The 65,535-nt window shown below is 37.0% G+C and overlaps 13 protein-coding genes across 14 annotated transcripts; 1 reads left to right on the top strand and 12 right to left on the bottom strand.

Moving 5' to 3' along the window:
- Positions 1-6,898: 6,898 nt before the first annotated feature.
- LOC102231025 (myosin light chain kinase, smooth muscle-like) lies at positions 6,899-20,307 on the top strand. Of its 2 annotated transcripts, XM_023349664.1 has the most exons (18): positions 6,899-7,029; positions 7,298-7,459; positions 9,732-9,866; positions 10,669-10,821; positions 11,589-11,759; positions 12,177-12,209; positions 13,069-13,196; positions 13,280-13,433; positions 14,439-14,750; positions 14,840-14,942; positions 16,155-16,358; positions 16,444-16,661; positions 16,747-16,870; positions 17,963-18,115; positions 18,199-18,328; positions 18,404-18,485; positions 18,577-18,717; positions 19,473-20,307. In XM_023349664.1, exons 2-18 carry the CDS (start codon positions 7,324-7,326, stop codon positions 19,673-19,675), a joined length of 2,580 nt encoding a protein of 859 aa, XP_023205432.1. In that variant the 5' UTR covers positions 6,899-7,029; positions 7,298-7,323; the 3' UTR covers positions 19,676-20,307. The 2 variants fall into 2 exon arrangements, with proteins under 2 accessions (XP_023205432.1, XP_023205433.1); XM_023349665.1 differs by lacking the exon at positions 6,899-7,029 and having other exon boundaries at positions 7,064-7,459.
- Positions 20,308-21,013: 706 nt separating this feature from the next.
- On the bottom strand, positions 21,014-21,698 carry LOC106700219 (complement C1q-like protein 2). Its single transcript, XM_014475155.2, has 3 exons — positions 21,617-21,698; positions 21,409-21,537; positions 21,014-21,300 (listed from the first exon to the last, which is right to left on the bottom strand). The coding sequence occupies exons 1-3, from the start codon at positions 21,696-21,698 to the stop codon at positions 21,014-21,016; spliced, it is 498 nt and encodes a 165-aa protein (XP_014330641.2).
- Positions 21,699-23,735: 2,037 nt separating this feature from the next.
- Positions 23,736-24,801, bottom strand: LOC111611696 (complement C1q-like protein 2). The gene is made up of 3 exons (XM_023349421.1): positions 24,478-24,801; positions 24,258-24,392; positions 23,736-24,153 (listed from the first exon to the last, which is right to left on the bottom strand). Exons 1-3 carry the CDS (start codon positions 24,731-24,733, stop codon positions 23,867-23,869), a joined length of 678 nt encoding a protein of 225 aa, XP_023205189.1. The 5' UTR covers positions 24,734-24,801; the 3' UTR covers positions 23,736-23,866.
- A 1,462-nt stretch (positions 24,802-26,263) lies between these two features.
- On the bottom strand, positions 26,264-27,341 carry LOC111611591 (complement C1q-like protein 2). The gene is made up of 3 exons (XM_023348624.1): positions 27,010-27,341; positions 26,790-26,924; positions 26,264-26,685 (listed from the first exon to the last, which is right to left on the bottom strand). The coding sequence occupies exons 1-3, from the start codon at positions 27,263-27,265 to the stop codon at positions 26,399-26,401; spliced, it is 678 nt and encodes a 225-aa protein (XP_023204392.1). The 5' UTR covers positions 27,266-27,341; the 3' UTR covers positions 26,264-26,398.
- A 2,473-nt stretch (positions 27,342-29,814) lies between these two features.
- Positions 29,815-30,881, bottom strand: LOC111611590 (complement C1q-like protein 4). The gene is made up of 3 exons (XM_023348623.1): positions 30,557-30,881; positions 30,337-30,471; positions 29,815-30,232 (listed from the first exon to the last, which is right to left on the bottom strand). Exons 1-3 carry the CDS (start codon positions 30,810-30,812, stop codon positions 29,946-29,948), a joined length of 678 nt encoding a protein of 225 aa, XP_023204391.1. The 5' UTR covers positions 30,813-30,881; the 3' UTR covers positions 29,815-29,945.
- Positions 30,882-33,357: 2,476 nt separating this feature from the next.
- On the bottom strand, positions 33,358-34,424 carry LOC111611692 (complement C1q-like protein 4). The gene is made up of 3 exons (XM_023349416.1): positions 34,100-34,424; positions 33,880-34,014; positions 33,358-33,775 (listed from the first exon to the last, which is right to left on the bottom strand). The coding sequence occupies exons 1-3, from the start codon at positions 34,353-34,355 to the stop codon at positions 33,489-33,491; spliced, it is 678 nt and encodes a 225-aa protein (XP_023205184.1). The 5' UTR covers positions 34,356-34,424; the 3' UTR covers positions 33,358-33,488.
- Positions 34,425-36,904: 2,480 nt separating this feature from the next.
- Positions 36,905-37,971, bottom strand: LOC111611691 (complement C1q-like protein 4). The gene is made up of 3 exons (XM_023349412.1): positions 37,647-37,971; positions 37,427-37,561; positions 36,905-37,322 (listed from the first exon to the last, which is right to left on the bottom strand). Exons 1-3 carry the CDS (start codon positions 37,900-37,902, stop codon positions 37,036-37,038), a joined length of 678 nt encoding a protein of 225 aa, XP_023205180.1. The 5' UTR covers positions 37,903-37,971; the 3' UTR covers positions 36,905-37,035.
- A 2,478-nt stretch (positions 37,972-40,449) lies between these two features.
- On the bottom strand, positions 40,450-41,516 carry LOC111611690 (complement C1q-like protein 4). The gene is made up of 3 exons (XM_023349410.1): positions 41,192-41,516; positions 40,972-41,106; positions 40,450-40,867 (listed from the first exon to the last, which is right to left on the bottom strand). Exons 1-3 carry the CDS (start codon positions 41,445-41,447, stop codon positions 40,581-40,583), a joined length of 678 nt encoding a protein of 225 aa, XP_023205178.1. The 5' UTR covers positions 41,448-41,516; the 3' UTR covers positions 40,450-40,580.
- A 2,482-nt stretch (positions 41,517-43,998) lies between these two features.
- Positions 43,999-45,065, bottom strand: LOC111611689 (complement C1q-like protein 4). The gene is made up of 3 exons (XM_023349409.1): positions 44,741-45,065; positions 44,521-44,655; positions 43,999-44,416 (listed from the first exon to the last, which is right to left on the bottom strand). The coding sequence occupies exons 1-3, from the start codon at positions 44,994-44,996 to the stop codon at positions 44,130-44,132; spliced, it is 678 nt and encodes a 225-aa protein (XP_023205177.1). The 5' UTR covers positions 44,997-45,065; the 3' UTR covers positions 43,999-44,129.
- Positions 45,066-47,546: 2,481 nt separating this feature from the next.
- Positions 47,547-48,609, bottom strand: LOC106700417 (complement C1q-like protein 2). The gene is made up of 3 exons (XM_014475847.2): positions 48,289-48,609; positions 48,069-48,203; positions 47,547-47,964 (listed from the first exon to the last, which is right to left on the bottom strand). The coding sequence occupies exons 1-3, from the start codon at positions 48,542-48,544 to the stop codon at positions 47,678-47,680; spliced, it is 678 nt and encodes a 225-aa protein (XP_014331333.2). The 5' UTR covers positions 48,545-48,609; the 3' UTR covers positions 47,547-47,677.
- A 1,465-nt stretch (positions 48,610-50,074) lies between these two features.
- On the bottom strand, positions 50,075-51,114 carry LOC106700374 (complement C1q-like protein 2). The gene is made up of 3 exons (XM_014475762.2): positions 50,821-51,114; positions 50,601-50,735; positions 50,075-50,496 (listed from the first exon to the last, which is right to left on the bottom strand). The coding sequence occupies exons 1-3, from the start codon at positions 51,071-51,073 to the stop codon at positions 50,210-50,212; spliced, it is 675 nt and encodes a 224-aa protein (XP_014331248.2). The 5' UTR covers positions 51,074-51,114; the 3' UTR covers positions 50,075-50,209.
- A 535-nt stretch (positions 51,115-51,649) lies between these two features.
- LOC102225856 (coenzyme Q-binding protein COQ10 homolog, mitochondrial-like) lies at positions 51,650-53,882 on the bottom strand. Its single transcript, XM_005817269.3, has 5 exons — positions 53,720-53,882; positions 53,213-53,365; positions 52,853-53,045; positions 52,590-52,691; positions 51,650-52,070 (listed from the first exon to the last, which is right to left on the bottom strand). Exons 1-5 carry the CDS (start codon positions 53,836-53,838, stop codon positions 51,903-51,905), a joined length of 735 nt encoding a protein of 244 aa, XP_005817326.2. The 5' UTR covers positions 53,839-53,882; the 3' UTR covers positions 51,650-51,902.
- A 2,368-nt stretch (positions 53,883-56,250) lies between these two features.
- On the bottom strand, positions 56,251-59,880 carry hsd17b1 (hydroxysteroid 17-beta dehydrogenase 1). Its single transcript, XM_005796702.3, has 6 exons — positions 59,166-59,880; positions 58,798-58,959; positions 58,535-58,714; positions 58,337-58,430; positions 58,030-58,213; positions 56,251-56,685 (listed from the first exon to the last, which is right to left on the bottom strand). Exons 1-6 carry the CDS (start codon positions 59,266-59,268, stop codon positions 56,530-56,532), a joined length of 879 nt encoding a protein of 292 aa, XP_005796759.2. The 5' UTR covers positions 59,269-59,880; the 3' UTR covers positions 56,251-56,529.
- Between the last annotated feature and the right edge of the window lie 5,655 nt (positions 59,881-65,535).

The raw sequence follows: 65,535 nt of genomic DNA, 5'->3' as shown, positions 1-65,535 counted from the left end.
GATTGTAGTGGTCTTCGCATAAATCGTCAAGGCACGAGGCGTTTGCATCTTTCTGAGGTCTGAAGATGTCGCTCAGTACTGGGACGTTTTTGGAAGATACATCGTTTCCTCTGCTGTTATAAGGCGGCATGCTGATGTGTTTATACTGTTGAGACAGGTCAGCGGTTACTTTGTTGGACAACGGTAGTCCTGGTGGCAGCTTCTGAGGACGGATGGAGTAACTGCCTCCATTTGGTGAATTAAAAGACCATTGCTGGTTCCCAGCTAGTCCACTGGACAGCTGACTCATCTCGTTAACTTCTTTATCTACTGACTGTTGTGCTTTACTGAAGGCCTCATGGGGCAGATGGTTTGGAATAAAAGAAGAGTTGTTGAATGTTTTAGGTTCTGGCTGAAAATACTGTAGTAATTCTTCTTTCAGTGTCTTTGGAGACCATATAGGGTTGCATGTAGGTAGGCTTAAAAAGAGAGGTAATAGGATTTATTGTCAGAGTTTATGGAACATGTGTCAGTTTTATTTGATGTAATAATCCATACAGCAATTCATATGAACTTAATATGCAACAATAAAACCCTGAAATACCTTTCACTGTAGAAGTTATCTTGTGAATCTGCTTCATCCAAAATATTTGAAACAAGACCCTGAAGGTCTGCCTCAGCATCACAGTTGGTATCAGTTTGTTTCCTTCAAAGAAAAACGAAATCTGACATTGAAACTATGTTCTACGACTAAGTATTAGGGTCATTGTATATAAAAGAAAAAAAAACTATCCATGAAGGAGTACATTTCTGCCAAAAAAACTCTTATTTACAAAAAACATACCGTGTCTGACTTTATCTTCTCAGAAAACTTCAGGTCATGGAAAATTGTAATTTTTCTCTAGCAAATAAAATTTTTTTTGTCAACATTAGGGAACATTCAAATTATTTCTTATAAATACATCAAATTAATCTAAAAAAATTCAAAGTTCTTTGGTGGCAAATTAATTACTCCATGGACAATTTTGTTTTCTTTTAATCACTTTAATACTCTGTTCTAGGTATTCTGTGCTCATTAAACATATTTTTATTTAAACAGAAGAACTATTGTAGAACAAAAATTAAAAAGTCTTACCTATTTTGAGAAATAAATTACACATCCATAACACTACACTTTGTCCTATAATAACAGCAATACCTGTTCTTAATGGTAGTCTGGGCATATCTGAGTTCATACTGATCATCTTGAGAATCCTGAGACCAGGAAACATCCGAAAGCTCACAACGTGATGGAACTGGGTTGGGAATGAAGGGGACTGACATGCAACCACTTTTACCACCTATATTAACACCTGTCTAAAAGAGAGAGAAAGATTAGATTCAACAATGTGCTACTTTCTTCCTCCCACATCAACTGGTTTTTACAAATGAGGTTCTGAACTCTTTACACCTGGTAAAAACTATAAATTATTCAGTGAGACTCTCCATATAACAGCCTGGATTATAAAGACCTGCTGTGCAAACAACGTGATTTCTTGTTTCCTTTTCAATTTTTATAAAAAATATTCCTCTATATGTCACTGCTCAAATGTACAAGATGTTTAACTAACTAAAAAAAATTCCTGCATTCCTGCTTCTCTTTTGCGTTAAATTTGTCAGCAACAAATTTGAAGACACCCGAAAGTGTAGCAAGAAATACAACGTTTCAGCTCATTTGCATATCAAATGATGACAGCTTTCCAGGACTGCAAGGATGTTACTTTTCTAATAAGCTCAAGCTGATATGACATCTTTTACCTGCAGGTAAGGGAATTATTACCCATAATAATAATAATTTAAAAAATCAGACTACAGATTCAAAAAGTTTGTCATATGCTATATAGATTTGTTTTACAAAACAATATATACCAAGTAATGTCAAATCTTCAGAAAATTAGAATATAAAATATCAGTATTAAAAAAAAAGGTTTTCAGGCATTTTGAGTTCTGCATACATGTACTGCATTGACAACTGTAATCAAATATACTGTCAAACTTTTCTTACCTTCAACCCAATGGAGAAATTAATAGCTTATTGTCAAGAAAGAATAAGACACCAGGCCCAGGAATACAGATGAGGAAAAGGTTGCACTTAAAGCAACCTGTACTTCCTTTAATGCTTCATAAAGGGCCACAGAGTGATTGCTTTTATCTTATGCCACACCAATGCTGTAAACCATAGTCATCAAAATGAACACAAACAAACGCTATAAATGTATAACTCCAAATGTTATGTTTCACTTTTTGAATTGATTTATTTAAAATAATTTAACTTTTTAATAATTTTGAAGCTTACTCAAGTGTATTTCTGTAAAAAAAAAAAAAAATTGATTGTAGGCGTTTCAAATTTTTAGATAAATAAAATATATTTTGCTGCTATATGTAGATTTTCTGAGGGTTGATGAGACCCCCAGAACATAAATTTGTAATTTTAACATGCCAAGAAAATATATTTTAAAACGGCAATTCAGTTGCTCGTTATGTAATTATGATTGGCAGGAAAAAAATGTCATCCAAGGATTTTCGTAAGTACTTTGTAATAATAACATGCATGTACATTGCTTTCAAATTGTTTTAAACAAGAAATTAAACCCCATTTTCCAAGGTATTAGATGCAGGAACCATATGGGGTGGGGGGTTGGGGAAATCAGAATTCCAACTTACCTGACGCTGACATGGCTGAAACAGTGAATTTCCCAAAGTGGTCTGATGCCCGTCAAACGCCATTCTAAACTCTGGCCGATTCTTCAGTTCATTACTGGGCTAGCAAAAAAAAGAAAGGAAGAAAGAAAGAAAAGTATTTCATTGTTAATGCCATTTAACCCCTGTACAGTACATACAATTATCTAGGTAAGAAATTTTAACAATTTTAGTTTAAATGTAGTCGAAGAATAGCACACCAGATAGCTAATTTGCCAAATTTAACAAGCCGTTAGAAGTGGACCTGACGCTGCTTAAGCTAGCTTTCTTAGCACGTATCCTCACGTTTCTAAACTGACATACGTCAATTTATCTAGTGGGTATAACCGTCGAACACCAAAAGAAAAAACTCTGGATGAAATTTTATGGAGAAAAAAACACTTTTAAGAGTTTTACCATTTCCTCCAGAAGTCGACCGAATAACTCTCGGGACCTCTCGAAGTCCTCCCCCAACCTGGCTTCTTCTTGTCCGGGGTTCGATACTGTGCGTTGACGACTTGAACGCGCATTGGCTGAAAGAATAGACGATCACTATTTAGTCCAATTATCAAAAAGCAGCAGATCTGTCAGCATAGCAACATCTGGTATCAACTCCTCCCCTTTGATTTAGAAGAGAGGCAGGTGTTCCAGTAATGTCTAGCTCCGGGGTGTGCAATCTTACAGCCTAAAGAGCATTCTGGCCAGCCAAATAAAATTTGTTTTTAAGCCGCAAACGTCATAAGACTTGAAAAAAGACCACATATAATTTTGGATAAATGTGTACTCTCGGAAATTTGTCGTCATCTTTTAACAGCCAACATTTAATCTTTATTTCTATGTTCTAAAATAAAGATAAACATAACATTTAGCAAACAAAAGATGGATTTTCTTTCCTATGGGATGGAAAATGATGGGCAAAATGATGGGCAAAAGGATTAAACGTGGCTGAATAGAAATGAATGGTACACTTTTATATTTTAAATTAACTGTTGAAATTTGTGTATCATTTTCCTCTATCTTTACAGTTATACTTTGTGCTGCTCTGTCATGCAAAACCCCATTAAAAATATATAGAATTTTGTGGTTGTAATGAAACAGCATGAAAAAAGGGTAAAGTATCTGTTAAGATTCTGTGGCCCAGCTCCAGTTCTTTAAGTTTTCTTTGGTTTTATTTTTAATGCACATTAGTAGTTTCCAGTAGACAATCAGAATATTGTGTAGGCTTTTTTTTTTTTTTTTTTTTGCATCTTGTGGTTTCCTCTTGGTCTCTGCATGTCTACATCTGTGAAACTGTTGGTTGAAATGCCTTGAGAACTGGAGACCAGACAGTCACAGTCAGTGTGTAAAACCAATGAGGCAAAAACCAAGCAGGAACCTTTATGCAGCAGGTCAACAGTCAAACTGACATTATTGCTGGGGGAGCTCCATAAAGGAGAGTGTGTTGGGAGTCTTGGGCCTTAAACTGTTCAAGCATTCAGTGTAACTCAAGCTGTGTTTGGGGAAGGGAATAAAATATACGTCTGAGAAGCTCATCTTGCAGAAATGAATGCATTTGTAAACAATTCTCTCCTATTAGCAAAAATTCTTTGTAAGAATTTTACAAGATCAAATAAATCACCATAGTAGAAAACATTTATCTGAGTGTTTTGCTGTTAGATTAATTAATTCATTAATTAATTAAATAACTAGTTAGGGATTTTTATTAAGGGGTTTTCAGCCACTGCTTGTCTCGTAATGGAGCAAATGACCGCAATTGAGTTCATAACCACCAACGGGCCTGCTGCCATGTACAAAATTAACCTCTAGGTGGAGCCAACTCTCTCCCTCTTGTTGGTGGTGCAACTGCTTCTACTAGAGGATCCTGCCATTTCTCATTTCAGACTTCAGGGCTTAAAAAGACCCCGTGAATAATTTCTCTAGTGCTCCAGCTCTTTTCCAGTTATCTTAATAAACCTCTTTCCTGCCCTTCTTAAAAGTTGAATACAAACCAGTGTTGCTAGTGCCACAAAATGTCTCACTAGTAAATGCATTCATGTTAATATATTATGGACTTCTATTAAAAAAATCCACATAATAGAAAATGGCAGCCTTTCTTGGTACAGCTGATGAGATGCAATGGTGTTCCGATAATATTTAAATTTGTTTTTACAATTCTGTAATGAAGTTCTAATGTAAGCTATAAGAAGTGGAGCTGTACATGCATCGATTTCCATCCCTAATAGTGATTTGTCATGGTGCAATTAACTATAGAAGTTGTCACTTTTGCTGTTCCTGCCAAATGATGAAAATCAGTCAGATTTTGCAAACTGATACATCAGTAAGGGTTTGTTTGGTATTTTGTATTTGGCCCTGAACCCCATCCATTAGCCAGGTATGTAAATAACGACTCATTTGTTCCCTGAACAATCTGATTGACCTGAAGGACAGGAGAGGCCTTCACCTTTAAATTACCTTTGCAAAGGAATGTAAAACTTTAACTCTGTGTAGGTGGGGGTTGGATTTGTTATGGCTCAGGTTGAGGAATAATTTTAGTGTCAGTTTGCCTTTTGACTTTGCTTTTATTTTACAAGAAACGATGTTTATTATAAAATACGTACAGACCAAACATTTGGAGGAGTAGTAGCTAGAAAAGATTACTTTGAACAAAATAAAGTCTGTGTAAAATCGTAAACAAAATATTTTAGTTAAAATTTACTCTAAAAAGAGACTATTCAACATTAATTTTGTATAAAAAATAATTGTGTCTTTTTTTTCCTGATTTTATTTTTATGTGTTTGCACCTTATTGTGGGTTTTTCTCTTTAATTTTACTAGTTTCTGGTTCGCTTGTATTTGAACACTTTTGCTTGAAACTTTAGACTTCATTCTGGAGATTTCATCTGTCCACCTACCTGCTAAAACTAATTGTGACTATTTCTGAATCTGTCGCCCACTCAGATAATAGATGTTTCCATCATCTACAATCTTAAGCTTTAGTAAACAGATAATAGAAAATTCAAGAATAGAAACTTCCTTGAGGGATGCCTGCAGACAAGCTACATGTGGGTATAGTAATCAAAAATCAAATCCTTTTATGTGCAACATCATCTTTAATTACATTACTCTTTTTTTGCTTAATGTCAAAAACTCTTACAGTTATTCAGTGTTTCATGCAACTTTCTTTTAACCAACTTCATCTGAATGTTCTCTGTTCTTCTCAGGAATCTGTCATGGCTGATTAAAAGCTTTGTGCCTTGCCTTATTAGTAGAGTTGTCCATCATGTAGTGCAGTAGTGGACAACCCTGGTGACTTATTTTTGTGCTACTTCCATAAAATTTGGCAAGAAATGTCAGCATCTTCTAGATAGAGATTGTAACAAGCTAAGTGGTATTCAGAAGATGAGTCTAGTTTTGATGAGGCTATCAAAGGCTAACAACCTTTCTTTTTGACAAGAAGATATTTTTTTATCTCTAATAGAACAATGCTGTTTACCTTGCATCTATAACTTGTGCTACACCAACCTGCATTCACTAAACATCAATCTTTGTGAGTTCAGCTTTTTTTTTTTTTTTTTTGCAAATGTTTGATTTAGGAAGTTAGCTCACACAGAAATTAACACAAGCCCCTCGCAGTGCTATTCTTTGTGATCGGTGATGTGGAATTTGGAAAGCGGGGATGGGAGTGAGGTGGAAACTATTGTTATGCTCCTCTCAGTGGGCTTAGGCTTGTCACTTTTTTTAATACACAACTCATTTCAGTGCTGGTATTTAAGGTTTCTGAGCAGTTTGATTATTACTTTTCTCTTGATTTTAACCTAACCGATTCAGATTGTGTGGTTGATGTGCTGCCTACCTCGACAGCACACAGTCTAAAAACAACAGACCCCTCAAGAGAGAGAGAGAGCAAGAGAGGGAGAAAGAGGGAGAGAACGAGTTACCCTAGCAGCGGTGAGTCGGTTGCCTTAGAAAGGACCATGTTGTGTGTGTAGGGATAATACTGTCAGAGGAGGTATTTAAACGTTCCTGTTCACAATCAAAGCTTTACTGTAGTCACACTTGGGATGAATGTGCTGATGTCAGGCATTACAAAGTTCAGCTCAAGCATTGATAAGTTACAAATCAAATAGAAATCAACGGACAGCAGTGCATTCAACAAACGGTGCACAATATGACCTTTGCCTGGGTGGTAGAGATAAGCCCTTCCTTTCTTTTTCTGCCTTTCCCTGTTTATCCAGAGTGCGTGTCTGTTGTCCATGATGATAAAGACCGGGGGTTTGTAGTAGATGCGGGTTCTGGTTACAGGGAGAGATTCTACGAAGATAAGCAGCTGCTTGTCACACCTGAAAGGGTCTAGGTAAGACAAGATTTGTCACGTAGGTGGAGTCAGTGCAGTTCAAGGGAGGGTGAGAGAAGAGGGTTTTGTAGAATAGTGTGAGGGCACAAAGCAGTCATTGCTGGTTTAACAGGGAGGAGTGTAAACAAAAGTGGCTTGATGATTTTTTCTCTTTTTTTTTATACAGAAGAGAGTTCAAGCTGTGGAGGCTCACACCACAAACTCAGAAAGGAAGTGCGATAACCAGTCAGAGAAATGACTTTGTGACTTCTTTTTTTGTTCTGTTCAGACCCTGCAGGGCTCTCTAAAACAGACATGAACGGAGACAGGAGCAAACAGCGTTATGTGTCAACCTTCAAGCTGCAGCTCCAGCCATCACGTCCCCCATGTGCACCAAAAAATGGGACAAGAACAACAGACATCAGGACTTCTGGAAAATGTTCGAAACCAGGTAAGAGCTGAAGACGGGATTAGAAAACCAGAGAATGTTTTATTTCAGTATTTTCATTTGTTGCATTTTCCTTGGTTCTAATATCAATAGCTCAAATCTGAACAAGGCAATGCATCTCACAAGTTGGCACACTGACTTCAAATACATTGCAGCAGGGCATGTTTTTAAAGTACACATTACACTCATCACAGTTTTTTCCAAATTATCTCAATATATCTTCATTGTACTTCATCAAACATCTTTAGCTTTCCTTTAAGTCCAAAATGTCAAATTTTGTATGCTAACAAACTTTTTTTTTTATTGTGCTTCTTCCTCTTTTCTTGCTACAGATATGCATAATTTCCAACATTTAAATATGCCACATTTTATTATTCGTTTTTATCTCATCATGCATGCGCTTGTTATTCAAAGTGTTGCACGAAGTGTTTGGACATCAATTATCATCTGGGATGCATGACTGAACACTTTCGTTTGTCAGTCGCCTTTCTACTGTGTTTGGCATGTTGCAGTTTCAGCAGCCAAGAAAAGGAAACCATTAGACAGCTATCTGAAGATTTTAGTAAAAATAGAAGATGGTTGTGAGAGGAGCCCCCGATTTAAAGGCTCAGCTTAAGTAAATAAATATGATAATATCATTTGAAGAAAGAGTAATAAAGATTGACCTTTCTCATGACAGTTTCCAAAACTGTCCTAACACAGAAAGTTTTGCACTGAATTAAAAGCTTTAAACACTAACTGATGGTTGCAGGAAAAATTCTCACTTTGATAAACCATAACTTGCATGCTACCGATTTTTTTAAGTTTTGTTGCTTAACATGCACCTTTAGAAGTATCATGCAAGCAATGACACTTTCTGTCAGGCTGCAACTCCAGCATGGCGCTTATTTTCTTTAACAAGTCCATGCCAGAATGAGGAAGGGAAATTCTTGAGAAAGCAGCAGCCAGCCCCCAGATGGCCACCATCCAAATCTAACAAAATAACTCAAGTTCTATCAAAGAGAACAAGGTCTTTACCTTCAGGGCATTATTCCGCAAAATTTGTGCACACTCCCCAAAGAAAAACAAAACAAACAAAAAAACAGCATGCTGTCATACTAAGCTGTTAATATTTAGCTTTTCTGAGCCTTGGTCACCTCCTTTAACATGAGAAGGAATAAAAAAAATAAAGAAGTGCAACCAGTTTTTGTTACTGAGAGAAAAATAACTTGCATACTTCCTTGTGTACTATCTTAATTTCTGTTGTAGAAACATGTTACGTGTTAAGAAACAGACACAAAGCAAATTGTCTACTTGATGCTGTGGTTCAAGATGTTGTTATTAGCAAGAGAGCTATTTTCATCATGTTCCCCAAAAGATATCAGGTGAAAAAATTTCTTTGTCTATGATTTAAGGCACTGTAGGCTATTACTTTATTAGGTTTACCTGTTCAATTGCTTGTCAACAAATAGTTTTATATGGTAACAACTTCATCCATTTAGTAACAATGTGATAAGACTTGCTGAAGTTCAAACCAAACCTCAGGATCGAAAGGAAATTTATGTAGCATAAACCATGCTTTAAGGAGCCAGATAGACTCCTGGCTCAGAGTCTTTCAGAAACTGCTGGTCTGCAGCTTTAGCACCCGACCTTTTGGGGTTGTGCACAGAAAGATGCAGTGAGAGGGAGTTGTGTGAATTAAATTACCTTGTTGACGTCAAAGGTCAGAGGAGAATGGGAATACTGGTTTGAGAAGCTAGAGAGGCAGCTCAGGTAACCACTCATTACTACCTAGGTTTGGAGAATATAATCTTTGAATGTCCAACATGTCAAAACTTGAAGCAGACAGGCAACAGCAGCAGAACACACCAGGTGTCATCCTGTCAGCTCAGGAAACCGAGGCTACCATTAACAGTTGGATAATTACAAATTGGAAAAGGACATTTTGATGGAAGGGTCAAAATTGGTGTAAACATCTTAAATCATGGTGGTGGTGATAGTTTCTTCTCACACTCTTGGCCCCTGTTGAGCACTGGTACAGCTACTTAAAGGAGGACACGTCACCATGTCACAAAGGTCAACTAAATTCAAACTGGTTTCTTGAACGTAAAAAAATGAGTATATAAAAATATAATTGGACTCCACTGGCCTTCATAGTCATCAGATTTCAACCTTTTGTATTGGGTGGGATGGGAAACTTACATAGAGGATGTCTATTCAACAATCTGCAGGAACTGTGTGATTCTCTAATGTTAATATGGACAAAAACCTTTTTACATATTGTCTCCCATTGTAGATTCACCAAAAAATCTGGACCCACCTGTATTTATAAAGCCACTTGAAGACTGCTGTGCGGATGAAGGAACTGACTTAGTTCTAAGAGGAGTTCTCACAGGAAGTCAGCCCATCAAAGTTGTATGGCTGCACAACGGTAAGCAAAGAACAAGGTACATTGTTGTATCCTTGCTCAGTGACAGATTTTATTGTCACACAATACACACTAGTAATCTAAAACAGAAAAAAAGAGTCTGGAATCTACAATCCAAACAAATTAACCTCTTACTTACAGGAGTAGATATAATATGAATGATGTTTTGCATTGGAATTAAAGCTGACTGAAGACCTGAAAGTTATCCAGTACATATTTAACTTTCAGATATGATGATTTTTATAAAATGGTTTAATCTAAGATGGGAGCTTAAGATTGGAATGAGGTCAAAATTGGAAATTTCAAAATTTCCAACCATTATAGAAAGCAGAATTCACATCAGAATCTGGGCAACAAAAGGACAAAGTTCATTTTGTGTCCAAAACAAGCTGTTATTATTGTTGCTCAAGGATCTTGCTCGACTCATACGATGTGATGACCCTACACTTGCCTCTTTGGTTTAGAGACATATTTCTAGAATCTAAAGCGCTACTGAGAATAAAGCCCAAGACTTCCTAAGTGTGAGGTGGTGCAAACAACTTTACTCCCACATTGCCATTTGAACAACTATCTAAACCGCTAGCATAGCTAACTCCTAAGAAAGTTTTAAGTTGGATGTTGTTTGGGAAAAATTTATTTTCAACACAAGAGATTTGGCTCCTTCTCAAAATTTCTTCCTGTTTCTCGAACACACCTTATCTCTGTCAGTAACACTGACTTTCCCTGCAATGCCACTTTAGTTAAATCAAGCTATCCCTGTGCTAGCAAAGAAGTATGCTTCTATTGTTTTTATTTTAATTTGCAGGTGAAAGGGTACATTTTGGAAACTCCTCCTTGAATGGCCATGATGTAAGTTTTGTGGTGAGGGAGTGCTTGCCAGAAGATGCTGGGGCTTACACATGCTTGGCTGAAAATGATGCAGGGAGAACATCCTGCAGTGCAGCTGTGTTTGTTAGAGGTAAGAGAGATCAACATATTTTCACGGTAGTTGAAAAAAAAGTTAGTAATTCGTGAACAAGAAAGTTAATTTTTAACACAGTTAATGACAATAATATTTTCTGAACAAAGAAGGTACTCATTTTGTAAGTTACAATAGACCAAGCTTCCCTCTCCAGGAATCCACAAATCTCCAACAAAAACGCTACTTGGCCAAGTAGCATTGAGACAAATGGCCCGAGAAACTTCTTGAAACCTCTCTACGTAACCATCAATTGACTAAGTTTGTCCCAGAGGTGCCACAATCAATTAAAACAGAGTCACTGGAGCAAATATTAACATTTCAAAGTGTGTTGTATCAAGTTGCCAATTAAAACTTGTTGGGAACTATGAACCAAAAGAGAAACTGGGGTGGAGGTTCATCTTCCAGCAGAGCAATGACACAAAATATTCAGTGGATTGGTATTCATGCAACCAATTTTTTAGACCTATATTCAACTGAAAATCTGAGACAGAACTTGAAAATACCACTGGTGTGCAAAATACAATTGCACACTTTATTTTTGATAAATAAAGCATGTATATTTTTTCTATAACATCACATTTATGAATTGCTTTGTTTTGGTCTACTACACAAAATCCTAGTAGAAGGCAAGGAAGTTTGTGTTTGTAAATGGATGAAAAAATGTGACTAAGTGTGAATACTTTTGCAAGACATTGTGAAAGTTTGCCAGAGTTTTATTGTTGATGTTGCCTATTTTCTTTTCCTCTTAATTCCAACCAATACAGACTTCGAAAGTATGTATGGTGTCACAAAGATTCCCACTTCTGCATCCAAAAGCACTGCAGAAAATGGACAGTCTTCACAAACCTCCAAAGCTGAGTTGCACAAGTGTAATGGATCTATCTGTACATCACCTGCAAAGTTTGTTCAACAGAGCCCAGTCTCTTCACCGAAAGGTAAAGGCGTTCATCACACTTTTCAGTAGCATTTTAATTTGGGGCAATTTCCATTATTTATTTGGAAGGAAGCCATGTATATATTACTTTTTCCTGCATTTAAAACCCAGAAAAATATCTTAACCTCAGGATGTTCCTGTTTAGTCTCTGAAAGGAAACACACTTCCAGTCCTTGCGTGATTGGCTGTCAGGCAACATGTATACCAATTGTAAAAGCCTTCCTCAACAATGCAGCTCTCTGATACACCCACTGAAAGTTTTCATTCCCAGTTAAACACCATGTAGGGAAGTGGACATTGCACTTCAAGTTCACTGAAACTTCCTGAGTCTGTAAGCTGATAGCCATAGTAGTCAAAGTTGGACCACACCTTCATTTTCAGCAGCTTAAACCTGCCTGCTCTTCATCTCTCTGCACAGAAGTCATCCCAAAGAAGAGAACCAACTCGACAGGTGAGAAATACTTTTTTCATTCTTTTGTCCAACCAAGTAGCGTATCAAAACAAAACATTCCCATGTGGTGTTGTTTAATACATAATTTTTCATTTTCTTTTTTTTTTTTAGTCACTGCTTTTTTGTTGAATAATTGTAACTTGTAATTGTGAGTAGTTTGGTGTTTGCGCTATTATGGTTTGAATTGGGGTTGCAAAAAAAACCCAACAAACATGAATTGCTTTTAAGCTATTGTGCTTTATTATGTTGAAAAACTTTGCCTTAGGGTGTTGGCTGCCTGAACAAAAGCATGAGAAACGCACATGATAATGCCAGGCCATCTGTCGTAGAGTAAACATATTGTGTCATATTTCTTTTTTCTTGTTTTTTTTTTTTAATAATAAATTAGATATGAAGGGTGGACAGAAATTAGACACAGTGAGTTAACTATTATCACTAAAGCCTTTTAAAACATATTTATCTTTCTAAGTTCATTTAAATTTACCATCCACAATATTTACATACTGACAGTATTTGAAGAAGAAGATAACCTAAGCTCATACTCTATATGGACTTGTGTTCAAAGAGTGAGCTGTTTTATCTGTATTTAACATGAGCTAGGTTAGTGAGTATATCATTAGTGTTTTGATCTTTGTTTCTACATAATACACTTGATATTCCTGTATGCCACAATAATGGTATCATGAAACCAAACATATTCCTCCATCATACAGGATAGAACAAGGCCTAAAACCCTCTGCAAAACATTTTTTTAGTCTTTATCTCTAACTTACACTCCATGTTTTATTGTTTCCTTCCAGTGTGATAAAATGAAACTCTGACCTCAAAGACAAACACTCTTGTTGTTTTGTCTTCATAGGCCCAGTATTGAGCTTTCAAAATCCACCCCAGCATTTTGAGGTGAAGGTGGGACAAACTGCCAATCTGACGTGTTCTTTTACCGGAAGCCCCCCTGTGGTATCCTGCTGGATCAGGAACAAAGAACAGGTAAAAACAAAGCAAATGCCCAGCTTTTGATTACACAGTATTTGTCTAACACCATGGTTTTTCTTTTGTGTGTGTGTGTGCAGATAGTTGACGGTCCAGAATTGTGGACAGAACATACAGAACAGAGCAGTACGCTGGTCATAGCAGAGGCTACACCGCAGCACACAGGACGCTACACTGTGGTAGTGAAAGACCGCAAAAGCTCAGCCCAACACACACTTACCCTTTCTGTCATAGGTAAGACAATAACATACATTACACTAAGTGGCCACTTTATTAAGTGGACCTTGATAATACCAGGTTGGACCAATTTTTACCTTCAGAACTGCCTCAAATCTTTATGGTATAGGTTCAAGAATTTGACAAACATTCCTCAAATATTTTGATTACACCACACAGCTGTGAAGCATTCGAACAGTTAAAGATTCTGCTCATTTAAAACCCAATAAATCAATAACAATTAAGAAGGCTGATGCACTGCACTCAATAATGTCTACCAAGAAGACAGATAAAGATACAACAGTGTATATTGTCTTTGCCTAGCAATATCACTGTGCGAGGCTGACATCCTGTGAGAACGTCCAGTAGCATGTTGTCAGTTCCTTCATTGACACAGCAGTCTTTATAAAGACAGGTCTATTCTGATTTTTAAGAGAATCTGCAATGGAAAGAGGTGGAAAAAAGATTTTGATAGGATCACACAATTTCAGTGAATTTGTTCACTGTACACATGATTGTGTACAGTGAACATGAGATGTACCACACTCCCAAAGGAGTGTGGTACATCTCCTTTGGGATGTACCACTACATCCCAAAGGAGCTCTGCTAAATGGAGATCTGATGGATGTGGAGGTGATTTGACTACAATGAGCTCATTGTTATGTTAAAGAAACTCTCAATGCTCAGTTGGCTATGTGAGTACTAAGGGACTCATAATGGGACGAGAAAATATCCACCACACCATTATACCACCAGCAGTCTGAACACTTTACTTCAAGGCATGATGGATCTATGCTTTATTTACACTAAACTATGACTCGTATGAACGTCTGAATGAAGACACATAGGACCAGGGCTTGTTTTATTCAATCTGTTATTGTCCAGTTTTGGAGAACCACTGTGAATTCTGAGCAGACAGTTGGTGTGGTATTCAGCTGCAGTAGCTTATTGGCTTCAAGGTTAAAAAATTTGGTGGTTCTCTCAGTTTGAACCAGCTTGCCCTTCTCAATCATCTTTATACAGACAGGCCAGAGCCTCCTGCTTCGGGCCCGGTGGCTTCTCTCATCTCTCCATCCAACCTTGTGCTGTACTGGTCGGGACCCTGTTACGACGGCGGCAGTGCTGTCCTGGGCTATGAGCTGGAACTAAGAAACCAGGGACTTTCTGAGGCTGGGGAGTGGAAAAAACTCACTGCCAAGTGTACCAGCACCTCATACCAAGTGTCATCCGGGCTGCAACCAGGACAGGAGTACTGTTTCAGAGTGAGGGCTTATAACGCAGTTGGGGAGAGTGATCCCAGTCCAGTTTCAGCAGTGGTGAAGATGGAGGAACCAGGTTGGGTGTTATTTGTATCTGGTACCATATCTGAAAGTTGTAATTATAATAGGAAGCCTTTAATCAATATGTTGTGTTTGTATTTGTAGATTCTAAGAAAACACAAGAAGAAGCCACTCAATACTCCTGTGTCACTATTGATTCTTCCCACAAAGTTACAGATCACTACAACTTGCATGAGAAACTGGGAACGTGAGTATCTGCAGGTCACACATTTTCTAGCACTTGTGTTTCTGGAACTTGAGCCAAAACTCCCTTTTCTCGAGAACTTCCATTACTGTATTTTGGAAGAAAGAAATTGGATGTAAGAGTAGCAGTAGTTCTCTTGTATGGCTAGAGGGCAAATTCTGCCAGTAAATGTGATTACAACACGAGCTTGCAGAAACCTGTTCCTCCAATGACTCAGATTTTATGATGTACAGTGTCTTGATGTATATCTGTAAAAAATTAATAAAATTTCACTCTGGCAGTTGAAGAAAGAAAGAATAACTCATCTGAATTGCACATGTATTATCTGTGTTTGATTTTTCAACCATTTCAATCATGTTTCTTCATTCTTCACTGTCAAGGAGCCAAATTTTCTTATAATCCTTTCAAGTAACCTTAATCTTCAGACTCTCTGAAGGTAGTCCAAAGTATCCAGTCCTTTTTAACCTGGCCATGACACAAATGCAAATTGTGGATAAAAATACTTTTTAGGGTTTAAGCACACTTCAAAGACGAAATATGTCTAAAAGTCATGCTTTGACAAACAGGACTGAAAGAAATCCAATTAAGATTTGACAGAGAATGATAATCTTAGTTTGTCCATCCACTTTATGCAAAGAGTTTGGCTATTGCTCTTACTAGTGGAAGACATTTTATTTTATTTGTGCTAAACTGCAGTATATTTCAGTTTATAAATTCAGTTCAAAAATACAAAAAACTTTCATAGGAAAATTAAATGTTGTTGCAACTCACACTGTTAAATCTTATTCAAACAGTCATTATGGACAGTGATTCAGTGGGCTTGACCAATCTATAGTAGCTATCTGTTCTGTATAAACCTGAGGAAGCTACTGACTGAAGACACTGTTTATGTTGAATAGTCTCATTTCAACTCAATATTCATGAAACAGAGACAATATTTTCACCTAATCATCTCTGCTAGTTGTCTAATTCGCTTTTGCTGTTCCTCTTTAAATGTGTATCTGTCTATATTGTTAGAAAGGCAGGTAGAGAATGTCAGAGTCAGGAATATGATTCCTGCTCACTGAAATTGATGGAAGAGTTGGTTTGAACTTCCTGCCTCCTCATGATTTTTATACTGTAATGAACTTGTTATCTTGTATCTGTTGAGATGTTATTGTATGGTCACTTTCATGCCTGAAGATTTTAAGCAAAACTGACTTCTGTCCTCTTCAGGGGAAAATTTGGCTTGGTGTTCAAGCTCAGCCACAAGGAGACGGGCCGTGTGTGTGCGGGAAAGTTCTACAAAGGACGGCGAGCCAAAGAGAGAGAAGCTGCTCGTAAAGAAATCGAGCTAATGAATCATCTCCACCACCCCAAGCTGGTTCAGTGTCTGGGAGCTTATGATCATAAACCAGAGATGGTCATGGTAATGGAGTTGTAAGTACCATCATGTCAAATTCTCATTACAACGCTAAATTTAGGCTGTGTGTCAGATGTCAGAGTTGTATTTTTTTTCCTGTAGTATTGCAGGTGGGGAGCTCTTTGATCGCATTGTGGATGACAGCTTTGAGTACACAGAGCCTGGCAGCGTGCGCTACATACGGCAGATTCTGGAGGGGATCGCCTTCATGCATCAGCAGAAAATTGTTCACCTGGATCTGAAACCTGAAAATATCGTCTGTGTTGACACCACTGGCACTTCCATAAAGATAATTGACTTTGGATTAGCTAGCAAACTTGGTATGAAAAATGTAATTCTTTTCCTATTTATGCATCTCTCTTGTGTTGGATATGTGTTCTCAGTTTGCAATGCACGTTTACACAGATGGGAACACAGCTCTGAAGGTGATGCACGGCACTGCTGAGTTTATAGCACCGGAAGTTATCAACTATGAACCTGTGTGTTTGGCCACTGACATGTGGAGCATCGGTGTCATCTGCTACATCCTGTGAGTCACCTTGTTGTCCCCGCCACATCAAAACAGCACTTTAACACAGTTATTCGTTTTATTGCCAAAATGCAAATCAAAACGTTGGTATCACTCTTCTGACAGCGCAATAAATTCAAAGCATAGATTTGTCCCAAGGTGAAACAGTTAGCTTTCACTCCAGGAAGCACCCAAGAAATTTTGGATCAAAAATTCCCCCCACAGATGTCAAAGTAATTATAAGTGATGTCATCAGGAAATGTTTATACTTTCACCACTTTTACAGTAAAACCTGTTTTAGCAAAATAAAATTGCTAATAATCACATGTGAATGCTTCAAGCCACAAACCACATTTATTAGACATTGCATTTTTGACTTAATCATAAAGATTTTGATCAAATTAGAAGACTCCCAATTTTAACAGGTTTAAACTACAAACTTCAATCTACTTCATTGCCGGTTTTATGGATCCAGTAGAAAAATAACCCTGAACAATGAATGGTTTTTATCAAAGCATATTCATTTAAATGGCTCAGTCAAAGTCCATACCTAAATCCAAAGAAAAATGGCAAAGCTTCAAAATTGAAGTTAACAAGAACTCTTTTGCAAAGAAAATGGTCAACATTTTCGATTTCTGAAAATGCAAGGTTGGAAAAAACAATATTAAAGACTTGCAACTGTAATGTAAACAAAACATAGTTTCTGGAAAGCACTGAGCTAAAAACATAAGCAGCACACACTTTACTGATTTTATTCATTTATTTTTGAACGATTTTAATGAGATTTCCGTCTCATTTCACAATTATTTTATTGCACTGTACTGGCTTAAAATCTCAAAAAAATACATTAAAGTTAGTGTTTGTAGCATCAAAAAAAGTTAAAACTTTCAAAAGGTGTTAATATTTTTGCAAGTCATGTGCACATAAAAAGTGTATTTTTAAGGCTTTCTACAGTATACAATGTTGAATCTTCCTGCCATTGCTTTGCATGGCAGGCCCCAATCATACAGAAGAACAAATTTCAATCCGAAAGCCTTATAGAGCAAACCTCATACTATAATGCCACCTAGTGGTAAAAACTCACAAATACTCTTCTCAATCTTTCTGTTTTAGGCTCAGCGGTGAGTCTCCGTTCCAGGGAAACAGCGATGCGGAGACTCTGGCCTTGGTCACAGCAGCTCAGTGGGAGTTTGATGAAGAGAGCTTTGAAGATATAACTGAGGAGGCCCAGAATTTCATCAGCTCTCTCCTAAATAAGGATCCCAGGTCATTTCACAGATATATAGCCAAAACTCTCCCACAGACACCATTTTTCAGTCAGTCTTATGCAGTTCTCTTTGTATCTGTAGGCGGAGGATGTCTTGTGAAGAGGGTCTTGCTCACCCCTGGATGAAGAAGTTTGATTCTGAAATCCTATCTTCCACAAAATGTCTGTCGAAGGAGAAGATGAAGAGGTTTTTAGCCAGGCAGAAGTGGAAGGTAACACGCAGTATTTGAGCAATCTGTCCTGTGGAGCTCAGTTACTTTGTTGTCTCATTAAAATGTGTCTTACAGAAAGCTGGGAAGGCTATGCTAGCCCTAAAGAGAATGGCTTTGCTGTCTAAAAATGAAAGCTCTGCAACTCTCTCAAGCGCTGGTAAGGTTGAGATGCTTTTTGTCCTTTCCTCATCTTGACTGAGTCACTTTACTTTATTTGTGTGACATATTTATTTACTTTTGTTTCCTAGACCTTCCGCTGAGTCCTGAAGCAGAAGATGCGCTGCACTCTCTGGAGCGTAAGATGCAGGGACCACCACAATTTACCAAGAAACTGGAGGACCAAAAAGTAGCTCGGGGCTCCTGTGCCCGGCTCTCGTGCCACCTAAGTGGTATACACATAGGCTAACACAGTCATTTCACTCTTTGTCACCACTTAATTATCAACCCAGCCAGCATGCTGGGTGTTTTAGCCTCGTGACTCAAGGTACGACTTTTTGACAAACCAACAAGGAAATAGGATCAATGTCTCAACAACCAGGTCCAAAGCTGAACCTTCTACCAAGACGACTGAGCTTATAGCCTAAAAAGAATACTGAACAAAGAAAGGATTATGAATTTCCTTCTTTGTGAAAACTCATAGTGAGCACTAACTGGAGTCGACACAGAAGGCATTTAGGAAAATATGATTGGACGAAAAATGTAGCTCTTAAAGAAGTAAATGACTGTAAAAAAATAGTCTTTGTTTATTGTTGGTGTCATTCTAATTGTGGATAATTGTGAAGTTTTTTAGATATTCTTTGCACTTTAGAGCAAAGAATATCAATGATTTACTATTCATTAATACCAATATTTTAAGATGAGATCTGTAACAGTGACCTGAAACTTTTAAATGTGCATTTATTTATTTTATGTTGTGATAAAAAATGGAAACAAAACCCTTTTTTTCATTCTGTGGGTTAATTTATGTAATTTCTGCACAAATCTTTCATACTGAAATAATCTCCGAATGATGCACTAATACATTTGATGACAAGTCACGCTTGTTAGTGTATTCAGACCAAAAAGGCTAAAAGTTCACTTGCTTCTGAAAGTGTACAAACAGCACCAATACCAGATGTCTCACTTCTCTTGTTTTTTACTGCAGGATATCCTGATCCAGAGGTGGTGTGGCTGTGTGGAGATGAACCTGTAGAAGAATCATCCACAGTGCAAATAGAGTATGATGATGATGGATGCTGCACCCTGATTCTTTCAAAAGTTGAAGCAGAGGATGCAAATGTTTACACCTGCAGGGCAACCAATGACCACGGGGAGATGTTGTGCACCGCTAAACTAACAGTTCTATAATAGAGTAAATATATGTATGCAAAGAGGAATTGTACAGACATGAGGATCTTTGGTGTCTTGAATATATACAGTCATGTTTTGATGTGGAGAAGCCAAATGAAAAAAGTTCTGTAAGACTGTTGCATCTGAAAGAGTATAACACACATTATTGTACACAGTTTAGATGTGATTCCTGAATATAGTTACAAGCATGCTATGGAAGAGTTGATATTTCCTTAATATTTCCTTCAATATGCCGATTTAAATGTGGTTTCTGCTAATAATGTGAACTATAGAGCAATATTGTCACATTAGTTTTTAGAGATAAAGTGGACTCAAACTAAAGTGTTGGAGTAATGTTAAGAGGATGCCATCATATTTCTGATTGACTTTAAGGTTTTGATAGAATATTTGAAAAAAAGAAATCATGTCTAAATATATTACTAGAAGAAGTATAATCAACCATTATTTTGCATTTCAAGTAGGTGTAATTTATGTTTTTGCATCTTATGTGTCACATTTGCTGCTGCTTTTACCATGATATAGTTGTCGAGAAGTTGTTAAAATTGACTAGTGGCATACCAAACAATGTAGAGATTCATGAAGATTTATAAAGAAATATTTTTGTAATGAATAAAGGGCAATGAAACGTCTTTGATTTTTATCTTTGCAACATCACATCTTCACTTGCAAACAACCACTACTCCTTTTAGGGGGAAGTAGATGTGAATGCAACTTCTATGCTATTTGGTTAAACAAAGTTTAAAACAAATGGACAGATGAGTTTTGTAAGCTCTAGATTCTCACATATCCTGCCTTCTTTTTACTTTTGATCTTTAGTATCTCATCTGTCACACAACAGACTAAAATCTCATGTCTGCTTCAGTTGAACAAGACGTTCTCAATTTTTCCTTTTGCTCCAAGAAACTCAGTTTGTCTGAAAAACATACATTTTGATTGTTGATACGTTTTTCTTCTACATAAGTTCATTCATTTTCATTTATCTTAAAAATAATTATGACCAGGCTCCAAAAACTTTGTTGAGTACCACAAAAAGGAAGTCTGAGGACGACCAATGGAACTTGTTCCACAATTTAATCTAATTAAGTCCTTTCCACAAGTCTAAAATTTGTTTCTAAAGGTAAGAACTATCTACAAAATAGCACGGTTATTTGCTGCTTAGACTGAAGAGTATGCAATATCTAGTAGATAAAATACAAATTTACACATTTATACAAAATGACATTTCTACTAAAAAATTATTTCTACACATCATAGTAATTTTCAATTTAAATAAAAGAAAATTCATTTTCTGTGAAATAGTAAAGAATCATTTTTGGATGCATTGGGTGGTATGCATCACATGGGGAAGAGCAGGAAGCCGCTGAATGTGTTGTAGTGCATCCCATCATCATAGACGGCCCTGTTTGGCTCCAGCTGCACGTACACGTTGTCTCCCACTTTCAGAGAGATGACCACAGCGTTGCTTCCACTGTCGTGAATATCAGTCGCAGCGGTGTCCCACACAGACGTCAGCCGTTCGCTGTTCTTCATGAGGCTCACAACCGAGTTGGGAGCAGGAGTCATGTTGTTGAACATCGAGAACCGAAAGAAGTACATTCCACTGACCGTTGCTGTGAAAATACCTACAAAATATGAAGAGTTATGAGAACTGCAGTAAGACATGCAACCCATTGATTTGATTAGTTTGTTTTCCTGTCTTTAGACACGTTTATTCCTAGTGCTGTACACACCTGTTGATGGATTATAGCAGTTCCCTGTGTTGGAGAAAACCTTTTTGTACGTTAGTGGGGTAGCAGTGGTAAAAGGTCCTGTGTTTCCAGAGCCAGGGAGAGCTGCAGAGAAAGCCACTCGAGGAGTGCCTGAAAATATCAAAAATAACAGATTGGAAACTTGACAGGGAGTAACTATATTTTATCATAAGGTTGATAAATGTATCACCTTGAGTGAGTCTCCGCAACTCTTGAACTTCTTTTTCAGCATTTTCCAGCCTGGTTTCAAGAGAAGTAATTCTTTGTTCCATGTTTGTGGGGCAGATGTTACAGCAGCTGGCTGAGCCTCCAAAAGGACAAATATCGTCATCATTCCCTGGACCAGAATGACAAAGGCTGAACGTTAGCATCAGAACAATAACCTTCTTCATGTTTGTTGCTTTTGAGCTTCTGCGCCACTCCACAAATGTCTCCAACCTTTTATCACATGTGAATGTGTAACGTGTGATAAGTAGGTCATGTTGAGACGTTTACTCCAGACACTCACCATACATGCACACACAAACTACGGACACAAAGATTCTACACAAAAGCCTTTTGTTTCATATGGAAACTTACTGTAGAAACGAAACTTAACTTTAGTTAATTTAGAGCATCGGATGACCACTGGGAGGACCTTTAGTGACATCAGCAGTCCAGGAGGCAAACCTTAGGATATAAGCAATGTGTCTTCCGTGTTTGAGCAGATGCTGTATAATTTCGGTTATATTCACTCCACAACAAATTAGCCTGTGAGGGTAAGCGTCTCTTTTCTAGCGCTAAAAAAGAATAAAATAAGTAAAGTCTGATTATTTGTGTTGGCTGATTTCCTGCATGTGTGGTCACATGGTTCCGGTCCATCAGTAAACTTATATGATAACAGTCAAGACTCCTGTGTGCATGTTAAAATAGAATTTCAGATACTGTATATTCAGTTCTGCTTAAGCTAACTCTGAGTTGTTGAAATTAAAGAAAATGGTGAAGGTCAAAAACTCTCACGACTATATTTTCATTGAAATGTATTTGTTAAACCCGAGCAACTTTGTCATTTTGTTGGTTTTTTTGCTCTTTGTCACAATGCTGCTATTTATTAACTTGGCCAGCATGCCACATACTGCTATCACTGGATAAAGGTGTGAGTGTCTATAAAATCTACATAGGAGTATGATCAAGGTTTTGTTGTCCCAAAAACCAGTTTTGAAGGTGCAACTTCCTCCAACAAGAGAGAGTTCAGTCTAAAATAGACATAGCAACCAAGAAAAAATGCTCAATTTCCATAATTGTAGCAGTTCACATGCCATGATAACTGAAGTCTACATATAGGTCCTGCAATTAACAAAAAATGACTTGCAGTAACAGATAAAAATACTAAGAAACTAAAAATTGTCTTTTGAAATATATTTAAATCTATAGCCGAAGAAAAACGACTAGTGACTGAGGGTCACTGCGCGTAACACAAACCCTGTAAATTCTAGACACTAACAGGTACCATAGAATTGCACAAAAATCCGTGAGGGATGGATTTTTTTTCTATGTCAAGAAAAAAAAAACATTTTAAACTGTTTCTTTTTAATAAAAAAAAAAACAATTTGATGACAACCCATGACAGTTACACTTGTTAGTGTATTCAGACGTGCTTGCTTCTGAAGGTGAACAAACAGCACCGATACCAGATATCTCACTCCTCTTATTTCTTACTGCAGAATATCCTGTTCCAGAGGGGGTGTGGCAGTGTGGAGATGTACCTGTCATAGAATCATCCACAGTCCAGATAGAGTACGATGATGATGGATGCTGCACCCTGACTCTTTCAAAAGTTTTAGCAGAGAATGCAAATGTTTACATATGCAGGGCAACCAATGACCACGGGGAGATTTTGTGCACCACTAAACTAACAGTTCTATAAAGAGTCAATATATGCAAAGAGGAATTGTACAGACATGATGATCTTTGTTGTCTTGAATATGTAGGGTGAAGAAGCAAAATGAGGAATGTTCTGAAAGAATTTTGGTGCAATTGAAAGAGTATAACATAGTTGCACTATTCAGTTGAGTATAAATAGTTTCAATATTTCTTTTTTTCTCTCCTACAAATATCTACTTCAGTTGTTTTATACATTTCCAAGTACTTCACTACTGCAGTTTATTGTTGATGCTTTTTGATACATTAATTTTTATGACTTTAAAATGATCATCAAAGCTAAAAGCTATCTGGAAAATAACCCTGGATATTTATTACTCAGGATATTTTAAATGCTATTTAATAAGTTCATTTATGCAGATAAAACACAATTTTACACTCACACAAAATGCAGTATTTCTGATTTATTTATTTCATCAAGCATTTTCTACACAAATTATGCTAATTTGCAAATTGAAAAAAGAAACTTCCTTTATTGTGAAATAATAAATCATGCTGGCATGCAGAGCTTTTGTATGCATCACATTGTAAAAAGCAGGAAGCCGCTGAAAGTGTTGTAGTTCATGGTGTCGTCGTAGACCAGCCTGTTTGGATGCAGCTGCACGAACACGTTGTCTCCCACTTTCAGAGGGATGACCACAGCGTTGCTGCCCATGTCATTGCTGTCAGACCCATTGGTGTCCCACACAGACGTCAGCCGTTCGCTGTTCTTCATGAGGCTCACAAGCGAGTTGGGGGTAGAAGCCAGGTTGTTGAACATTGAGAAGCGAAAAAAGTACATACCACTGACCATCGCTGTAAAAACACCTGTGAAAACATGAAGGATTAGAAGAACTGAACAGAATATACAAATTAATATGAATTTGACTGTTCTTGTTTTTGTATACATGTCTTCCTAATGCTGTACACACCTGTTGATGGATTATAGCTATTGCCTGTGTTGGAGAAAACCTTTTTGTACTGCAATGGGGTAGCAGTGGTAAAAGGTCCTATGTCTCCAGAACCAGAATCCCTGAGAGCTGCTGAAAAAGCCACCTGAGGAGAGCCTGAAAACATCAAAACACCAGAAATACATTGGAAAACTGGACATGCAGTAATTATATTTCACCGTAAAGCTGAAAGATTTATTACCTCCAGTGAGGCTCCGTAACTCCAGAACTTCTTTTTCGGTGTTTTGCAGCCTGGTCTCCAGAAAAGTAATTTTTTCTGCCATGTTTACAACCTTCTCCCCCAGTTCTCCCACTTTTTGAGTTACAGATATGAGAGACCAGATGTTACAGCTGCCAACCGAGTCTGCAACCTGACAGGCTTTGTCTTTTTTCTCATCAGGTCCAGGATCAGAAAGGCAGATGCCAAATGCTATCATCAGAATAACAATCTTCTTCATGTTTGTTGCTTTTGAGTTTCTGCTCCTCTTCTCAGACGTCTCCAACCTTTTATGCCTGCTGACTGCATGGGACAGTGAGCAAAAGTAGCTCACTACTCTTGTGCCCGCCTCTTAATGTCACCTCAGTGGTATGTAAAAATGCTTTGATCAAAAATGTTAACATAGAAATTCACATATTCTTTCCTCTTAAATTAACTCTTAACTGTTTAAGGAAATTCTGAAGACTAAGAAATCTTAAAATGTTATTTTCATTGAGATTTTTTCACTTTAAACACAAGCCACATTTCCATCCTTTTTGTCATTACCTTCCTATTTACTTAGCCAGCAAGTTAGCACTTCTTAGATACACGGATCTAAGTTGTGACAGGTGGCAAAATCAGCATAGAAGTATGATCAAGGCTCTGTTGTCCCAAAAATCAGTTTTGAATGTGCAACTTCCACAAATGAAAGAGTTTAATCTAAAATATGTATAGCAACCTAGAAAATATGCTCCATTTCCTTCACTATAAGAATGCATTTATTTTATTTATCACATTTATAATCAGTTCACATGACATGATAACTGAAGTCTACATAGAGGTCCTGCAATTAATAAAAAATGACTTGCAGTAAAGATAAAAATACTAAGAAACTAAAAATTGTCTTTTGAAATATATTTAAATAAATAATGTAACACAATTTATTTTTATTTTATTGGTTCATGTTAGTAATTTTTACATTATTTAAAGAATGCAGCTATGTTAGAAAAAAAAAATTAAACTCTTTCTTTTTAATGTGCTACTGAAAAAAAACAATTTGATAACAACCCATGACAGTTACACTTGTTAGTGTATTCAGACGTGCTTGCTTCTGAAGGTGAACAAACAGCACTGATACCAGATATCTCACTCCTCTTATTTCTTACTGCAAGATATCCTGTTCCAGAGGGGGTGTGGCAGTGTGGAGATGTACCTGTCGTAGAATCATCCACAGTCCAGACAGAGTACGATGATGATGGATGCTGCACCATGACTCTTTCAAAAGTTTTAGCAGAGAACGCAAATGTTTACATATGCAGGGCAACCAATGACCACGGGGAGATTTTGTGCGCCACTAAACTAACAGTTCTATAAAGAGTCAATATATGCAAAGAGGAATTGTACAGACATGATGATCTTTGTTGTCTTGAATATGTAGGGTGAAGAAGCAAAATGAGGAATGTTCTGAAAAAATTTTGGTGCAATTGAAAGAGTATAACATAGTTGCTCTATTCAGTTGAGTATAAATAGTTTCAACATTTCTTTTTTTCTCTCCTACAAATATCTACTTCAGTTGTATACGTTTCCAAGTACTTCACTACTGCAGTTTTTTGTTGATGCTTTTTGAGCATCAACAAAGTGATTTTAAAGTCATTTTTATGACTTTAAAATTCTCATCAAAGCTAAAAGCTATCTGGAAAATAACCCTGGATATTTATTACTCAGGATATTTTAAATGCTATTTAATGAGTTCATTTATGTAGATAAAACACAATTTTACACTCACACAAAATGCAGTATTTCTGATTTATTTATTTATTTCATCAAGCATTTTCTACACAAATTATGCTAATTTGCAAATTGAAAAAAGAAACTTCCTTTATTGTGAAATAATAAATCATGCTGGCATGCAGAGCTGTTGTATGCATCACATTGTAAAAAGCAGGAAGCCGCTGAAAGTGTTGTAGTTCATGGTGTCGTCGTAGACCAGCCTGTTTGGATGCAGCTGCACGAACACGTTGTCTCCCACTTTCAGAGGGATGACCACAGCGTTGCTGCCCATGTCATTGCTGTCAGACCCATTGGTGTCCCACACAGACGTCAGCCATTCGCTGTTCTTCGTGAGGCTCACAAGCGAGTTGGGGGTAGAAGCCAGGTTGTTGAACATTGAGAAGCGAAAAAAGTACATTCCACTGACCATCGCTGTAAAAACACCTGTGAAAACATGAAGGATTAGAAGAACTGAACGGAATATACAAATTAATATGAATTTGACTGTTCTTGTTTTTGTATACATGTCTTCCTAATGCTGTACACACCTGTTGATGGATTATAGCTATTGCCTGTGTTGGAGAAAACCTTTTTGTACTGCAATGGGGTAGCAGTGGTAAAAGGTCCTATGTTTCCAGAACCAGAATCCCTGAGAGCTGCTGAAAAAGCCACCTGAGGAGAGCCTGAAAACATCAAAACACCAGAAATACATTGGAAAACTGGACATGCAGTAATTATATTTCACCGTAAAGCTGAAAGATTTATTACCTCCAGTGAGGCTCCGTAACTCCAGAAGTTCTTTTTCAGTGTTTTGCAGCCTGGTCTCCAGAAAAGTAATTTTTTCTGCCATGTTTACAACCTTCTCCCCCAGTTCTCCCACTTTTTGAGTTACAGATGTGAGAGAGCAGATGTTACAGCTGCCAACCGAGTCTGCAACCTGACAGGCTTTGTCTTTTTTCTCATCAGGTCCAGGATCAGAAAGGCAGATGCCAAATGCTATCATCAGAATAACAATCTTCTTCATGTTTGTTGCTTTTGAGTTTCTGCTCCTCTTCTCAGACGTCTCCAACCTTTTATGCCTGCTGACTGCATGGGACAGTGAGCAAAAGTAGCTCACTACTCTTGTGCCCGCCTCTTAATGTCACCTCAGTGGTATGTAAAAATGCTTTGATCAAAAATGTTAACATAGAAATTCACATATTCTTTCCTCTTAAATTAACTCTTAACTGTTTAAGGAAATTCTGAAGACTAAGAAATCTTAAAATGTTATTTTCATTGAGATTTTTTCACTTTAAACACAAGCCACATTTCCATCCTTTTTGTCATTACCTTCCTATTTACTTAGCCAGCAAGTTAGCACTTCTTAGATACACGGATCTAAGTTGTGACAGGTGGCAAAATCAACATAGAAGTATGATCAAGGCTCTGTTGTCCCAAAAAACAGTTTTGAATGTGCAACTTCCACAAATGAAAGAGTTTAATCTAAAATATGTATAGCAACCTAGAAAATATGCTCCATTTCCTTCACTATAAGAATGCATTTATTTTATTTATCACGTTTATAATCAGTTCACATGACATGATAACTGAAGTCTACATAGAGGTCCTGCAATTAATAAAAAATGACTTGCAGTAAAGATAAAAATACTAAGAAACTAAAAATTGTCTTTTGAAATATATTTAAATAAATAATGTAACACAATTTATTTTTATTTTATTGGTTCATGTTAGTAATTTTTACATTATTTAAAGAATGCAGCTATGTTAGAAAAAAAAAATTAAACTCTTTCTTTTTAATGTGCTACTGAAAAAAAACAATTTGATAACAACCCATGACAGTTACACTTGTTAGTGTATTCAGACATGTTTGCTTCTGAAGGTGAACAAACAGCACTGATACCAGATATCTCACTCCTCTTATTTCTTACTGCAAGATATCCTGTTCCAGAGGTGGTGTGGCAGTGTGGAGATGTACCTGTCGTAGAATCATCCACAGTCCAGATAGAGTACGATGATGATGGATGCTGCACCATGACTGTAGCGCTAAAAAAGAATAAAATAAGTAAAGTCTGATTATTTGTGTCGGCTGATTTCCTGCATGTGTGGTCACATGGTTCCGGTCCATCAGTAAACTTATATGATAACAGTCAAGACTCCTGTGTGCATGTTAAAATAGAATTTCAGATACTGTATATTCAGTTCTGCTTAAGCTAACTCTGAGTTGTTGAAATTAAAGAAAATGGTGAAGGTCAAAAACTCTCACGACTATATTTTCATTGAAATGTATTTGTTAAACCCGAGCAACTTTGTCATTTTGTTGGTTTTTTTGCTCTTCGTCACAATGCTGCTATTTATTAACTTGGCCAGCATGCCACATACTGCTATCACTGGATAAAGGTGTGAGTGTCTATAAAATCTACATAGAAGTATGATCAAGGTTTTGTTGTCCCAAAAACCAGTTTTGAAGGTGCAACTTCCTCCAACAAGAGAGAGTTCAGTCTAAAATAGACATAGCAACCAAGAAAAAATGCTCAATTTCCATAATTGTAGCAGTTCACATGCCATGATAACTGAAGTCTACATATAGGTCCTGCAATTAACAAAAAATGACTTGCAGTAACAGATAAAAATACTAAGGAACTAAAAATTGTCTTTTGAAATATATTTAAATATATAGCCGAAGAAAAACGACTAGTGACTGAGGGTCACTGCGCGTAACACAAACCCTGTAAATTCTAGACACTAACAGGTACCATAGAATTGCACAAAAATCCGTGAGGGATGGATTTTTTTTCTATGTCAAGAAAAAAAAAACATTTTAAACTGTTTCTTTTTAATAAAAAAAAAAACAATTTGATGACAACCCATGACAGTTACACTTGTTAGTGTATTCAGACGTGCTTGCTTCTGAAGGTGAACAAACAGCACCGATACCAGATATCTCACTCCTCTTATTTCTTACTGCAGAATATCCTGTTCCAGAGGGGGTGTGGCAGTGTGGAGATGTACCTGTCATAGAATCATCCACAGTCCAGATAGAGTACGATGATGATGGATGCTGCACCCTGACTCTTTCAAAAGTTTTAGCAGAGAATGCAAATGTTTACATATGCAGGGCAACCAATGACCACGGGGAGATATTGTGCACCACTAAACTAACAGTTCTATAAAGAGTCAATATATGCAAAGAGGAATTGTACAGACATGATGATCTTTGTTGTCTTGAATATGTAGGGTGAAGAAGCAAAATGAGGAATGTTCTGAAAGAGTTTTGGTGCAATTGCAAGAGCATAACATAGTTGCTCTATTCAGTTGAGTATAAATAGTTTCAATATTTCTTTTTTTCTCTCCTACAAATATCTACTTCAGTTGTTTTATACATTTCCAAGTACTTCACTGCTGCAGTTTATTGTTGATGCTTTTTGATACATTAATTTTTATGACTTTAAAATGATCATCAAAGCTAAAAGCTATCTGGAAAATAACCCTGGATATTTATTACTCAGGATATTTTAAATGCTATTTAATAAGTTCATTTATGCAGATAAAACACAATTTTACACTCACACAAAATGCAGTATTTCTGATTTATTTATTTCATCAAGCATTTTCTACACAAATTATGCTAATTTGCAAATTGAAAAAAGAAACTTCCTTTATTGTGAAATAATAAATCATGCTGGCATGCAGAGCTTTTGTATGCATCACATTGTAAAAAGCAGGAAGCCGCTGAAAGTGTTGTAGTTCATGGTGTCGTCGTAGACCAGCCTGTTTGGATGCAGCTGCACGAACACGTTGTCTCCCACTTTCAGAGGGATGACCACAGCGTTGCTGCCCATGTCATTGCTGTCAGACCCATTGGTGTCCCACACAGACGTCAGCCGTTCGCTGTTCTTCATGAGGCTCACAAGCGAGTTGGGGGTAGAAGCCAGGTTGTTGAACATTGAGAAGCGAAAAAAGTACATACCACTGACCATCGCTGTAAAAACACCTGTGAAAACATGAAGGATTAGAAGAACTGAACGGAATATACAAATTAATATGAATTTGACTGTTCTTGTTTTTGTATACATGTCTTCCTAATGCTGTACACACCTGTTGATGGATTATAGCTATTGCCTGTGTTGGAGAAAACCTTTTTGTACTGCAATGGGGTAGCAGTGGTAAAAGGTCCTATGTCTCCAGAACCAGAATCCCTGAGAGCTGCTGAAAAAGCCACCTGAGGAGAGCCTGAAAACATCAAAACACCAGAAATACATTGGAAAACTGGACATGCAGTAATTATATTTCACCGTAAAGCTGAAAGATTTATTACCTCCAGTGAGGCTCCGTAACTCCAGAAGTTCTTTTTCGGTGTTTTGCAGCCTGGTCTCCAGAAAAGTAATTTTTTCTGCCATGTTTACAACCTTCTCCCCCAGTTCTCCCACTTTTTGAGTTACAGATGTGAGAGAGCAGATGTTACAGCTGCCAACCGAGTCTGCAACCTGACAGGCTTTGTCTTTTTTCTCATCAGGTCCAGGATCAGAAAGGCAGATGCCAAATGCTATCATCAGAATAACAATCTTCTTCATGTTTGTTGCTTTTGAGTTTCTGCTCCTCTTCTCAGACGTCTCCAACCTTTTATGCCTGCTGACTGCATGGGACAGTGAGCAAAAGTAGCTCACTACTCTTGTGCCCGCCTCTTAATGTCACCTCAGTGGTATGTAAAAATGCTTTGATCAAAGTGTTAACATAGAAATTCACATATTCTTTCCTCTTAAATTAACTCTTAACTGTTTAAGGAAATTCTGAAGACTAAGAAATCTTAAAATGTTATTTTCATTGAGATTTTTTCACTTTAAACACAAGCCACATTTCCATCCTTTTTGTCATTACCTTCCTATTTACTTAGCCAGCAAGTTAGCACTTCTTAGATACACGGATCTAAGTTGTGACAGGTGGCAAAATCAGCATAGAAGTATGATCAAGGCTCTGTTGTCCCAAAAAACAGTTTTGAATGTGCAACTTCCACAAATGAAAGAGTTTAATCTAAAATATGTATAGCAACCTAGAAAATATGCTCCATTTCCTTCACTATAAGAATGCATTTATTTTATTTATCACATTTATAATCAGTTCACATGACATGATAACTGAAGTCTACATAGAGGTCCTGCAATTAATAAAAAATGACTTGCAGTAAAGATAAAAATACTAAGAAACTAAAAATTGTCTTTTGAAATATATTTAAATAAATAATGTAACACAATTTATTTTTATTTTATTGGTTCATGTTAGTAATTTTTACATTATTTAAAGAATGCAGCTATGTTAGAAAAAAAAAATTAAACTCTTTCTTTTTAATGTGCTACTGAAAAAAAACAATTTGATAACAACCCATGACAGTTACACTTGTTAGTGTATTCAGACATGTTTGCTTCTGAAGGTGAACAAACAGCACTGATACCAGATATCTCACTCCTCTTATTTCTTACTGCAAGATATCCTGTTCCAGAGGTGGTGTGGCAGTGTGGAGATGTACCTGTCGTAGAATCATCCACAGTCCAGATAGAGTACGATGATGATGGATGCTGCACCATGACTCTAGCGCTAAAAAAGAATAAAATAAGTAAAGTCTGATTATTTGTGTCGGCTGATTTCCTGCATGTGTGGTCACATGGTTCCGGTCCATCAGTAAACTTATATGATAACAGTCAAGACTCCTGTGTGCATGTTAAAATAGAATTTCAGATACTGTATATTCAGTTCTGCTTAAGCTAACTCTGAGTTGTTGAAATTAAAGAAAATGGTGAAGGTCAAAAACTCTCACGACTATATTTTCATTGAAATGTATTTGTTAAACCCGAGCAACTTTGTCATTTTGTTGGTTTTTTTGCTCTTCGTCACAATGCTGCTATTTATTAACTTGGCCAGCATGCCACATACTGCTATCACTGGATAAAGGTGTGAGTGTCTATAAAATCTACATAGAAGTATGATCAAGGTTTTGTTGTCCCAAAAACCAGTTTTGAAGGTGCAACTTCCTCCAACAAGAGAGAGTTCAGTCTAAAATAGACATAGCAACCAAGAAAAAATGCTCAATTTCCATAATTGTAGCAGTTCACATGCCATGATAACTGAAGTCTACATATAGGTCCTGCAATTAACAAAAAATGACTTGCAGTAACAGATAAAAATACTAAGGAACTAAAAATTGTCTTTTGAAATATATTTAAATATATAGCCGAAGAAAAACGACTAGTGACTGAGGGTCACTGCGCGTAACACAAACCCTGTAAATTCTAGACACTAACAGGTACCATAGAATTGCACAAAAATCCGTGAGGGATGGATTTTTTTTCTATGTCAAGAAAAAAAAAAACATTTTAAACTGTTTCTTTTTAATAAAAAAAAAACAATTTGATGACAACCCATGACAGTTACACTTGTTAGTGTATTCAGACGTGCTTGCTTCTGAAGGTGAACAAACAGCACTGATACCAGATATCTCACTCCTCTTAGTTCTTACTGCAGAATATCCTGTTCCAGAGGGGGTGTGGCAGTGTGGAGATGTACCTGTCATAGAATCATCCACAGTCCAGATAGAGTACGATGATGATGGATGCTGCACCCTGACTCTTTCAAAAGTTTTAGCAGAGAATGCAAATGTTTACATATGCAGGGCAACCAATGACCACGGGGAGATATTGTGCACCACTAAACTAACAGTTCTATAAAGAGTCAATATATGCAAAGAGGAATTGTACAGACATGATGATCTTTGTTGTCTTGAATATGTAGGGTGAAGAAGCAAAATGAGGAATGTTCTGAAAAAATTTTGGTGCAATTGAAAGAGTATAACATAGTTGCTCTATTCAGTTGAGTATAAATAGTTTCAACATTTCTTTTTTTCTCTCCTACAAATATCTACTTCAGTTGTATACGTTTCCAAGTACTTCACTACTGCAGTTTATTGTTGATGCTTTTTGATACATTAATTTTTATGACTTTAAAATGATCATCAAAGCTAAAAGCTATCTGGAAAATAACCCTGGATATTTATTACTCAGGATATTTTAAATGCTATTTAATAAGTTCACTTATGTAGATAAAACATAATTTTACACTCACACAAAATGCAGTATTTCTGATTTATTTATTTCATCAAGCATTTTCTACACAAATTATGCTAATTTGCAAATTGAAAAAAGAAACTTCCTTTATTGTGAAATAATAAATCATGCTGGCATGCAGAGCTGTTGTATGCATCACATTGTAAAAAGCAGGAAGCCGCTGAAAGTGTTGTAGTTCATGGTGTCGTCGTAGACCAGCCTGTTTGGATGCAGCTGCACGAACACGTTGTCTCCCACTTTCAGAGGGATGACCACAGCGTTGCTGCCCATGTCATTGCTGTCAGACCCATTGGTGTCCCACACAGACGTCAGCCGTTCGCTGTTCTTCATGAGGCTCACAAGCGAGTTGGGGGTAGAAGCCAGGTTGTTGAACATTGAGAAGCGAAAAAAGTACATTCCACTGACAATCGCTGTAAAAACACCTGTGAAAACATGAAGGATTAGAAGAACTGAACGGAATATACAAATTAATATGAATTTGACTGTTCTTGTTTATGTATACATGTCTTCCTAATGCTGTACACACCTGTTGATGGATTATAGCTATTGCCTGTGTTGGAGAAAACCTTTTTGTACTGCAATGGGGTAGCAGTGGTAAAAGGTCCTATGTCTCCAGAACCAGAATCCCTGAGAGCTGCTGAAAAAGCCACCTGAGGAGAGCCTGAAAACATCAAAACACCAGAAATACATTGGAAAACTGGACATGCAGTAATTATATTTCACCGTAAAGCTGAAAGATTTATTACCTCCAGTGAGGCTCCGTAACTCCAGAAGTTCTTTTTCGGTGTTTTGCAGCCTGGTCTCCAGAAAAGTAATTTTTTCTGCCATGTTTACAACCTTCTCCCCCAGTTCTCCCACTTTTTGAGTTACAGATGTGAGAGAGCAGATGTTACAGCTGCCAACCGAGTCTGCAACCTGACAGGCTTTGTCTTTTTTCTCATCAGGTCCAGGATCAGAAAGGCAGATGCCAAATGCTATCATCAGAATAACAATCTTCTTCATGTTTGTTGCTTTTGAGTTTCTGCTCCTCTTCTCAGACGTCTCCAACCTTTTATGCCTGCTGACTGCATGGGACAGTGAGCAAAAGTAGCTCACTACTCTTGTGCCCGCCTCTTAATGTCACCTCAGTGGTATGTAAAAATGCTTTGATCAAAAATGTTAACATAGAAATTCACATATTCTTTCCTCTTAAATTAACTCTTAACTGTTTAAGGAAATTCTGAAGACTAAGAAATCTTAAAATGTTATTTTCATTGAGATTTTTTCACTTTAAACACAAGCCACATTTCCATCCTTTTTGTCATTACCTTCCTATTTACTTAGCCAGCAAGTTAGCACTTCTTAGATACACGGATCTAAGTTGTGACAGGTGGCAAAATCAGCGTAGAAGTATGATCAAGGCTCTGTTGTCCCATAAAACAGTTTTGAATGTGCAACTTCCACAAATGAAAGAGTTTAATCTAAAATATGTATAGCAACCTAGAAAATATGCTCCATTTCCTTCACTATAAGAATGCATTTATTTTATTTATCACATTTATAATCAGTTCACATGACATGATAACTGAAGTCTACATAGAGGTCCTGCAATTAATAAAAAATGACTTGCAGTAAAGATAAAAATACTAAGAAACTAAAAATTGTCTTTTGAAATATATTTAAATAAATAATGTAACACAATTTATTTTTATTTTATTGGTTCATGTTAGTAATTTTTACATTATTTAAAGAATGCAGCTATGTTAGAAAAAAAAATTAAACTCTTTCTTTTTAATGTGCTACTGAAAAAAAACAATTTGATAACAACCCATGACAGTTACACTTGTTAGTGTATTCAGACATGTTTGCTTCTGAAGGTGAACAAACAGCACTGATACCAGATATCTCACTCCTCTTATTTCTTACTGCAAGATATCCTGTTCCAGAGGTGGTGTGGCAGTGTGGAGATGTACCTGTCGTAGAATCATCCACAGTCCAGATAGAGTACGATGATGATGGATGCTGCACCATGACTCTAGCGCTAAAAAAGAATAAAATAAGTAAAGTCTGATTATTTGTGTCGGCTGATTTCCTGCATGTGTGGTCACATGGTTCCGGTCCATCAGTAAACTTATATGATAACAGTCAAGACTCCTGTGTGCATGTTAAAATAGAATTTCAGATACTGTATATTCAGTTCTGCTTAAGCTAACTCTGAGTTGTTGAAATTAAAGAAAATGGTGAAGGTCAAAAACTCTCACGACTATATTTTCATTGAAATGTATTTGTTAAACCCGAGCAACTTTGTCATTTTGTTGGTTTTTTTGCTCTTCGTCACAATGCTGCTATTTATTAACTTGGCCAGCATGCCACATACTGCTATCACTGGATAAAGGTGTGAGTGTCTATAAAATCTACATAGAAGTATGATCAAGGTTTTGTTGTCCCAAAAACCAGTTTTGAAGGTGCAACTTCCTCCAACAAGAGAGAGTTCAGTCTAAAATAGACATAGCAACCAAGAAAAAATGCTCAATTTCCATAATTGTAGCAGTTCACATGCCATGATAACTGAAGTCTACATATAGGTCCTGCAATTAACAAAAAATGACTTGCAGTAACAGATAAAAATACTAAGAAACTAAAAATTGTCTTTTGAAATATATTTAAATATATAGCCGAAGAAAAACGACTAGTGACTGAGGGTCACTGCGCGTAACACAAACCCTGTAAATTCTAGACACTAACAGGTACCATAGAATTGCACAAAAATCCGTGAGGGATGGATTTTTTTTCTATGTCAAGAAAAAAAAAAACATTTTAAACTGTTTCTTTTTAATAAAAAAAAAAACAATTTGATGACAACCCATGACAGTTACACTTGTTAGTGTATTCAGACGTGCTTGCTTCTGAAGGTGAACAAACAGCACCGATACCAGATATCTCACTCCTCTTATTTCTTACTGCAGAATATCCTGTTCCAGAGGGGGTGTGGCAGTGTGGAGATGTACCTGTCATAGAATCATCCACAGTCCAGATAGAGTACGATGATGATGGATGCTGCACCCTGACTCTTTCAAAAGTTTTAGCAGAGAATGCAAATGTTTACATATGCAGGGCAACCAATGACCACGGGGAGATTTTGTGCGCCACTAAACTAACAGTTCTATAAAGAGTCAATATATGCAAAGAGGAATTGTACAGACATGATGATCTTTGTTGTCTTGAATATGTAGGGTGAAGAAGCCAAATGAGGAATGTTCTGAAAGAGTTTTGGTGCAATTGCAAGAGCATAACATAGTTGCTCTATTCAGTTGAGTATAAATAGTTTCAATATTTCTTTTTTTCTCTCCTACAAATATCTACTTCAGTTGTTTTATACATTTCCAAGTACTTCACTACTGCAGTTTATTGTTGATGCTTTTTGATACATTAATTTTTATGACTTTAAAATGATCATCAAAGCTAAAAGCTATCTGGAAAATAACCCTGGATATTTATTACTCAGGATATTTTAAATGCTATTTAATAAGTTCATTTATGCAGATAAAACACAATTTTACACTCACACAAAATGCAGTATTTCTGATTTATTTATTTCATCAAGCATTTTCTACACAAATTATGCTAATTTGCAAATTGAAAAAAGAAACTTCCTTTATTGTGAAATAATAAATCATGCTGGCATGCAGAGCTGTTGTATGCATCACATTGTAAAAAGCAGGAAGCCGCTGAAAGTGTTGTAGTTCATGGTGTCGTCGTAGACCAGCCTGTTTGGATGCAGCTGCACGAACACGTTGTCTCCCACTTTCAGAGGGATGACCACAGCGTTGCTGCCCATGTCATTGCTGTCAGACCCATTGGTGTCCCACACAGACGTCAGCCGTTCGCTGTTCTTCATGAGGCTCACAAGCGAGTTGGGGGTAGAAGCCAGGTTGTTGAACATTGAGAAGCGAAAAAAGTACATACCACTGACCATCGCTGTAAAAACACCTGTGAAAACATGAAGGATTAGAAGAACTGAACGGAATATACAAATTAATATGAATTTGACTGTTCTTGTTTTTGTATACATGTCTTCCTAATGCTGTACACACCTGTTGATGGATTATAGCTATTGCCTGTGTTGGAGAAAACCTTTTTGTACTGCAATGGGGTAGCAGTGGTAAAAGGTCCTATGTCTCCAGAACCAGAATCCCTGAGAGCTGCTGAAAAAGCCACCTGAGGAGAGCCTGAAAACATCAAAACACCAGAAATACATTGGAAAACTGGACATGCAGTAATTATATTTCACCGTAAAGCTGAAAGATTTATTACCTCCAGTGAGGCTCCGTAACTCCAGAAGTTCTTTTTCGGTGTTTTGCAGCCTGGTCTCCAGAAAAGTAATTTTTTCTGCCATGTTTACAACCTTCTCCCCCAGTTCTCCCACTTTTTGAGTTACAGATGTGAGAGAGCAGATGTTACAGCTGCCAACCGAGTCTGCAACCTGACAGGCTTTGTCTTTTTTCTCATCAGGTCCAGGATCAGAAAGGCAGATGCCAAATGCTATCATCAGAATAACAATCTTCTTCATGTTTGTTGCTTTTGAGTTTCTGCTCCTCTTCTCAGACGTCTCCAACCTTTTATGCCTGCTGACTGCATGGGACAGTGAGCAAAAGTAGCTCACTACTCTTGTGCCCGCCTCTTAATGTCACCTCAGTGGTATGTAAAAATGCTTTGATCAAAAATGTTAACATAGAAATTCACATATTCTTTCCTCTTAAATTAACTCTTAACTGTTTAAGGAAATTCTGAAGACTAAGAAATCTTAAAATGTTATTTTCATTGAGATTTTTTCACTTTAAACACAAGCCACATTTCCATCCTTTTTGTCATTACCTTCCTATTTACTTAGCCAGCAAGTTAGCACTTCTTAGATACACGGATCTAAGTTGTGACAGGTGGCAAAATCAGCGTAGAAGTATGATCAAGGCTCTGTTGTCCCAAAAAACAGTTTTGAATGTGCAACTTCCACAAATGAAAGAGTTTAATCTAAAATATGTATAGCAACCTAGAAAATATGCTCCATTTCCTTCACTATAAGAATGCATTTATTTTATTTATCACATTTATAATCAGTTCACATGACATGATAACTGAAGTCTACATAGAGGTCCTGCAATTAATAAAAAATGACTTGCAGTAAAGATAAAAATACTAAGAAACTAAAAATTGTCTTTTGAAATATATTTAAATAAATAATGTAACACAATTTATTTTTATTTTATTGGTTCATGTTAGTAATTTTTACATTATTTAAAGAATGCAGCTATGTTAGAAAAAAAAAATTAAACTCTTTCTTTTTAATGTGCTACTGAAAAAAAACAATTTGATAACAACCCATGACAGTTACACTTGTTAGTGTATTCAGACATGTTTGCTTCTGAAGGTGAACAAACAGCACTGATACCAGATATCTCACTCCTCTTATTTCTTACTGCAAGATATCCTGTTCCAGAGGTGGTGTGGCAGTGTGGAGATGTACCTGTCGTAGAATCATCCACAGTCCAGATAGAGTACGATGATGATGGATGCTGCACCATGACTCTAGCGCTAAAAAAGAATAAAATAAGTAAAGTCTGATTATTTGTGTCGGCTGATTTCCTGCATGTGTGGTCACATGGTTCCGGTCCATCAGTAAACTTATATGATAACAGTCAAGACTCCTGTGTGCATGTTAAAATAGAATTTCAGATACTGTATATTCAGTTCTGCTTAAGCTAACTCTGAGTTGTTGAAATTAAAGAAAATGGTGAAGGTCAAAAACTCTCACGACTATATTTTCATTGAAATGTATTTGTTAAACCCGAGCAACTTTGTCATTTTGTTGGTTTTTTTGCTCTTCGTCACAATGCTGCTATTTATTAACTTGGCCAGCATGCCACATACTGCTATCACTGGATAAAGGTGTGAGTGTCTATAAAATCTACATAGAAGTATGATCAAGGTTTTGTTGTCCCAAAAACCAGTTTTGAAGGTGCAACTTCCTCCAACAAGAGAGAGTTCAGTCTAAAATAGACATAGCAACCAAGAAAAAATGCTCAATTTCCATAATTGTAGCAGTTCACATGCCATGATAACTGAAGTCTACATATAGGTCCTGCAATTAACAAAAAATGACTTGCAGTAACAGATAAAAATACTAAGGAACTAAAAATTGTCTTTTGAAATATATTTAAATATATAGCCGAAGAAAAACGACTAGTGACTGAGGGTCACTGCGCGTAACACAAACCCTGTAAATTCTAGACACTAACAGGTACCATAGAATTGCACAAAAATCCGTGAGGGATGGATTTTTTTTCTATGTCAAGAAAAAAAAAAACATTTTAAACTGTTTCTTTTTAATAAAAAAAAAAACAATTTGATGACAACCCATGACAGTTACACTTGTTAGTGTATTCAGACGTGCTTGCTTCTGAAGGTGAACAAACAGCACTGATACCAGATATCTCACTCCTCTTAGTTCTTACTGCAGAATATCCTGTTCCAGAGGGGGTGTGGCAGTGTGGAGATGTACCTGTCATAGAATCATCCACAGTCCAGATAGAGTACGATGATGATGGATGCTGCACCCTGACTCTTTCAAAAGTTTTAGCAGAGAATGCAAATGTTTACATATGCAGGGCAACCAATGACCACGGGGAGATATTGTGCACCACTAAACTAACAGTTCTATAAAGAGTCAATATATGCAAAGAGGAATTGTACAGACATGATGATCTTTGTTGTCTTGAATATGTAGGGTGAAGAAGCAAAATGAGGAATGTTCTGAAAAAATTTTGGTGCAATTGAAAGAGTATAACATAGTTGCTCTATTCAGTTGAGTATAAATAGTTTCAACATTTCTTTTTTTCTCTCCTACAAATATCTACTTCAGTTGTATACGTTTCCAAGTACTTCACTACTGCAGTTTATTGTTGATGCTTTTTGATACATTAATTTTTATGACTTTAAAATGATCATCAAAGCTAAAAGCTATCTGGAAAATAACCCTGGATATTTATTACTCAGGATATTTTAAATGCTATTTAATAAGTTCACTTATGTAGATAAAACATAATTTTACACTCACACAAAATGCAGTATTTCTGATTTATTTATTTCATCAAGCATTTTCTACACAAATTATGCTAATTTGCAAATTGAAAAAAGAAACTTCCTTTATTGTGAAATAATAAATCATGCTGGCATGCAGAGCTGTTGTATGCATCACATTGTAAAAAGCAGGAAGCCGCTGAAAGTGTTGTAGTTCATGGTGTCGTCGTAGACCAGCCTGTTTGGATGCAGCTGCACGAACACGTTGTCTCCCACTTTCAGAGGGATGACCACAGCGTTGCTGCCCATGTCATTGCTGTCAGACCCATTGGTGTCCCACACAGACGTCAGCCGTTCGCTGTTCTTCATGAGGCTCACAAGCGAGTTGGGGGTAGAAGCCAGGTTGTTGAACATTGAGAAGCGAAAAAAGTACATTCCACTGACCATCGCTGTAAAAACACCTGTGAAAACATGAAGGATTAGAAGAACTGAACGGAATATACAAATTAATATGAATTTGACTGTTCTTGTTTATGTATACATGTCTTCCTAATGCTGTACACACCTGTTGATGGATTATAGCTATTGCCTGTGTTGGAGAAAACCTTTTTGTACTGCAATGGGGTAGCAGTGGTAAAAGGTCCTATGTCTCCAGAACCAGAATCCCTGAGAGCTGCTGAAAAAGCCACCTGAGGAGAGCCTGAAAACATCAAAACACCAGAAATACATTGGAAAACTGGACATGCAGTAATTATATTTCACCGTAAAGCTGAAAGATTTATTACCTCCAGTGAGGCTCCGTAACTCCAGAAGTTCTTTTTCGGTGTTTTGCAGCCTGGTCTCCAGAAAAGTAATTTTTTCTGCCATGTTTACAACCTTCTCCCCCAGTTCTCCCACTTTTTGAGTTACAGATGTGAGAGAGCAGATGTTACAGCTGCCAACCGAGTCTGCAACCTGACAGGCTTTGTCTTTTTTCTCATCAGGTCCAGGATCAGAAAGGCAGATGCCAAATGCTATCATCAGAATAACAATCTTCTTCATGTTTGTTGCTTTTGAGTTTCTGCTCCTCTTCTCAGACGTCTCCAACCTTTTATGCCTGCTGACTGCATGGGACAGTGAGCAAAAGTAGCTCACTACTCTTGTGCCCGCCTCTTAATGTCACCTCAGTGGTATGTAAAAATGCTTTGATCAAAAATGTTAACATAGAAATTCACATATTCTTTCCTCTTAAATTAACTCTTAACTGTTTAAGGAAATTCTGAAGACTAAGAAATCTTAAAATGTTATTTTCATTGAGATTTTTTCACTTTAAACACAAGCCACATTTCCATCCTTTTTGTCATTACCTTCCTATTTACTTAGCCAGCAAGTTAGCACTTCTTAGATACACGGATCTAAGTTGTGACAGGTGGCAAAATCAGCGTAGAAGTATGATCAAGGCTCTGTTGTCCCAAAAAACAGTTTTGAATGTGCAACTTCCACAAATGAAAGAGTTTAATCTAAAATATGTATAGCAACCTAGAAAATATGCTCCATTTCCTTCACTATAAGAATGCATTTATTTTATTTATCACATTTATAATCAGTTCACATGACATGATAACTGAAGTCTACATAGAGGTCCTGCAATTAATAAAAAATGACTTGCAGTAAAGATAAAAATACTAAGAAACTAAAAATTGTCTTTTGAAATATATTTAAATAAATAATGTAACACAATTTATTTTTATTTTATTGGTTCATGTTAGTAATTTTTACATTATTTAAAGAATGCAGCTATGTTAGAAAAAAAAATTAAACTCTTTCTTTTTAATGTGCTACTGAAAAAAAACAATTTGATAACAACCCATGACAGTTACACTTGTTAGTGTATTCAGACATGTTTGCTTCTGAAGGTGAACAAACAGCACTGATACCAGATATCTCACTCCTCTTATTTCTTACTGCAAGATATCCTGTTCCAGAGGTGGTGTGGCAGTGTGGAGATGTACCTGTCGTAGAATCATCCACAGTCCAGATAGAGTACGATGATGATGGATGCTGCACCATGACTCTAGCGCTAAAAAAGAATAAAATAAGTAAAGTCTGATTATTTGTGTCGGCTGATTTCCTGCATGTGTGGTCACATGGTTCCGGTCCATCAGTAAACTTATATGATAACAGTCAAGACTCCTGTGTGCATGTTAAAATAGAATTTCAGATACTGTATATTCAGTTCTGCTTAAGCTAACTCTGAGTTGTTGAAATTAAAGAAAATGGTGAAGGTCAAAAACTCTCACGACTATATTTTCATTGAAATGTATTTGTTAAACCCGAGCAACTTTGTCATTTTGTTGGTTTTTTTGCTCTTCGTCACAATGCTGCTATTTATTAACTTGGCCAGCATGCCACATACTGCTATCACTGGATAAAGGTGTGAGTGTCTATAAAATCTACATAGAAGTATGATCAAGGTTTTGTTGTCCCAAAAACCAGTTTTGAAGGTGCAACTTCCTCCAACAAGAGAGAGTTCAGTCTAAAATAGACATAGCAACCAAGAAAAAATGCTCAATTTCCATAATTGTAGCAGTTCACATGCCATGATAACTGAAGTCTACATATAGGTCCTGCAATTAACAAAAAATGACTTGCAGTAACAGATAAAAATACTAAGAAACTAAAAATTGTCTTTTGAAATATATTTAAATATATAGCCGAAGAAAAACGACTAGTGACTGAGGGTCACTGCGCGTAACACAAACCCTGTAAATTCTAGACACTAACAGGTACCATAGAATTGCACAAAAATCCGTGAGGGATGGATTTTTTTTCTATGTCAAGAAAAAAAAAAACATTTTAAACTGTTTCTTTTTAATAAAAAAAAAAAAACAATTTGATGACAACCCATGACAGTTACACTTGTTAGTGTATTCAGACGTGCTTGCTTCTGAAGGTGAACAAACAGCACCGATACCAGATATCTCACTCCTCTTATTTCTTACTGCAGAATATCCTGTTCCAGAGGGGGTGTGGCAGTGTGGAGATGTACCTGTCATAGAATCATCCACAGTCCAGATAGAGTACGATGATGATGGATGCTGCACCCTGACTCTTTCAAAAGTTTTAGCAGAGAATGCAAATGTTTACATATGCAGGGCAACCAATGACCACGGGGAGATTTTGTGCGCCACTAAACTAACAGTTCTATAAAGAGTCAATATATGCAAAGAGGAATTGTACAGACATGATGATCTTTGTTGTCTTGAATATGTAGGGTGAAGAAGCCAAATGAGGAATGTTCTGAAAGAGTTTTGGTGCAATTGCAAGAGCATAACATAGTTGCTCTATTCAGTTGAGTATAAATAGTTTCAATATTTCTTTTTTTCTCTCCTACAAATATCTACTTCAGTTGTTTTATACATTTCCAAGTACTTCACTACTGCAGTTTATTGTTGATGCTTTTTGATACATTAATTTTTATGACTTTAAAATGATCATCAAAGCTAAAAGCTATCTGGAAAATAACCCTGGATATTTATTACTCAGGATATTTTAAATGCTATTTAATAAGTTCATTTATGCAGATAAAACACAATTTTACACTCACACAAAATGCAGTATTTCTGATTTATTTATTTCATCAAGCATTTTCTACACAAATTATGCTAATTTGCAAATTGAAAAAAGAAACTTCCTTTATTGTGAAATAATAAATCATGCTGGCATGCAGAGCTGTTGTATGCATCACATTGTAAAAAGCAGGAAGCCGCTGAAAGTGTTGTAGTTCATGGTGTCGTCGTAGACCAGCCTGTTTGGATGCAGCTGCACGAACACGTTGTCTCCCACTTTCAGAGGGATGACCACAGCGTTGCTGCCCATGTCATTGCTGTCAGACCCATTGGTGTCCCACACAGACGTCAGCCGTTCGCTGTTCTTCATGAGGCTCACAAGCGAGTTGGGGGTAGAAGCCAGGTTGTTGAACATTGAGAAGCGAAAAAAGTACATACCACTGACCATCGCTGTAAAAACACCTGTGAAAACATGAAGGATTAGAAGAACTGAACGGAATATACAAATTAATATGAATTTGACTGTTCTTGTTTTTGTATACATGTCTTCCTAATGCTGTACACACCTGTTGATGGATTATAGCTATTGCCTGTGTTGGAGAAAACCTTTTTGTACTGCAATGGGGTAGCAGTGGTAAAAGGTCCTATGTCTCCAGAACCAGAATCCCTGAGAGCTGCTGAAAAAGCCACCTGAGGAGAGCCTGAAAACATCAAAACACCAGAAATACATTGGAAAACTGGACATGCAGTAATTATATTTCACCGTAAAGCTGAAAGATTTATTACCTCCAGTGAGGCTCCGTAACTCCAGAAGTTCTTTTTCGGTGTTTTGCAGCCTGGTCTCCAGAAAAGTAATTTTTTCTGCCATGTTTACAACCTTCTCCCCCAGTTCTCCCACTTTTTGAGTTACAGATGTGAGAGAGCAGATGTTACAGCTGCCAACCGAGTCTGCAACCTGACAGGCTTTGTCTTTTTTCTCATCAGGTCCAGGATCAGAAAGGCAGATGCCAAATGCTATCATCAGAATAACAATCTTCTTCATGTTTGTTGCTTTTGAGTTTCTGCTCCTCTTCTCAGACGTCTCCAACCTTTTATGCCTGCTGACTGCATGGGACAGTGAGCAAAAGTAGCTCACTACTCTTGTGCCCGCCTCTTAATGTCACCTCAGTGGTATGTAAAAATGCTTTGATCAAAAATGTTAACATAGAAATTCACATATTCTTTCCTCTTAAATTAACTCTTAACTGTTTAAGGAAATTCTGAAGACTAAGAAATCTTAAAATGTTATTTTCATTGAGATTTTTTCACTTTAAACACAAGCCACATTTCCATCCTTTTTGTCATTACCTTCCTATTTACTTAGCCAGCAAGTTAGCACTTCTTAGATACACGGATCTAAGTTGTGACAGGTGGCAAAATCAGCGTAGAAGTATGATCAAGGCTCTGTTGTCCCAAAAAACAGTTTTGAATGTGCAACTTCCACAAATGAAAGAGTTTAATCTAAAATATGTATAGCAACCTAGAAAATATGCTCCATTTCCTTCACTATAAGAATGCATTTATTTTATTTATCACATTTATAATCAGTTCACATGACATGATAACTGAAGTCTACATAGAGGTCCTGCAATTAATAAAAAATGACTTGCAGTAAAGATAAAAATACTAAGAAACTAAAAATTGTCTTTTGAAATATATTTAAATAAATAATGTAACACAATTTATTTTTATTTTATTGGTTCATGTTAGTAATTTTTACATTATTTAAAGAATGCAGCTATGTTAGAAAAAAAAATTAAACTCTTTCTTTTTAATGTGCTACTGAAAAAAAACAATTTGATAACAACCCATGACAGTTACACTTGTTAGTGTATTCAGACATGTTTGCTTCTGAAGGTGAACAAACAGCACTGATACCAGATATCTCACTCCTCTTATTTCTTACTGCAAGATATCCTGTTCCAGAGGTGGTGTGGCAGTGTGGAGATGTACCTGTCGTAGAATCATCCACAGTCCAGATAGAGTACGATGATGATGGATGCTGCACCATGACTCTAGCGCTAAAAAAGAATAAAATAAGTAAAGTCTGATTATTTGTGTCGGCTGATTTCCTGCATGTGTGGTCACATGGTTCCGGTCCATCAGTAAACTTATATGATAACAGTCAAGACTCCTGTGTGCATGTTAAAATAGAATTTCAGATACTGTATATTCAGTTCTGCTTAAGCTAACTCTGAGTTGTTGAAATTAAAGAAAATGGTGAAGGTCAAAAACTCTCACGACTATATTTTCATTGAAATGTATTTGTTAAACCCGAGCAACTTTGTCATTTTGTTGGTTTTTTTGCTCTTCGTCACAATGCTGCTATTTATTAACTTGGCCAGCATGCCACATACTGCTATCACTGGATAAAGGTGTGAGTGTCTATAAAATCTACATAGAAGTATGATCAAGGTTTTGTTGTCCCAAAAACCAGTTTTGAAGGTGCAACTTCCTCCAACAAGAGAGAGTTCAGTCTAAAATAGACATAGCAACCAAGAAAAAATGCTCAATTTCCATAATTGTAGCAGTTCACATGCCATGATAACTGAAGTCTACATATAGGTCCTGCAATTAACAAAAAATGACTTGCAGTAACAGATAAAAATACTAAGAAACTAAAAATTGTCTTTTGAAATATATTTAAATATATAGCCGAAGAAAAACGACTAGTGACTGAGGGTCACTGCGCGTAACACAAACCCTGTAAATTCTAGACACTAACAGGTACCATAGAATTGCACAAAAATCCGTGAGGGATGGATTTTTTTTCTATGTCAAGAAAAAAAAAAACATTTTAAACTGTTTCTTTTTAATAAAAAAAAAAAACAATTTGATGACAACCCATGACAGTTACACTTGTTAGTGTATTCAGACGTGCTTGCTTCTGAAGGTGAACAAACAGCACCGATACCAGATATCTCACTCCTCTTATTTCTTACTGCAGAATATCCTGTTCCAGAGGGGGTGTGGCAGTGTGGAGATGTACCTGTCATAGAATCATCCACAGTCCAGATAGAGTACGATGATGATGGATGCTGCACCCTGACTCTTTCAAAAGTTTTAGCAGAGAATGCAAATGTTTACATATGCAGGGCAACCAATGACCACGGGGAGATTTTGTGCGCCACTAAACTAACAGTTCTATAAAGAGTCAATATATGCAAAGAGGAATTGTACAGACATGATGATCTTTGTTGTCTTGAATATGTAGGGTGAAGAAGCAAAATGAGGAATGTTCTGAAAAAATTTTGGTGCAATTGCAAGAGCATAACATAGTTGCTCTATTCAGTTGAGTATAAATAGTTTCAATATTTCTTTTTTTCTCTCCTACAAATATCTACTTCAGTTGTTTTATACATTTCCAAGTACTTCACTACTGCAGTTTTTTGTTGATGCTTTTTGATACATTAATTTTTATGACTTTAAAATGATCATCAAAGCTAAAAGCTATCTGGAAAATAACCCTGGATATTTATTACTCAGGATATTTTAAATGCTATTTAATAAGTTCATTTATGCAGATAAAACACAATTTTACACTCACACAAAATGCAGTATTTCTGATTTATTTATTTCATCAAGCATTTTCTACACAAATTATGCTAATTTGCAAATTGAAAAAAGAAACTTCCTTTATTGTGAAATAATAAATCATGCTGGCATGCAGAGCTTTTGTATGCATCACATTGTAAAAAGCAGGAAGCCGCTGAAAGTGTTGTAGTTCATGGTGTCGTCGTAGACCAGCCTGTTTGGATGCAGCTGCACGAACACGTTGTCTCCCACTTTCAGAGGGATGACCACAGCGTTGCTGCCCATGTCATTGCTGTCAGACCCATTGGTGTCCCACACAGACGTCAGCCATTCGCTGTTCTTCGTGAGGCTCACAAGCGAGTTGGGGGTAGAAGCCAGGTTGTTGAACATTGAGAAGCGAAAAAAGTACATTCCACTGACCATCGCTGTAAAAACACCTGTGAAAACATGAAGGATTAGAAGAACTGAACGGAATATACAAATTAATATGAATTTGACTGTTCTTGTTTTTGTATACATGTCTTCCTAATGCTGTACACACCTGTTGATGGATTATAGCTATTGCCTGTGTTGGAGAAAACCTTTTTGTACTGCAATGGGGTAGCAGTGGTAAAAGGTCCTATGTCTCCAGAACCAGAATCCCTGAGAGCTGCTGAAAAAGCCACCTGAGGAGAGCCTGAAAACATCAAAACACCAGAAATACATTGGAAAACTGGACATGCAGTAATTATATTTCACCGTAAAGCTGAAAGATTTATTACCTCCAGTGAGGCTCCGTAACTCCAGAAGTTCTTTTTCGGTGTTTTGCAGCCTGGTCTCCAGAAAAGTCATTTTTTCTGCCATGTTTACAACCTTCTCCCCCAGTTCTCCCACTTTTTGAGTTACAGATGTGAGAGACCAGATGTTACAGCTGCCAACCGAGTCTGCAACCTGACAGGCTTTGTCTTTTTTCTCATCAGTTCCAGGATCAGAAAGGCAGATGCCAAATGCTATCATCAGAATAACAATCTTCTTCATGTTTGTTGCTTTTGAGTTTCTGCTCCTCTTCTCAGACGTCTCCAACCTTTTATGCCTGCTGACTGCATGGGACAGTGAGCAAAAGTAGCTCACTACTCTTGTGCCCGCCTCTTAATGTCACCTCAGTGGTATGTAAAAATGCTTTGATCAAAAATGTTAACATAGAAATTCACATATTCTTTCCTCTTAAATTAACTCTTAACTGTTTAAGGAAATTCTGAAGACTAAGAAATCTTAAAATGTTATTTTCATTGAGATTTTTTCACTTTAAACACAAGCCACATTTCCATCCTTTTTGTCATTACCTTCCTATTTACTTAGCCAGCAAGTTAGCACTTCTTAGATACACGGATCTAAGTTGTGACAGGTGGCAAAATCAGCATAGAAGTATGATCAAGGCTCTGTTGTCCCAAAAATCAGTTTTGAATGTGCAACTTCCACAAATGAAAGAGTTTAATCTAAAATATGTATAGCAACCTAGAAAATATGCTCCATTTCCTTCACTATAAGAATGCATTTATTTTATTTATCACATTTATAATCAGTTCACATGACATGATAACTGAAGTCTACATAGAGGTCCTGCAATTAATAAAAAATGACTTGCAGTAAAGATAAAAATACTAAGAAACTAAAAATTGTCTTTTGAAATATATTTAAATAAATAATGTAACACAATTTATTTTTATTTTATTGGTTCATGTTAGTAATTTTTACATTATTTAAAGAATGCAGCTATGTTAGAAAAAAAAAATTAAACTCTTTCTTTTTAATGTGCTACTGAAAAAAAACAATTTGATAACAACCCATGACAGTTACACTTGTTAGTGTATTCAGACATGCTTGCTTCTGAAGGTGAACAAACAGCACTGATACCAGATATCTCACTCCTCTTATTTCTTACTGCAGGATATCCTGTTCCAGAGGTGGTGTGGCAGTGTGGAGATGTACCTGTCGTAGAATCATCCACAGTCCAGATAGAGTACGATGATGATGGATGCTGCACCATGACTCTTTCAAAAGATTTAGCAGAGAACGCAAATGTTTACATATGCAGGGCAACCAATGACCACGGGGAGATTTTGTGCGCCACTAAACTAACAGTTCTATAAAGAGTCAATATATGCAAAGAGGAATTGTACAGACATGATGATCTTTGTTGTCTTGAATATGTAGGGTGAAGAAGCCAAATGAGGAATGTTCTGAAAAAATTTTGGTGCAATTGAAAGAGTATAACATAGTTGCTCTATTCAGTTGAGTATAAATAGTTTCAACATTTCTTTTTTTCTCTCCTACAAATATCTACTTCAGTTGTATACGTTTCCAAGTACTTCACTACTGCAGTTTTTTGTTGATGCTTTTTGAGCATCAACAAAGTGATTTTAAAGTCATTTTTATGACTTTAAAATTCTCATCAAAGCTAAAAGCTATCTGGAAAATAACCCTGGATATTTATTACTCAGGATATTTTAAATGCTATTTAATAAATTCACTTATGTAGATAAAACACAATTTTACACTCACACAAAATGCAGTATTTCTGATTTATTTATTTATTTCATCAAGCATTTTCTACACAAATTATGCTAATTTGCAAATTGAAAAAAGAAACTTCCTTTATTGTGAAATAATAAATCATGCTGGCATGCAGAGCTTTTGTATGCATCACATTGTAAAAAGCAGGAAGCCGCTGAAAGTGTTGTAGTTCATGGTGTCGTCGTAGACCAGCCTGTTTGGCTGCAGCTGCACGAACACGTTGTCTCCCACGTTCAGAGGGATGACCACAGCGTTGCTGCCCATGTCATTGCTGTCAGACCCATTGGTGTCCCACACAGACGTCAGCCGTTCGCTGTTCTTCATGAGGCTCACAACCGAGTTGGGGGTAGTAGCCAGGTTGTTGAACATTGAGAAGCGAAAAAAGTACATTCCACTGACCATCGCTGTAAAAATTCCTGTGAAAACATGAAGGATTAGAAGAACTGAAAGGTATATACAAATTAATATGAATTTGACTGTTCTTGTTTTTGTATACATGTCTTCCTAATGCTGTACACACCTGTTGATGGATTATAGCTATTGCCTGTGTTGGAGAAAACCTTTTTGTACTGCAATGGGGTAGCAGTGGTAAAAGGTCCTATGTCTCCAGAACCAGAATCCCTGAGAGCTGCTGAAAAAGCCACCTGAGGAGAGCCTGAAAACATCAAAACACCAGAAATACATTGGAAAACTGGACATGCAGTAATTATATTTCACCGTAAAGCTGAAAGATTTATTACCTCCAGTGAGGCTCCGTAACTCCAGAACTTCTTTTTCAGTGTTTTGCAGCCTGGTCTCCAGAAAAGTAATTTTTTCTGCCATATTTACAACCTTCTCCCCCAGTTCTCCCACTTTTTGAGTTACAGATGTGAGAGAGCAGATGTTACAGCAGCTAGCTGAGCCTGCAACCTGACAGACTCTGTCATTCTCATCAGGTCCAGGATCAGAAAGACAGAATCCGAATGCTATGATCAGAATAACAATCTTCTTCATGTTTGTTGCTTTTGAGTCTGCTCCTCTCTTCAGTTGCCTCCAACCTTTTATGGCTGCTGGCTGCATGTGATGTTGCGTAAAAGCGGAAAAGCCAGCTTCACAAAACTCCTGTACCTGCTGCCTTTGTTTTTGATGTGACGTTGACTGATTTTTGGAAAATCCCACTAATTCAGTCTGAAGTACATTTTAATATACTGTATAGTTTTTGTTATAAGGTCTAGATGTCAGTTTTTTTTCCACTTTGAAACCCAAGGTAGAAAGAAAAAAGTACTAAACACATTCTTTGAAAATATTTCCAAAAACAAAACCCAACCTATTACCCAGTATGGATATCTTTGTGTTCAAATACTAATTAGTTGGGAGAGAGAGGTCAACCGCACCCCGGGGGTCATTGTGCAACTATTCCCGTAAGCAGATGTTTTCCCCTTTTCTTAGAATGCTTAGTTAAATTGTAAAGATTACAAATACGATAACATGACCTTTGTTTCTTTACTGGCATCATGCTTTGATCGGTCACTGGACAACAAACAACAGAGTTTTAGTTACACTACAAGAAATCAGAATCAGCTCTCAAAGCACTTTTAACAAAAACTTTTATTTGATGTATTATTACCGTCAGCAAAATAAATAAATATGTACAGAAAAGTAAATAAATTTTAATTTGGCTCAAAATAAATACAGTTTGCATATGTTCAATTTACAATAAAATATGTAGGTGCGTGCAAACAGGAGAACTGGTCTCAGATGAGAGTCAAGTATTGGGCGTAGTGAAAGCAGCACGATGGCTTGGTTTTGGTAATAGCCCGGGAGGATAAGGACACTGCAGAGGTCAGAGGTGGTTGCTAATAGCTGAAAGACTCCTGAAGGAAGCGTCTGGCTTGTTTCTGTAAAGAGTCGCTGCATGGGACTCGAAGGCACTGACCATTTGCTTTACAACTTCGTCGAAGAACACGGAGGCCAGCTGAGAATGCAGCAGAGACTTGAACTCAAAGGACACCTGCAGGAGACAGAAAAATTCAAATGTTCAAGAGTTAAAAATTATAAATGATCACAAAAATCTGCATCCTTAAATGATATTTAGGCTTTGGAAGTTCAGGAGTATCAGAAGCCAAGGATTATCCATGCTTAACACGTTGGGCTGAAATTGAACTAGATTCTGGTTAATCTTGGTGTAATCTGTGCCAACATTGAGGTTAAACTCCTGCCTGCAGCTCCTTAATACGCTACATTTACTGCTGCTGCATTCTTACACAACACCAGCATGATGCACTACACTAAATTTAGAGCATAATGAGATTTCATTCAACACTTCCTCGCAGCCAGTAATCCATTCACAACAGTACAGAAAGGATCGATCAAAAGTAAGACTCCAAGGAATGGAGTCTGATCTCTTAATTTCTTCCCTTTAAATCAATATCCTAGCCCTTTTAAATATTTATAGCCAGTATGGCGATTTTCTGGTCTTTGCTTAACTCACAAAGAAGAAGAATTATCTTATTCACAGAAAAGTACTTACAAAGAAATCCACTTTGCAGGAGCCTGGGAGGCCTTTGGCTCCAGGGGCAAACCTCCACACCGTTTCAAGATGGCTGAAGAGTGACCCATCAGAGCACACCGCCTGATTTGGACACGAGCAATGTGTAAATGCTAAAAGTTAACAAGCTAATCACTACAGTCATGAGAATTACTAAAAAGAAGCATTTTGCATTATAACCATAAATTATTGAAGATTTAAAAACATTTTAAACTATAAAAATCCCAGTCAATCTAACTACTTACTCTGACTTGGTGGTTAGGAACAAAAGTGAGCTCAGATGTATATCGCTCGGTGATGGGAGGGAAACCAATTTCAAGCTCTGCTCGGACGTTTCCCTTCGTTCCCTTCAGGATTCGAGACTTCTTGCACCAGGGAACAAAATACTTGTAGTCCTCTACGTTGGCCACCACCTTGTACATCTCTTCTGGAGTGTACCTGGACACAAAATTACATAGCAAATTATGTAATTAATTAAAATCTCTTTCTTTTCGAATGTTTCATGGTTTCGATATAGTTACAAAATAATAGATGGTAGCGTCAAAAAGATTATTGTTTTTTTACCATTACTGTGATCATTTCAAACTGTTTAAATTGGCACTCACTCCAATATCCTGCTCTCCGTGTACTCCATCCTGCGGGTGCTGATGGGAACAGCCAGGTTGATGAAGGTGCGCCTGGTTGTCACCGTGGGGGTGGCAGGGCGCAGCTGAAGGCTGGCTCTCCTTTCTGTCAGGATCCCACAAGATCCCAACTGTCTAAAGTGGAAGAAAACATGGCATTTCTGAGCACATTCACGTGAAGTCTGTGGCTAAAACGTCAGAATAACTCCTTAGAGGATATTTACTTATTTCATTTATTCAACGGAGTAAATCACAATCTGAAAAAACTCGCTTTAATTATAATCTGCCAAGTTGTGAACATGCCAAATGTATGCTTTGAATTTATCAATGAAAAGGTTATTTAAGCTCATTCGTGCGCTTTCGATTTGATTAAGGAACAATTTTTAAGGCGATTAAGCAAAATCACTAAAAGAAAATGAATGTTTAGGAGGAGCAGAGTGAACAGACTGATGATGTAAGGGCATCTCCAGTAGAAAAAGTCGGACCCACCTAAAGTGTGCCCTTCTGCTGTTTCCACGTACAGCCTTTAAAAGTGCGCCGTCCTTCATGTCCACCAGCGCCTTAAACAGCAGAGACGTTGTTCTTCTGGTCATTCTGTATTTTTCCATCAAAAACCTCGTTTTACAAACTAACCGGTAAAACCATGCCAGCAGCTGCTGCGCGAGGGCTTTATACTCACACCTGGGGCGTGGCAATGCTACCAAATAAGGAAATATCTTACGTAACGCGCTCCGTCATCGGTGTTGACCAATCAGAATACGCATGGGTGGTTTTTAAATGATACATTTTAAAAAGGTGGATATGCAAAGAAATTCCAAAACTAGTTATACATCACAATTTCAATGTTTTTGCAGCATAATATAAAAGACTGTCTAAGATAAACTGTATCTTTGAGTACATATGTATGAGTAATTTATTGAAAAAATGGAAGGAAAAATGTCAAAATAAAAAAAAACGTCACTTCCTTTGGTAGTACTTTGCCTTTTTTTTTTTTACCCAAGGGAGCCTGGCAAAATAAGACTTTTTGTTTGTTTGTTTGTTTGTTTGTTTGTTTAAATGTTAAGCAGTTTTGAATGTAATCTATGCATGGTTGGTCTGCTAATTAGATTTTCTGATTTTTCATTTATAGTAGAACATTTTCAACTGAAATATAAGCTGTTTTTATAGTCAAAAACTGACAATTACAAATTTTAATTTGCTTGAATGAAACCATCTTTGAGATAAGAAAACTTGAATGTACCAGCAAAGGATACAAAAACTGGTTCATTTTTTCATATTTTGACACTTATCCCATCAGCTGGCACTATGAACGTATATGATACGCTGTGACTTTACTGTCCCTGCCTATGGTAGTGGTTAGCTATCATTGAGATTGGATAAATGTGATGAAACAGAATGTGACAAAACCTTTTTTGAAATGTCCTTTTCCAAACTCAACCAACCAATATCCGGTCCTGGATATAAAATTAATTTTGTCAACAAATATCGCGGTTCAGATACAAAACTGTTAGGGATAAAGAGTTTTGAAATAAGACTATTTCAGGTCCTTTGTAGCAATAGGGTAATAGAAAGGATCAACAACTCATCTGTTTGCCTTTAATGTACATAATTACCTAAATCATATAAAAGACAAAACAGGAAAGAGTGATTGCAACTAAATCACATGGCATTTGGCATCCAGCGTATGAATGGCATTTAAAGAATTTTCCACTCAGGACAGAATGAAAGTCCAGCAGGTGAATGACCTGTACATGATGAACCTGGACTCTGCTATGACGCAGCAGTAAAGGTCATGAAACTGATTGGAGTAATAATTAAACCAGACAAAAAAATAAAAAATAAAAAAATAAGGTAGCACTCAAGCATTTGATTTATTTAAAATATCTTGAAAAACATTTTGTGAATTCATCTCTCCAGACCGAATGTGAAAAATTATTTGTACTTGCAGCACCCTTAAATCCCAGAATTACAGATCCACATAATACATTGCATTCTAAAGAGCTCACATGTCTGTGCTTTTATCTTAAAGGGTTGTGCGCTAACATGGCCAAACTTGTTGCTGCTGAATCCCAAAAAAGGATCCTCAGAAAGGAATTAGAGCACCTGATCAGGAAAGGATTTGAGAGTCTCAGTCAGGCATGTCAAAAAATAGGTCAGATACGCAAGACGTAGATGTACAGACAAGATAACCTGTCTCATGTCAGAGGACAGGCTAATCCCCTGACTGAATTAAACATTACAGAGTGAACGACTGTCTACTGAGACTTTGATCCATAAAACCTTGTGCAACAATTTAATGTCTCAGCAGTTTGTTCAAATATACTTTAAAGTCAGTAAAATTCAAATTAGACAAATGTTTGTAAACCTTTTTTTGACTTCTAACCCTGTTCAATTATTGCTGAAAGAGAAAGGACTTGCAGGAACCCTTTGTTTCATATATCTTTGATTAAAAGTTCAATTGGATTTCTTTGTACTGTGTTTGCTTTGGCTGATGTCTTGTCACACGCCTTTCACTAAGTACACTGAACATCTCATGATGCAGTGACGTAATGCAGTCTGTTTCTTTCAAACTTTGGTACAATATATATATATATATATATATATATATATATATATATATATATATATATATATATATATATATATTCTATAACACAGCCAAACTGTTATTGCTTTTCAACTAGGATCAGTTTGGCTTGGATAACTTTTGCTTTTATAAGTAAAAACTGCAAAATGCACACATGCAAATACACTTATACATACAGTACATGCATCATTTTGTATGTATGTGTGGATATTAATATAACGTGACACCCAATAATTATTCCAGGTTTTGGGTCTTTACATGGACCATAGTTCAGCCAGTTTTTGCGTCTTGCTTTAAGATGGGACAGTTTTTTTCCATACATTAAAAATAGCAAACTAGAGTTACATAGGTACATTTTTAGAAAATTTTCAGTTTCAACAATCTAATGCAAGAGCCTTGCATGAAGCACTGCAATCCCAGAGAAAGTATGGAATGTGAGATAAAAAGCTTTGTTGAAATAAACTAATGTAAAGGTTGTGGAATGACTTAAGACAATATACGTAATCCTTATCACATATTACTCCACAAGCAATAACTCTCAGACAAATATAGAATGTGGAGTTGCATTTTTTTGCAAACTCCTCTTACAAAACACACTTCATCACCTTTGCCCCTGAAGCTAAAATTAGAAAAAACAAACACTATTCTTTTCACTTAGGGCAAGGTTTGCAGATAAAGTGGTTTCTTGGATGAAAAAACAACATTTCTGCAGTTATTGGTCCTGATCTGCAAAAATGATCTTGCTCATAGCTTTGATGTATTCCATTCCATCTGGTTCTGTGACCTTCAGTTTGGTAAGAGGTGGCATGACGCTGTTGGTGAAGTATCTGAATGCAGGACTGGCGGAATGGATGGCATCTAGAAATACCTAGAGGAAAAGAAAAACAAAGACATGAGGAAGACATAAGTCGTCGTTACACCACTGCAAGTGAAGAGGTTTTTATTGAATTATTTACAAAATTCAACAACAACTTTCCTTTTAAAGAATTCAATTGTTTATCTAACCTGCAACTAACTAAGAATGTTTGGTCTGTTGTGAAGAAAACAGACCTCTTTTATAAGAGTCCTACTAAAGTTGATGTGGGTGAAATGCAGGGGTTTTCTTTCTTTATTTTTTTCATTGACTTTCCTTTGTTTTGCTTTGTTTTAGATCTACTGGGTTTAAATCAGTCACTGATTTTAATATTCCACTTATAAACTTCTTCATTTAAAAAAACCCATACTCTTATTGGAAATATAAAAAGTAAATTTTCTTTAATTGTTTGTATAACATGAAAAGTATGCACTTTCTTTATGCGAAGCTCATTGTATCTTTACACTGCTGGAACTTAGGGATCATTTAGAGATAAGGATGTAGCTCTCGTCTGTTTTCAAGATTTCAAAGATCTTGTCAAAATCTTTGAAGAGTAACAATGCGGCTGATAGGAGCCAGAAAGGTGAGCAAAAAGCATTTGCAAGAAGTATAAAAAGATACAGTAGGTATGTGTAGTTTTAGGATTTTATATAAGATTATGAGGTTATTAAAGAGGAATTTTTAATGTGTGGATAGTGAGTGAAAGACAAGAAATCAGCATAGGACATTATAAAGACAACGCTGAATGACAAGATGTAAGCAGAGAGGCACAAACATGATTCAGGGCAGTTCTCAATAAGGGAACAACTGTTTCACACGTGTTCCTCTTGGGAAATGCTGCATCTCCATCGGAACACGAGCCACCAGATTTAAAAGTTATTTTTATCCAAGTGCTATTTGGAACAGAACGCCAAATGAGACTTTTATAGTGCAATTTTATGGTGTGGCTATCTATTGGCTGTGTGATGTGATCTAATTTTATTGGAGTTTCACACCATGTAATTTATTTTATAATGCCTTGTTTGGTTTTCCTGATGTGCTGGTCTTGTTTAACATCTGTTGTTGCAAATCATGCAATGATAACAAAGGTATTTGATTGTGAGTGATTTTTAGCTGCTTTCTTGGCTGCTGGAAAAATTGCTTACACCAGTCAGGAGAGAAAAAACACTTTCAGTGAGCCACACTTTCAACGTTTTTTTTTAAGAAAACTCAAACATTTCTCCACTGTAACATCCTTTTTATGTTAAAACCATGTTTATAACAAACGTATACATAGGTCCAGCTTTGAGACTGACGAACTGAGCATATGTTATGGCACCGTTAGCTTTTTAGATGTGTTAATGAGGAAAAACTGCACACCTCAACAATATCTTCAGTGTCCTGTGCAGCATTTTGGAAAACCGTGCTGCAGTGTTGCAGGTATTTTTCATACAGACTGAGCGTTCGGCCATCAACCTGTTGCAGGGATGAATCCCCGAGCTCTGCCTTCTGCAGGTTAATCAAGAAGTCACTGTTGACCGGGCCACACTCAATGAGACTGAGTCTGGAAAAAAGAAGCAAAAATATACAACTCAGATTGTCCTCATGTAAATTTACGGTTATTGAACAATATTTTTTTATTTTCAGTATTTCTGTCAGGAGTGATGATGTGGTCATTAAAACTCACTGTATGTTAAAGTGTTGCAGGAGGACAGCCAGACTCTCACATGCGCCTTCAATTGCAAACTTACTGGCACAGTACACCTCATTAAAAGGAAGACCTGTGAGGGCATTAGAGTGTGTTATTTTGGAAATGTTAAGCATAAGCTAACAAAAATTGAAGTAACTTGACATTCGTAATCCCTTTCTTAGTTGATTGTCTCACCATGAAGCCCTCCGGTGCTGCCCGTGACCAGAATCCGGCCCTGACCTTGTGCTTTCATTCCTGACAAGAACACCTGCATGGTCTGGATGGTGCCAAGAAGGTTGACCTCCAGAACATGCCTCATTGAGTCTAAGGACTGAACCTCCAGGGGACCCATCAAACCCACACCGGCATTACACACTGTAAATGAAGAATACTAGGCAATTATGTGAAAATTGAAAGCAATCCAAACTGAAGGAGCTTAGACAGCCACGGGAACAAACCCAGAATGTCCACCCGTTTCTCCACAACTTTGTCTCGTGCTGTCAGGATGGATTGTCTATCAGTCACGTCCATTTGAAGTATTTCCAATGTATCCTGGTGCAGACCTTTTACACAGTCTAAAAGTCGTTCTTTCTTGGCCAGGTTCCGCATTGTGGCATACACTAAAGAGAATTCAACACCCATGTTTTTGTTTTAAACAAAATAACTGTGTAGAAAAGTGAGGGATTGGCAAAAACATGACCATCAAACCTGACAGAGTGACAAGTTATTTATTGTTATCCAGTAACAAAATGCCTGGCTCCATTTTGAGTTACTCTTGTGCAAAAGCCTCTCGAGATCATGACCGAAAGATGTCAGCTGTGGTTACCTTTGAACACTTTGCTGGTGTCAGAGGCCAGTCGAACAGCCAAGCTGAGTCCGATCCCAGATGAGCATCCTGTGATCAACACAACCTTCTTCTCCATTGACATGCTGGCGTCTTAAAAATGTCCTGGTTGAAAAGACAGAACTGCTGCAAAGTACAGACGATCAAAGTGAGTTAAGCAGTGTGATAGGGGCTGGTGAAAACCCTTCTCAGACCATCACAAGGCCACATGTTATCAACCACCTGGAGTTCTTTCATTAAATCTCATGTCCTTGTTATTTTGGCTTGTTTTGTTATTTGGAAGGAGATGTGTGGGAAACTGAACCTTGTTTTTTATGTGCCTTGCTAAAATTTCTGGCCACATCAATAACAATAACAAGAGTACGAGATTATAGTGGTCTGAACTCTAAATATTTAAAACAGCTGGATTAATACTGTCATAGTTTCAGTGTTTCCACTGTAGGCACCAGATGGCAGCATAAGTTCATAATGGCACTCTTATAGCAAATAAGCTATGTTTTATTGATAAAAAGACAATAATAGGTTTTCTCTTGACTCTGTAGTAAAGAGAAGATCTCTGGTTTGCAGATTACTTACCATTACCATTACTTTGTGATGAGTAATACAGGTTTAGCACAAGATTGTTTGACTATTGTTTTCAGAGCAGTTTTAAAAACATATTTAATGTATGACAGTTTCATACATTAACTGTATAGTGATAGCAATAGCAAATGCAAATTTAACACAATGAACTATACAACTTCTCTAGGTCATTGGAAGGAAGGTTACACTGAAAAAACTAACAAGAAACACTTAATCTAATGAATGACTTGGAGATCAAACCTTTTTACATTCACACTGCTACCAGCAGCTCAGGAACAAACATATCCCTTTTTGTTCTTAATTAATTTAATCAAGTATTTTTTTTAAAAAATCTATGTGCATATAGATGAGTTACCACTAGGTGGCCTCTTGTACAAACTATAGATCTCTATTCTTTGTTGTTTTGCATGACTGTGACAGCAAATTCTTATTAAAAAAAAAAAGTTAAATAAAAAGCTTGTGCTTCGTGCAGAAAAAGTTTTTTTTCTTTTTAAGTTCAGACTAAGCTCGATATGTTTCCTGGTTCAGTGAACAGTTCCATTCTGGTCATTGTTACATGACAATGCCGCAGTAATTGTTTTGTTTTTTAAGAACAACTGCTGCTGCTCGGTAGCCACATTTGAAAAGAATTTCTTTTTCTGATGGGAGCAAACCGAGTAGGAATTTCCTGCCATTTTGTTGCGTTCCTCTCCTTGAGATGGCATCAGTTTGGCTGCTGTCCCGGAGTCTGCAGGACAGATAACAGTGAGCCTTGAGCCTCTCTGAAATTTCTGCAACTCCCTTGCATTGTTTTAAGCTTTTGAACTGACTGACCTCAGAGGGTTTTAAATGTTCTATGTCTTGCAAAATGGGAGAAGTGGGGGTGTCCAGTTGACCTGCAGAGGTCAATTGTTCTGGAATATGATGTTTCGTCTCTATAATTCATGTTAAAGTTGTACATAAGAAGATTGCATTATTGAAAAATGATGAAGATGAGTTGATAGATGAGTAAGGGAACAGAAAACGATTATCTGTTCAGCTCTGTGTAATATTCAGTCACTTTTACCTCTGAACACAATCAAGGCGGTCTCAGTCGTTTGGCCTTAGATCCATTCTGACAGTCTGGTGAAAGCATGGGCAGTTTTGGAAGCTTTCTGCTGTACATGACCCACAGTGTCTCTGAGGCCCAATAATTACCGAGAGGTCCACTGGAAGTGCACAGTGACCCAGAAAAAACATTAAAATTACTCTCTGGCAAGACTAACCCACATCACAAGGGCAAGCAGACTTTTGAAAATCTTACAGCTGTGAAATGAGAGCAGAAGAGAGAGGAAAGTTATTCCATTATCCCACATGCACCGCCACATGTCTTTGTGGCATTTTTCAGAATACAAAGGAAAGAAAATGTGAGACTCATTTTAGACATTTGATGCAGAGAACCACCGCATTGAAACCACTTTGCAAACAGTTCAGCACTGGAACCAAAATGCTCTGCAGCAACATGAAATCTGTGCGTTTTTATGCTAATGTGGTGAAAGAACAGACACGTGAACGCATGCAGACACAGAATCAGATCTATACTGTAGTGGGGCAACAGATGCAGATGTGCTCAACAGGATGTCCCGTGTGAAAGAACTGAGCAGAAGTGAAACAACTACAGACGTGCTGCGGTGAATGTGGTGAAATTAAATGTCACGCCATACCTGACAAATTTTGATGAACGTTTTTGGTTGATGATTCGTTTTTTTTCTGTGAACAAAATTACCTCATAAGACTTTAAATTTTAAATCCACCTTTTGAACCTGATAAGAAAAATTTTTCTGACGTAATTTTGTGACAGTTGCTGGGATCCTGGTATGAGGATGGAGAGCAGCATTCTCATAACTGGAATGCTGAAAAGCAGCAAACATGTTAACAGTTGATCACATCAAGAATGACATGAAGATGCTGGCTTTTACTGAACTAAAAATATTACATATTTTTAATTCTTTTCTGACAGCACAAATGGAAAATAGAAACAAAAAGTTCATGCTACAATAGAATGTCACTGATCAATTGCATTCCTTTCTGTTTGCATGACATGTTTTGTTACTGTAAAAATATGGCCGCCTGATAAGGTAGGGGTCATGTGTATATGTGCTTTCATCGTGGCGTCTATTTCTATGACAACAAAACAAGTCTGTATCTTAGCAAACATACCACTGAATGTGGTATGTGTGATATGTGGTAATAGCACCTTTACTTCTCGTTTACTTTTTTCTCACAAAAACATTTCAGATAATTTTTAAAATTTAAAGGACAACCTGAGAAAATAGATAAAAAAATTGGGTTTTTTTAACAATGGGATGCTTGGATTTCTTTTGATAGAAACTAAAGGAAAACATTTTCTAATTTAAACACTAGAGAAAAGTGAAATGGTTCAAATTCAATGCCCTATTTAGTGTGATTTATACAAGTTTGCTTGTAAATAAAGCAGATATTTATCAGCGTTTGACACAAAGAACCTTGCATTCTTGCTGTGGGACCACAATGTCTGAGGACACTTTCATTCCACTCTAAAGCCATAGTTCACTCTTGTCCCTTCAGAATAAGATTTTTATACTTACTTCTGCAAAAAATGTTGATATATAAGATCAATGTAGGTTTAAGGCGGTATGATAGACGTGAGCTTTGACGTCAGCTGCAACCCTGAGGGCCACTGGTTGACCTTTTGGTTTGGCAGTCACCCAGACATGTTTGTATATGAAGCCTCAGTGCTCCAGGAAATAGCAGGGGTTTTGTCATGGGAAATGTCCCTTGAATCCACTTCTTTCATCCTGTTACTTTGGACATCCAGTCCCTTCTCTCCTGGCCTTTAGGTATTCAAATCTGTCTGTCAGGGACCAGACTTACCCTGGGTTTAACCAAGAGCTTTGATATCATTATCTCAGCTCATTCAGGAGTTTGGAAGAGACAATCAGTGCTTTTGCATTCCACTCGCAGTTCGCCCCACATAGAGAGGGGTTTTGTTTTGACGATGAGCACAAATGTATCTGAGCTGTGTATCGAAAACTAGTACCATCTGCAGCTTTTTTGAGATAAGATACCCCCAAAAATTTCATATTCAAACTTTGATATAATCAATGAGGATTTACTGCGTCATACCTGAGAAACTTTGGTTGCATAGAAGAAAGACAAGACGCTCAAATTTTCAGTAAAACACTATAAACATGCCTCTTAAAAATGCTGTCCCAAAATGCCTCCAAACGTCTTTCCATGTTTGTGTTATTGTTTTGTGCTCCAGGTGCAGGCGGAGTATGCCAAGAACTTCAGGCACCAGGGCCACACCTGGGATGTGGTCAGGCAAAGTGCTGGATGGAATGCATCTGAGGTGACTGATTCATCCTGGAATTTACCTCTAAAGGCATAAAGAGGAGTCAGCATTAAAGTCAACAAGGCATTAGCATTGGTCTCACCGTCTATTGTATTCTCACAGGGAGCTCTATTTTTTGTTTTTATTTCCACCAAATGACTATGTCTGTGCATTCCTGTGTTCCTGGAGAAAGTGATGAATCAGTGGCACTCCTGTTCCTCCACCTGGTTACCTCTGTTTATATGTCGCCCTGAGAATGCGGTTACTAAGCGTCCAGACAAAACATGCGTTGTGTTCCCAAGCATGCCAGTAAGTGGACAAAAAATGTCCCTCTCAGACAAAACAGCACACATTATATATCAACTCATTTGCATGCTTCTATCACATATGCCTAATCCCCTTGTTTTCCAAAGCTATTTCCTGTGATGTCATATATTCAACATATCTACTTCCTCCCATTGCGCCAATTTATTTGGGGTTCCGTGACTCGGGTGTGCCATCTTTAGGTGTGGATTTTGAGGCTTAGTTCCCTATCAGTATTTGATAGTTTCCAGGATACGCTGCCTGTCTTGTTGGGTTGCATAATCCTTCTTTCTAAGAGAAGCTGTAGTAAAATTTAATGACTCTTCCTTCAGATAACTATGAGAACACATCACTGAAAGGTCAACGGCACAGTTGTGTAATCACTCCATCAACTTTCAGTGCCTGGGAACCAAGTTTTACATCCTTGTGGCATGCAAGCTTGCAAAATACCCATCACTATGAGCACCTTTTTCATCTCTCTTCTCTAATTGATGTATTTGATGGATCATATTTCCATTGTATGCTCTCGGCACAAGACCAGTGCGTCCCACACCCTCAACGGTTTACAGCTAATCCCTGCTATTATCTCAGCAAATACTTTTTTCACATGACTGAATAGGGAGAAATGCTGTAGGTCTTCATTTCTGGAATACTCTTTCTTGCTTATCATTGTTTCTGTTTTGTTTCTTTGCTTTTCCGATTAGCTATGTTCCCTGTTGTTACCTGTGAAACAGAAATAGACATAGTTGTAAACAGAAACTGAGATACATCTCTACCCTATATATCACATGTTGGTCTAACAGCTTATAGTAGTGTTTCAGAATAGCATCTGTTTGTTTTTCTGCTGTTCTTCCTGCTGTGGTTTATGACTATTTTAGGGAAGGCAAAGCTTTTCATTTAAAGGTTAAACTGCAAAATCAAAGGAAGAAGTTCTACAATGAAGCATATTATTCTTTAAGCATTTTTATGATGTGTTACATGAGTTCAAGTTAGTTTGATTCCCATTGGAAGGTTCTCCAGAAAATTATCATTAGCAAGAGTCTTACATTAACTTTTAATTATTTTATTTGAACTAACCAACCTTTTTAAAGTGTGTAGGATGACAACTGTCCAATTTTTATTAAAAAAAAAGAATTGGATGCATATGTTTTAATTTATATAGAATTTTCTCTAACACCCATTAACACTTTTATGCATACAGACCCAAATGTATACACACCCTTCATTTGGTGTGCAATTAAATGTTCTTTAGACAGATGTAGCAACTTTTTGTGGCTATTTATAATGTTCTATCATATTTGACCACTCTTCTTATCAGAATAAAAAAAGTGAATTTAAATTAGCTGGTTTCCTGTGGAGTGGCACAGTTGTAAGGTCTGTTGCCTTACAACAAATAATGATAGCCATCTCTCTGAAAATAATTGATAAGGACAAATATGGGATGTGCTTTGGTAACACATCTCGTTACAGATCTCTGACAAACAATGTGTGTATGTAGAGATTAAAGGGCTTCTAAACTAATCAGAGGCAAGCTGGGCAATCAGCCCCAAAAAGAGACATCTGTGAAAAACAACACAAATTCCTCATTAAGTCTTTTAGGGTTTAGTGTCCGTAGTACGAGTTTATCTCTGCTGCTCCTTCTTTTAAGAGCCAGCACAACTTCTATGTTTTGAAATTTCAGGGAGTAAATATGGCAGCCGGCTGTCATGAAATGTCTGGTAACACATTTCAAGCATCTCTCAGGCTTGGGCCAGTTTGATTTTCATCTGATGTGTGAAACATGGGTATACTTGGAAATACTAACAGGACAATTATTCCAAACATATATTTAGGGTTGGGAACGAAAAAGGAGGCTTATGTTAAGCGTCTGGATTGGCCCCGAACTCAATACTAATAAAAATTTACAGACTATGGTTAAAAGATTAGCCTGAGCCTGGAAACCTACAAATTTGTGGAGCGGACATAAAATCCTGGAAGAATTATACCTGAACAGAAGCTTGGTGGCTGCAAAATTGTGAGACAAATTAGAGATAATCCACAAAAAATTCAAACTTACACACTCAATTCATATTTTCAACAATTATCAAAATTGCATGTTGTACAGGAAAATCCTCTCCTGTGTGATTAGTACAAGTT

The sequence above is a fragment of the Xiphophorus maculatus genome, chromosome 16 (genome assembly GCF_002775205.1).
Source record: "Xiphophorus maculatus strain JP 163 A chromosome 16, X_maculatus-5.0-male, whole genome shotgun sequence".
Classification (NCBI taxonomy): domain Eukaryota; kingdom Metazoa; phylum Chordata; class Actinopteri; order Cyprinodontiformes; family Poeciliidae; genus Xiphophorus; species Xiphophorus maculatus.
The sequence above is the reverse complement of the archived record's forward strand: the minus strand, read 5'-3'. Positions and strand labels throughout refer to the sequence as shown.

Bases quoted from the DNA above. Each gene is read 5' to 3' on its own strand.
- LOC106700417 (XM_014475847.2), bottom strand. From the start codon at position 48,544: ATGAAGAAGATTGTTATTCTGATGATAGCATTTGGCATCTGCCTTTCT. The intron at 48,204-48,288 runs GTAATAAATCTT...TGATGTTTTCAG, and splicing joins GTTACGGAGCCTCACTGGAG to GCTCTCCTCAGGTGGCTTTT. The intron at 47,965-48,068 runs GTGTGTACAGCA...ATGTTTTCACAG, and splicing joins TAGCTATAATCCATCAACAG to GTGTTTTTACAGCGATGGTC.
- LOC111611591 (XM_023348624.1), bottom strand. From the start codon at position 27,265: ATGAAGAAGATTGTTATTCTGATGATAGCATTTGGCATCTGCCTTTCT. The intron at 26,925-27,009 runs GTAATAAATCTT...TGATGTTTTCAG, and splicing joins GTTACGGAGCCTCACTGGAG to GCTCTCCTCAGGTGGCTTTT. The intron at 26,686-26,789 runs GTGTGTACAGCA...ATGTTTTCACAG, and splicing joins TAGCTATAATCCATCAACAG to GTGTTTTTACAGCGATGGTC.
- LOC111611689 (XM_023349409.1), bottom strand. From the start codon at position 44,996: ATGAAGAAGATTGTTATTCTGATGATAGCATTTGGCATCTGCCTTTCT. The intron at 44,656-44,740 runs GTAATAAATCTT...TGATGTTTTCAG, and splicing joins GTTACGGAGCCTCACTGGAG to GCTCTCCTCAGGTGGCTTTT. The intron at 44,417-44,520 runs GTGTGTACAGCA...ATGTTTTCACAG, and splicing joins TAGCTATAATCCATCAACAG to GTGTTTTTACAGCGATGGTC.
- LOC106700219 (XM_014475155.2), bottom strand. From the start codon at position 21,698: ATGGAACAAAGAATTACTTCTCTTGAAACCAGGCTGGAAAATGCTGAA. The intron at 21,538-21,616 runs GTGATACATTTA...TGATATTTTCAG, and splicing joins GTTGCGGAGACTCACTCAAG to GCACTCCTCGAGTGGCTTTC. The intron at 21,301-21,408 runs GTGTGTACAGCA...CATATTTTGTAG, and splicing joins CTGCTATAATCCATCAACAG to GTATTTTCACAGCAACGGTC.
- LOC111611590 (XM_023348623.1), bottom strand. From the start codon at position 30,812: ATGAAGAAGATTGTTATTCTGATGATAGCATTTGGCATCTGCCTTTCT. The intron at 30,472-30,556 runs GTAATAAATCTT...TGATGTTTTCAG, and splicing joins GTTACGGAGCCTCACTGGAG to GCTCTCCTCAGGTGGCTTTT. The intron at 30,233-30,336 runs GTGTGTACAGCA...ATGTTTTCACAG, and splicing joins TAGCTATAATCCATCAACAG to GTGTTTTTACAGCGATGGTC.
- LOC111611690 (XM_023349410.1), bottom strand. From the start codon at position 41,447: ATGAAGAAGATTGTTATTCTGATGATAGCATTTGGCATCTGCCTTTCT. The intron at 41,107-41,191 runs GTAATAAATCTT...TGATGTTTTCAG, and splicing joins GTTACGGAGCCTCACTGGAG to GCTCTCCTCAGGTGGCTTTT. The intron at 40,868-40,971 runs GTGTGTACAGCA...ATGTTTTCACAG, and splicing joins TAGCTATAATCCATCAACAG to GTGTTTTTACAGCGATGGTC.
- LOC102231025 (XM_023349664.1), top strand. From the start codon at position 7,324: ATGAACGGAGACAGGAGCAAACAGCGTTATGTGTCAACCTTCAAGCTG. The intron at 16,662-16,746 runs GTATGAAAAATG...ACGTTTACACAG, and splicing joins TGGATTAGCTAGCAAACTTG to ATGGGAACACAGCTCTGAAG. The intron at 18,486-18,576 runs GTAAGGTTGAGA...TTTGTTTCCTAG, and splicing joins TGCAACTCTCTCAAGCGCTG to ACCTTCCGCTGAGTCCTGAA.
- hsd17b1 (XM_005796702.3), bottom strand. From the start codon at position 59,268: ATGTCAATGGAGAAGAAGGTTGTGTTGATCACAGGATGCTCATCTGGG. The intron at 58,715-58,797 runs GTTTGTTCCCGT...CTTCATTTACAG, and splicing joins GAAACGGGTGGACATTCTGG to TGTGTAATGCCGGTGTGGGT. The intron at 56,686-58,029 runs GTGTGCAGTTTT...CTTTTCCTCTAG, and splicing joins ACACTGAAGATATTGTTGAG to GTATTTCTAGATGCCATCCA.
- LOC102225856 (XM_005817269.3), bottom strand. From the start codon at position 53,838: ATGGAAAAATACAGAATGACCAGAAGAACAACGTCTCTGCTGTTTAAG. The intron at 53,366-53,719 runs GTGGGTCCGACT...CTTCCACTTTAG, and splicing joins AGCAGAAGGGCACACTTTAG to ACAGTTGGGATCTTGTGGGA. The intron at 53,046-53,212 runs GTGAGTGCCAAT...TTTTGTGTCCAG, and splicing joins ACGGAGAGCAGGATATTGGA to GTACACTCCAGAAGAGATGT.
- LOC111611692 (XM_023349416.1), bottom strand. From the start codon at position 34,355: ATGAAGAAGATTGTTATTCTGATGATAGCATTTGGCATCTGCCTTTCT. The intron at 34,015-34,099 runs GTAATAAATCTT...TGATGTTTTCAG, and splicing joins GTTACGGAGCCTCACTGGAG to GCTCTCCTCAGGTGGCTTTT. The intron at 33,776-33,879 runs GTGTGTACAGCA...ATGTTTTCACAG, and splicing joins TAGCTATAATCCATCAACAG to GTGTTTTTACAGCGATTGTC.
- LOC111611691 (XM_023349412.1), bottom strand. From the start codon at position 37,902: ATGAAGAAGATTGTTATTCTGATGATAGCATTTGGCATCTGCCTTTCT. The intron at 37,562-37,646 runs GTAATAAATCTT...TGATGTTTTCAG, and splicing joins GTTACGGAGCCTCACTGGAG to GCTCTCCTCAGGTGGCTTTT. The intron at 37,323-37,426 runs GTGTGTACAGCA...ATGTTTTCACAG, and splicing joins TAGCTATAATCCATCAACAG to GTGTTTTTACAGCGATGGTC.
- LOC111611696 (XM_023349421.1), bottom strand. From the start codon at position 24,733: ATGAAGAAGATTGTTATTCTGATGATAGCATTTGGCATCTGCCTTTCT. The intron at 24,393-24,477 runs GTAATAAATCTT...TGATGTTTTCAG, and splicing joins GTTACGGAGCCTCACTGGAG to GCTCTCCTCAGGTGGCTTTT. The intron at 24,154-24,257 runs GTGTGTACAGCA...ATGTTTTCACAG, and splicing joins TAGCTATAATCCATCAACAG to GTGTTTTTACAGCGATGGTC.
- LOC106700374 (XM_014475762.2), bottom strand. From the start codon at position 51,073: ATGAAGAAGATTGTTATTCTGATCATAGCATTCGGATTCTGTCTTTCT. The intron at 50,736-50,820 runs GTAATAAATCTT...TGATGTTTTCAG, and splicing joins GTTACGGAGCCTCACTGGAG to GCTCTCCTCAGGTGGCTTTT. The intron at 50,497-50,600 runs GTGTGTACAGCA...ATGTTTTCACAG, and splicing joins TAGCTATAATCCATCAACAG to GAATTTTTACAGCGATGGTC.